The sequence below is a fragment of the Quercus robur genome, chromosome 2 (assembly GCF_932294415.1).
Source record: "Quercus robur chromosome 2, dhQueRobu3.1, whole genome shotgun sequence".
In the NCBI taxonomy this organism is placed as follows: domain Eukaryota; kingdom Viridiplantae; phylum Streptophyta; class Magnoliopsida; order Fagales; family Fagaceae; genus Quercus; species Quercus robur.
In genome coordinates this window covers 38,962,939-39,035,027 of record NC_065535.1, presented here as the reverse complement: position 1 = coordinate 39,035,027, position 72,089 = coordinate 38,962,939, and the positions used below count along the sequence as shown (strand labels likewise).

Here is a 72,089-nt window from a genome sequence, read left to right as displayed (position 1 = left end):
GAAGCGGAAGTGGTCGATTTCAGCCTCGAGAGATGAATGCGAGGAGTCAACTCCTTCTCCTAGGGCGACTACCTCTTGGAGAACGCACTAAACGGGCAGTTGGACTAGTGGTAGGTCTCTCCGAGCAAGGAAGCCTGGTTTAGAGACGTCAATACGGGCTAATCGGGGACTTCCAGCCCTTATTGCTTGACCCACATCCACAAAAGCGAGAGAAAGGGGCTCGTAGTCCAAGATAAGGGGAGCGGCACGCAGTTGCTCGTCTTCGCTCACAAAGATCTCAGACCTTAGAAGATAGTTGAAAGCTTGGACGTTGACCAAACTTATCCTCGGAGTTGTTTGTTCCTTGTCTGCAAAATACCCAAAAGGAGGGTTATGTCAGTCCAAGAAGGAAAATAATCAAAACCAAAACTGAAATAAGTGAAAGGAAAGCTCAAAACTAAGATCCCCACCTAGGGATCTGACCCTATAGTGCCCTACCTGGTGTTCCCGCCCTAACTAGTTAGTAAAGACCGTCGTGCCATGCTCTGGAGACAATTAAATGGTCGTCCTTCAAGCCTTTGTTGGACTTGGGAAGGTAGGATATCAGTCTCACCTCATCAGACCTGGATTTCAGGTAATACGACTCATTGAGGCAATGGCACTCGTACAAGTGAACTACATCGTGCCATGAGAGGCCGAGGTTCATCTATTCGTTTAGAGCGTCTACGCACCCTAGGATCCGGAACATGTTAGCGGCGTATTGGTAGGGGGCCAGCTTATGACCGCGCAAATAATCCCTAGTTATCCTCCCCATGGGGATCATCATTCCTCCTTCTATGAAAGCGATCATAGGAATGGCAACCTGTCCCGTCTCTCTCTTGGTTAAGATCTGGTCTGAGGAGCAGTATTCTAGACCCACTCCCAGTGGGATACAGTATTTGGCCCTAAAACCTTCCATACCGTCCGGAGAATCTACCAGTTTCTAGAACTTACCCATCCTACTAACCCTAGGTGGTACGAAGAAGGTTTACTAAGGGAAGGAAGTTGAGAAGAACAACAGAGAAGAAAAGTTAAGGAATACCGGGAAATGAACACTTACGAGAGCGCAGATTCTAAACCTCTCAAGCTTTCCAAGAACCCGCCGGAAATCCTTAAGGAAGTGGCTATGGACTTTTGAGTGTTTTGCGAGAAGGAATGCTGAAGTGCTCTGGAACGTTTGAGTACCTTTTCTAAAAAGAGGAAGTAATTCCTCTCAAAAACCTTATATAGCAAGAAGAAACTGAACAGGGTTACTCCCACCCAAAGAATTGGGGAAATATCTACCGTTGATCAAGTGCCCCACCGTTGGATGCGGAAGACATAAAGCCGCCTATCGCAATTAATAGCGCCTCGTGGGCTACGAAACGCTAGTGGCAATAATGAGGCACGTGAGACTGTACTCCCACACGCGTGGGTCAAGAAATTATAATAAGTTATCCCATAAGTATTAAAATCCCACCTTTTCTCCTCGGATAAGAGGGAAAAACCGGAATTTTGATGGGCTATTGCAGGGGCAAAGGCCCAAGATCACACAATGGGCCTTGGACCCCGTATGAGAAGATTGACCACGTCCGAGGAGAAGACATGTGTGCCAAAAGGGCTTCCGGCCCAGCTCTTGTAGGCCTGAAGATGTTTAGAAGGCGATCCGAGGAGAAATGTCTCCTCGGACGTAACAAATATGTCTCAAACATGCACTCTGCCTGCTAGAAAGACCCACCCCAACGGGCATTAATAACAAGGATGAGTCCCACAAGCCCATAAGAAGGAAGGAAGCGTAGGGTGTCCAAGGAGAGGCTGCAGCTGCCACATTAAATGCATTGCAACTACTTTTCTGGCCGCATTAATGTGGAGAGGACCTGTGAACAATGCTGTCTTGGCTACCACAACTCACAGAAAGATGGGAGGGGATGCCCGATAGGACAGGCACTCAAGTGAGGATCCAGATGATCAATAAGTGTAAGGCCCTGATGACTTCGAGAAGACTATATAAGAAAGGGAAGTCCCCATGAAGAGCGGGACAGAGAAAAAAGGAAACTAGAACAGAAGAACAGTGCAAGAGCCATAGTCTTTGAACAAGGATCCGTGTTCATTCCACGCGTCTCCTCGGACTAAGAATCTATGGACGTGAAGGGGATTTTCTTACTTTCAATTGTTTTATGGCCCAACTTTAGCTAGAATACACTTCGTTTAGGCGTAGTTCTATAGCCCACTCTCTATAAATTCGTTGTCCCGAGGCTCTTTGGACCAGAACCCCATACCTGTTGAGCCTAGGCTCTAAATTGTGACCCTACAGCTACATATTTTGAAAATTTAATCATTGAATTGCATATTCTTTGTATTCTTTAAACACATGTCAAATTTCTTAATGTTATTTACTATTCGATTCACAAACTTATTTTTTATGTATAATTTTAGACTACAAAATCTTGAAATTTAAATATTTGATTGATGACATAATTATTAATCTTTAATCTTTTTGAAATTTTGCAAGTATGAAGGATATAAGAAAAAAAAATGTAATTCAATAGTGGATATGTCAAAATTCATATCCAATAAAAAAATATTGAGTGGAGTTGTAATCTTAGTCTACAAGACTATAATCAAGTTTGTTGCCATACTTTGTCTACAGTTTAACTCTGTTAGGCCTAAAAAAATTTAGGGTGGTCACAATTTTTTTTTTTTTTTAAGGATAAAAAAATTATAAAATTTATATGTAATAATTTTTTTTTTTTAAGTCAAGGTGTTCCTATGACCACCATGGACACAATGTGAAGTTGCCTCTGTTCCCAGGGATCCAACATAACCTCTCAACTCTCTAGTAATAGCATACTAGGAGAGTTTATGAGTTTGTGGCTGTACAAGATATATATATATATATATATATATTTTAATGGTCTGTCCCATTTTCACAAATACAAATGATTTGTCCAATTTTTTTAGTTATAGTTTATATTGAACTAATTATGGTATGACATGTGTCAAAATTTTTTTTTTTCGACTTTAAACTTAGTTATTTTATCATGAAAGTAAAAGGAATACATAGCCCCCCGTACTCTTGGTATTGTGGTCACCCTCAAATTGGGGGTTAAGGGATACCATACTCAAAATGAAACTTTCTTTTTCTTTTTTATCTAAATATTACATTTAAAAAAAAAAAATCTTTTTATCTCAATATTACTGTGGGAGGAGGAAGCCCGAAGAGAAGGAATCATCAAGTGGGATCCACCCGAGGTGTAACTGGGCCCAACTATTCATCAAATTAGGCTTAGCCCAATCATGACAATCAGGTTAGAGAAACCGAGGAGGACAACTAGCCCAAGGAGCTGGAGGAACGGATACTTCTCAAAAGACAAGAGAAAAGCCACAAAGGCCATAAGGTTGGAGGCCAAGGAGGATTGTAGTGACATACGAGTAAGAGTAGGAGGAAACTTCCAAATAAAGCACCCATTACCTCCATATTCAATACACTATACCAACTCAACCTAGCGCATTAATGGTAGAATGACCCCCTAAACAATGCCTCTACGACCTGCAACCTACTCTACCACCACCAACAAGACAGTGATGGGACAAGTATCTAAATAAAGATTAACAGCCCTTCAAGTGGAAGGTTGGGATGCAATTCAAATGACTATAAAAAGGAAGGTAGGTCCTCCTTGAAGGGGGATCGGAAAAAGTGGAGAGAGAGAAAGAGACCAGTGTAATAGCAAGAAGTGTATTTCTAAGAACAATTACTCCTCAGCCAACCCAAGGAAGGACTTGAATAAGAATCTCTTTTTTTCCTGCCTTAATTCTATACGTGTTGTCATTCTTGCAAACCCTCTTTCTTTAGTTATCGAACCGTAATCCTTAGGAATCAACTGTTGGCCTTAGTTACCCATCTTTGCAAATTAGTTGAATTGGGCCTCCATCTTAGCTGGATTGGGCCAAGTTGTTAGTTTTGCCCCCTACAATTACCATTTTTTTATTTGATTATTATTATTATTATTATTATTGTCGTTTGAAAGGTATTATGGAGGACTCGGTGGTTTGGTTGACATTGTAGACAACGGAACCAACGGAAAAAACAGCACATTTATTGAGTTTACCCTTGGAGGATATCAATAGACGAAAATGTTCGCAAACTCAGGCTAAATGCCAAAAAATTTAGGTTAGTGTTGTCTGTGCTTTTTTCCTCCTCTCTTGTTGCTTCATATGCATGCTAGAGTTTTTAATTAATGGGGCTGTTTATAATGTTGTCTGCCTTTATTTTATAGTAATAGGGGTGGAAAGGGGACAATGAGTTTGATGTACTGGGTATATTTATACTTTTCTCTCTTACCATCCTCAATAAAGATTTTCTCTATCGCAAAATTACCCCAAAAAAAGACTGATTCTAAATGTTCTTTTGAATGTAAAAAATTGAGGATCCAGCTCCCCTCCCATTGAAAATCTCTATCATTCCTCTCATTTTTAAACAGATTTAAGACATCTAGCAAGTACTAAATCTAACGGTCAAGAAAGATATCTACCCAAATATAATCCCTTGTAAGCTCTTACCCAAAACAAAAGACCCCTCATATTCTCTCTTTTCCTGCCCTCATTACTATCTAATTAATATAAAAATAAAATGATGGATGTAGGAGTATTTGCAGTGCGGTTTGGTGCTATTTTGGGCCATTTTAAACACCGCACTTTGCAATGTGGTTTTGCCAAAACCATTACCTCACATGTGTGGTACGGTTGGTTTTTGAATGAAATATTTTTCAAGATATCATGGCCAATCACTAGTTTACTATTAATAACCATGACAATATGACAGTAAGTTTAAAAATATATATAACTTGTGTAACAAAAAAAATAACACAAATATATACAAGACAAAAAAAAAAAAAAAAAAAATTCAAGACAAAGTTATAGTAAACTAAAAGTACCACAAATATATACAAAATAATATTAAAATTTTGAACTTTTGATCTTGTGAGAGTGAGATGGAGAAGTGAATGATGTTTTGAACTTTTGATTTTGTATTTAATCAAAACGAGGTTGTTTTTAACTTAAAATTGGAATGTACTAATGTTAGGTTGGTCTCTTATTTCATATAATATTAAATTATCAATATATATTTAATATAAAATATAAAAATATATGGTTGCGGTGCGGATCGATTTTGTACGGTTTTCTTATCATAAAACTGCACATTGCTCAATTTGGGTGTAGTCGTGCAGTTTGAGCTATTTGGTGAACACCCCTTCTCACAACCCCAGTTAAAAAAAATAAAAAATCCCGCTAAACCATATATCACTTCATTCTAATTGTAGTAGTGATTATATTTTTAAGCAATTTTTTGCATAGTTGATTTTCTCATCTTTAGGATAAGATGGGTGAAGCAAAGCAATTATGTAGAAAATTGCAGTGTTCCAATTGTTAGATTTGATCTCAACATGTGGTTAGAATGAAAAAATTCTCTCAAGTAAGTTACTTTCAATGTCTTGGCACAAAAAAAAGCATGGTAATACCTTATTTGTAGAAAGGAATGATGGTGTTGATCCTGTATCTCAAGGTGTAGCAGAAAACCTCTGAATTCTATCATTGTTATAGTGCCAGACAATGACTTCCAAGCTGGAAGTACTTTTTATTTTTGTACTAAGGTATTTTCCCCTATTAATATGATTAGGGCTCTATTTATTTTAGTGCATAACACCATTAGACTTATGGCTATGAAATTTCTCAAATGCTATTGGTAAAAAAAAAAACCACATCAAAAGGACCATTTTCTACCCCTTTTTTTCTCAATGATATACCCAAATTTATGAAAGTATGAAGGCCATGATAGTTTGAGAAACATGGCCATAAAATTACAAATTATTAGTTTTCATTTCTACCATGATTTTGAAACCTGGATAGTTCAAATAACCAAAAAAGTGAGAGGTTCAAGATTTTTAATGTTAAACCGATATCAAACCAAGGTTGAACCGTGATGATATCATAATGGGTAAATTCCACTTACATACCCTTGAGATTTGAGCTAATGCCAAGTGAGTCCAAAACAATTCAAAATTGACCAATTCAGTCCAAAAAGACTATTTTTCCCTACCTTCGTTGGCTTTCGTTAGTCATTCTCTCTCTCTCTCTCTCTCTCTAACCTAACCAAATCTCCTCTCTCTGACTTAGCATTTTCATTGTCTCTTTCTTCTTTCAAGCAACGACAGTGGTGCGTGGGTTTGGTGGTCTGGGTTGGCTGTGGGTTATGGCTATGGATGGTTGTTTGCGGTGGTTGTGGGTTGCCAGTGGTGGATTTTCTGGTTTTGTTGTGGCTTTTTTTTTTTTTTTTTTTTTGTGGTGGTGGGTTTGTGTGATGGTTTGTTGTGGGTTTTTGAGTTTTTTATTTTTTATTTTTTTTTATTTAGGTTTTGTGGCCGGTGGTGGTGATGGGTTCGATTGGGGATGGATTTACAGTGGAGGTGGTTGTGGGTTCCAATCTGAGGTGGATTTACAATGGTTGTGGGTTCCAATGTGGTGATTGGTTTGTTGTGGACCTTTTGGATTTGGGTTTTATTGATGTGGGTTTGGTTGGGTTTTGTGGTCGAAGGTGGTTGTTGGGTTTTGTGGCCAGTGGTGGTGGCTTCCAATATGGGGAGGATTTACAGTGGGGGTGGTTTTGGGTTCTGATGTGGTAGTGAGTTTTTTATGTGTTGAAGGATTTGGGTTTTGTTGTTGTGGATTTGGCTGAGTTTTGGTATCAGTAGTAAAATTGGGTTGTGGTTGTTGTGTAGCTGATTTGAGTAGTTATGGTTGATTTGTGGTTAGAAAGAGATGGTCAAATGACGTCGGGTTCATTGGATTCGAACGGTTGAAGTACATCCGAGATGAATGGTCATTTGGTTCTTCGCCTAAAAAAACATTTTACTGATGGTCATTCGGGTTCACTGGATTCCCCCACCTCTTTTATCTCTCAAAATAAATTTTGATGGTGCGGTGTTTATGGATTTAGGTGAAGTTGGATTGGTTGTTGTAGTTTGCAACCATCTGGGGGTGGTGACAACATCTTTATTGGAAAAAGTCAGGTTCCCTTCTTCTTTAGATGACATCAAAGAAATGGCTACTACCAAAGCAATTTAATTTGCTATTGATCTTAATCTACCCTCTATTATTATCGAGGGAGATTCAGAGGTGGTTATCACAGTTTTATGAAGCAAAGATGAATCCCTCTCCTCTTTTGGTCATTTGATCACCTCAGCAAAACAATCTTTAGATGTCTTTCATAGTGTTACTTTTTGTCACACTCGTAGATCAGAGAATTTTGTAACTCATAACCTAGCTAAACATGTAAGACATGTTAGTAGTTTTTTTGTGTGGATGAAGGATGTTCCTCCACACCTTCATCATGTTCTTCTAGTCGACTATGGTTGAATTTTTTAATGAAATTTCGAGGTCTTTCTTCTAAAAAAAATAAAATAATTAATAGGAAGGTAGACCACTCAAAGAGAGATAATCACTTATAATAAATACTGTTGAGGGGAAAATTTTGATGTTTCCAAATAGAATATGGGGTAGCCAAGTCGAAACTTGACGATGGGCTCTTGAAATAAAGCCCAAAGGCTTTTGGTGTCGTGTAATCCCGCCCAAGCAAGAAATAGAGGTTGCACCCTAACAAGAAGACAACAACAAAGCACAATAAATACGTTACTGTTTTTAGTTTGTTATATTATTTTTCCTTTTATAGCATCATAGTTCAAATAAGTCCTCCAGCGGTAAGGGTAAAATTACACTTAGTCCAAAAAAAAATAGATTTAAACAGTCCAATGGTCAATGATTAAATAAGTTTAGGAATGTGTTAACTCCTGGGGGTCTTTGCATGTCTCGGTTAGGGGAGTTCATTGTACTTTCAGCCATCATTACATCAATGTGAGGGAAAAGTTCAATTGTTACATATACATTATATCCTTCAACCGTAAAATAAAAAAGTAAAAATTAAAGGTTCCATGAGAAGAGATAGTTTTCAAAACATTATGGCCTTCATCATAATAATACTAAACAAGGATTAAAGGCTTCATTGTTACAAATAAAAGAGGAAAAATAGGATAGAATGAAGGGAGAGAGGGATCCCAGCTCAATGCAGCAAATATTAGACTAAGATTTTGGTGAGTGTGTGTTCATAAGGCATGAATGAGACAATATGGGCTGTTTTGAGTGAGTGGGATGAGATTAACTTTGAGGTTAAGGCTTTTTGTGAGTAGTGGTCTGTTTGTGACTAGTTGAGAGATATTTATGGGTTGTGATTGTGTGAAAGGGGAAAAGAGTATTTGAGATTAGATGAGTGTGGGCTAAAGATGATGAGTGGTGAGCTTGAGGAAAGCTAAACCATGAGCAAAGTAGTAAACAAACCAAGGATTTCAGGGGGAATGGTTGTTTTGGTCAGTTATGGGACGTTTATGGAGTAGGAAGGTGTAAGCAAGGTGGTGAATGTTGGTGTTATGGTGACTATAGGCTGAGAAAGGTTGTGAGTGAGCTCAAAAGAGTTTGGGGAAGCTTAAAGAAAGCAAATAGGGATTGAATTTCTGCAAAGTGTAGTCAATGATAGAAATTTTTAGAGAGGCTTCCCCCCCTTGTGAGCTGAGGTGTGTATCTTTTTATAATGGAGTTTTAGAGAAGCATTAATTAACAAGAATCCAAAAAACGTAGGTTTGATTCAGGGGAGCCTTGATAGCTGAATTAATAACCTGGATTTGGCCTAAAAATGGGAGATTTGCTTTTGGGGCTACCTTGCTTCTTTGGGTAATGATGAGATTTTGGAGTGTTTGGGGTAATCTTGCATTAAATGCTAAGATTGCTGAGATTGTGTTCAACCAATGGGATTAAGGCATGTATCAAGAATGAATCCTAATACTGCAACTCAGATTTGGTCCCCCAAGAAGTGAGATTCAACACCCCAAGCTAGGTGTCAAACTCTAAGTCTACTTCAGCGGGTTTCGCTGGAGATCCCTTTATGCCCTCCAAACCACATGTTCCCAATTTTTCCCCTTTAGGATTCATGGACTTGGTACATGAATCATGTCTTGAACGTTTTTAACATTTATAGCATCAATTTGTTGAAGTTTGGATGATTTGGTTTCAGCTCCCCTTTCGCTAGAGGTGCAGTCTTGAGGAAGATGATGGAGTTCCATCACTCTTTAGACTTCAGCTGATATGACAATCCTTGGACATTGTTCACGTCAAGCAGAAGGTGGCAGAAAGCTGATGGGACAGCCCCTAGTTCATCCTCAAAGACTTAGTTTTCTTGTAGGAGTCTCTAGTTGTTTTTTGGTTAGGGATGAACAAGGGCTGGTTGCCCACTTTCAAGCCTCTTGCTAAGGACCTTTTTGGGCTGGAACTCTTCTCCATTTCAGCACTTTTAGTTGGGCCACATGGCCCTTTGTTTGCTTGGTCTTGTTCCCTACTTCATGAGATTCTTGGGCCTACAAAATGGGCATTAAAGACATGTTTTGTCATGGGGTTTTTACTCCTCATAGGCTTTAGTTGTTTGTAGAAATAAAATGAATCCATGAGCTTTTATGAAATATTTATGATAGATTTTGGGTATTAATTTTCATGAGTTTTAAATAACAACTTGTATAGTTTCTCATAATTTTTGCCACAGATTACTTTGTAAATTATATTTTCTTTGGGGCTTTTTAAATAATGACCTCTAATATTTTTCTTGAGAATAATATTTACCATGGGTTTTAAATAAACATGATAACAAACACTATAATGAAATAATGTGATGTTCTTATGAGTTACTCTATAGATAATCATAATGGACATGTAGGATGAATAATTACCATGAGTTTTGGTAATAAATACTATGAATGTTGTGATGTAAGATAAATAGTGAATATGAGTTTATAATATGAAATTAATGTCATGGGTCTAATAATCATAACTTTCCATGGGCTTTTATAAAATGATTGCCATGGGTTTTGAGAATAAATAATTCATAAATTCCATGAGCTTGTAATATTATAATAATAGGTTTAAGAATCTAAAGTATTGTTCATTATTGGACTTTTAAGTGAAATAACTATGATATAGTATTTTGCCAAGTATTAATAATCCTGGGCTTTTGATAAAATAGTGCTAAGTAGTTAGCTTGGGCTTTTAATAGTGCCAACGTAAGTTGGGCTTTTGATATTGTCAATAAGAATTGGGTTTTAAATATTGCCAGTGAGAACTGAGCTTTAATATTGCTAATGAGAATTGGGCTTTGATGTTGCCAATGAGAATTGAGTTTTGATGTTGCCAATGAGAATTGGGGTTTGATGTTGTCAATGAAAATTGGGTTTTGATGTTGCCAATGAGAAATTGGGCTTTGGATAAATAAATTGCCATGGGTTTAAATCATGGGTTTTGATCATAGATTTGAATTCCATTGATAAAATTGTTTTGCCATGAACTTGAATTATGGGCTTTTCAAATATTGTCAAGCATAAGTATTATTGGGTTTTAAATAGAATCGGACATGTTTATTGGGTTCATAGGGCCGGTTTTGGGCTTAGCTAAATAATGATAATAAAATTGGATAAAATATGAGTTTTTGGGCTTTTTTGTGATATTTTATATCATAACTCAATTTAGATGATAAGATATGAAACATTTGTGATTAACATAATAATAGAGCAAAAAATATTTGGGAAAACCCAATAACTTATTAGCGGTATCAATAGGTGGTACTCAAATTAAATTAGGTGTAAAAAAAAAAAACCCTAACAAATACTGTATATGATATTAGATACTACTTTCTAGTGAAATAATTGCGGGCTTAATTAAAAGGAGAAAAGAGGTAAATTCCACTTACATACCCTGAAGCTTGAGTTAATGTCAACCAGGTCTAAGACATTTTAAAATTGACCAATTTATATGATATTAGTTTATCTCTCTTCCTTTTGTGACTCTCTCCTCTTACGTTCCTCTTCTCTCTTCTCTCTTCACTCATTCCTCTCTCTCTCTCTCTAACCTCAGATCAGCCACAACTATTGCCACATCCAACTTAAAACCCAATTTTACCACCCAAATCTGAAAAGTCCATAGCAAACCCACCACCACCACTCCACTGCAAATCCACCCCATATTAGAACCCACCATTATCACCGACCACAAAACCCAACCAAACCCACAACACAAAATCCAAAAAACCCATAACAAACCCACCACCACATTGGAACCCTCAACCACCCTACTACAAATCCACTTCGATCGGAATCCACCACCGACCCTACCGCAAATCCAACCTAGATCAAACCCACCACCACCACCACCACTAAAAATGACCACCAGCCAAAAAAAAAAAAAAAAAAAAAACCCACACAACAAAACAACCACACCACTGTAGTTGCTTAAGAGAAGAAAGTGACAATCAAAGGATGAGTTAGAGAGAAGAGAGTGGGTTGGGTTGGAGAGAGAGAGAGAAGAAAGGTCTAAGAGAGAGAGAGAGAGAGATGTTTGAGAAAGAAAAAGAAAAATGAGTAACTGAGCTTAAAGAATTTGGGATTAAAGCCCGGTTTGGATAGCACGTTCATGTTCACGTTTGTAAGGTTTGCTCGTTTTCAGCTTTTTTTTTTTTTTTTTTTTTTTTTTTTTTTTTTAAGACTAGCGCCTGGTGCATTGTTCATGTCCCATGAACAGTGCACCAAGGCACATGAACAGTAAAAAAAAGAGTGAACAGTAATTTTTCACACATTTGAAAAATATTTTATTACAATGTTTTCAGTTTTCAATTTTCAATTTTTAACAAAATAAGCTGTATCCAAACGGACCTTAAGTTGTCTTTAGGAATCAAATTGGTTAATTTTGAAATATCTTGAAACTGGTTAGTATTAACCCAAACCTCATGGTATGTTGTGAAATAAAAATAAAAAATAAAATAAAAATTCGGCAACTAGCCTATCAAAAACCGTTGTTAATCGGATCCAATCACCACGGCAATCGGACCATCCCAATCACCGTATCCAACGGTCAAAACCCAAACCAAAATTCAAATCTTAATCCACACCCAAACCCTACCAAAACAAAAACTAGCCGTTACGAGAGCGTCCCTGTCATCTAAATGTAATACAAATCCTCTATACCATCATTCATTGTTTTCATCAATTTCAAAAGATCAAACACACAAAGCCCCTCCTTTCTCCATCTCTCTTTCCCTTTTTCACATTAAAGGATTAGAATACCCAAAACCCAGTCCTTTTACGGCATTTTCCGATGGATTTGATCGGCAAGAACGCCGGAGCCGTGACCCCAGTGAAAGACCCACGTGGGTCTCGGTCCAAGATTCAAGAAAATCATAAGCCTTCTGAGAATTTGAACCCCAATATCTCTCATTCAAGCCCTGTTCTAAAACCCACGAGTTCCCCAGTAATCAAATCCGCAAAGGCGCAGAAATCGGTTTCAAAGAACCCTAATCCGATGCCAGCGTACTCACCCCGGAATAAGATCCGTGATCGAAAGTTTGTGGTGGCGAAGAAGAATCTAAAGAAAGATAATTTGGGGTCGAGGGTTGAGTGCAAGTGCAAAGAGATGGTTGGTGGTGGTAATGGTAATGCCAAGAAGTGTTTGTGTGTGGCCTATGAGAATTTGAGGGCGTCCCAGGAAGAGTTTTTCAAGAATCGAAGCGAAGAGGCCAGGAAATCCGACCAGTTGAAGGGTTACGATAGAGCTGAATGTGAACTTGAAGAGGAAATAGAGAAGGGTTTGATGCTACAAGACCAGAATATTGATGATGATATCAAGTATGAAGGGAAGGTGGAGGAAAGTGATAGATCTGCGGTAAATGAGTCCTCAGATAGAGATAGTCAAATGGGTAGTTCAACAATTAAGAGAAGGAGGAACAAGTTGTTGGAAGAGGCAAGGAGTAGTGTGCCTGAATCTGGGTCTGGGAGAGTGCAGCATTTGGTGAAGGCCTTTGAGAAGCTTCTTTCAATACCTAGTTCAAAGGATTCCAATGATGAGAAGGAAGCAGAAGAGAACCAAAAGAAGGCAATAAAATGGGCTTTACCGGGATTGCAGGCTCCTAAGGTTCCAGAGACACAGGTTTCTTCTTCTTCTTTCAGTCCATCAGAGTTGTTCTTGACATCGGAGAATCTTGGTCTGGATTCGAGGATTTCGGTTTCATCTTCATGGGATAGTAGCCAGGGAAGGTGGGTAGCAATAGCTTGATTTATTCTAGTTAGCATTAGTTTTGATACTTTTCAAATTATTTGATTCGGTTTGCTTTTGTATCTTTTTTGTTTAAGTATTTCAAGCAGGACTTCTAATGGGGGTCGAAGGAGCCGAAGAAATGTAAGATTTATTAACTATGTTAAGCACTATTGGAGATGAAAGTAAATGTTTCATTAACTAGTCGACTCTTATTCTTATGTTCGTGTTTGTGTTTCAGAGCTCTGAATCTTATACTACAATGGGTGGAAGGAGATGGAAGAAGAAGCAGCTCAAGGTTACCAGCCAAAAACCGTTCAAGCTACGGACAGAGGTGAGTATAATGAAAGTCAATTGATTATGAACACTGCACCTTAACTTGCATTAGATCTGCCTTTTAACTTTCGTTATTGAATCTCGTTGTAGCAAAGGGGAAGACATAAGGAAGAAGAATTTATGAAAAAATTACAAGAAATAGTGGTAGAGGAGGAGAGGCAGCGGATTCCAATTGCACAAGGTCTCCCATGGACAACAGATGAACCAGAGGTGAGGCCATTTTCGGAACAAGTTAATAGGTTATCTTGGACTTCTTAATTTTAACTTTAGCATTATAAGGACTGACAGTAGCTTTCAAACCAACGATTTAAATCACATGAAAAAACAAAATGAAACATTTTGATTTTTGAGTTTGCTTTTAACTTTAAGTGCTCTCATAATAGTTCATGTACTTTATTGCCATGTTAATTGGAGAATTACTTTATAGGTTAATGCCTTTTTTAGCATATTTTTAGTCCAGGGAGTTTCAGAAATTAAATATTGGTTGTTTGTGCTTAGTGACTTTATTTGCATCTTTGGTGCTTGTTATCTCAGTGCTTGATAAGACCTCCAGTGAAGGAGATTACAAGGCCTATAGACCTAAAGCTTCACAGTGATCTACGAGCAGTAGAACGTGCTGAGTTTGACCATCAGGTGCTTTTCTAATTATTCCAATGGATTATGCCTTCCTTTAATTCATTAGAATGCACTGCAATGAACCTTCACCCCCCCCCCCCCCCCCATCCCTCCTTTTTCCTTTTTTTTAAGAACTCATGAAGTTAACACTTAACATTCTACTTTGGGGCCTAACAGAGATTTTATCATGGCATGACCCTTTTTGGATAGTGTTTGACTCTTGACAAATCATTAGCAATGCTGATCATGTCTGATAAGACTTATTGTTATTAATAAGTTGCTTAGGGCATAATTGGGCAATATAAGCGTAAATGGGTAATTGTCATAAAACAATGCCATTTCTTATGGTGGTTAACTTGTATTTGTGGGTGTTCTTGTTGTCCTAAATATACTGAACTTGATTTTGTAAGATAAAATTTAGAGAGCAACGGAAGAAAATAAATAACGAACACACTTTCAGCCATAGTTGTTCAAAGTGTATGGAGAAAAAGAAGACTTACTATATGATAGTTTATCTATAAAAAGTGTCTTCTAGTCAATGTCCTTTACCTCACATATTTCCTTCTGATGGAGATATGCTATATATATAGGCTAGACTAGGGACCCTTTTAAATTAAGATTTGTTCCATAACCCTCCTTCTATCAAGGAGTTTAAAACTTGTAACTTCAAGGAGTTTATTAACCAAAGGGGTTATACCAATTGAGAGTTACCTAGATATTGTTATTCACCATAATGTTTTTCACAAATAAAATCCTTAAGAGATGAGTTTTCATTTATCACTTAAATGTGGGAGTCTTTTTAAAATCTTACAGATTTATTGAGAGACTTCAAAATCGAATTAACTTTCCATTTGTATGCTTGTTGTTTGTGTGCATATCTAGGTAGCAGAGAAGATGAGCCTGATTGATCAATACAAGATGGAAAGAGAGAGACAGCAGAAGGTATGCTAGATGAAGAGGATGATTTTGTAGCTAATGTCACAAAGTAGTATCTGTTTCATCTAAATTGTGTATGTTGGTATATTACTCTTGCAGTTGGCAGAAGAGGAAGAAATAAGAAGGTTGAGAAAGGAACTCGTTCCAAAAGCACAACCTATGCCCTATTTTGACAGGCCTTTCATTCCCAGAAGGTAAAAGTTGTATCTGGTTTAAAAAACAGGATTTCATTCTAGCTTGTTTTTATGTTTGGTAATATATACAGTAGTTATACACTTTGAAAAGTCATATCCTTATTAATACATGTAGTAGTACCCTATTAAAACATGAGTTGCAGGTTCATACAATATAGAAGCTTAACCAACAATATGTTTGTTATGATAGGCTATGACCCATTTCAGTTTTTGTATGCAACTTGAGTCAATTATAGCTTGTAATGGTAGTTGGTCTGAAGTCCAGAATGAAAGAACACTGTTTCTGAACAGACTAGCCCTTCCAAGTCTATTGAATTCTGCTCACCCAGGACCGTCATGCAACATAGTTTATCTATGATATAGCCTTTATATTGGAGTTAATTTGTATTTTATTCATTGATTAGGTCCGACTGCTAATAACAAACTTTCAGGTTGAATGTGCTAAAAATTTTCAGGTCATGAAATTCCTTCTTCCTGGCAATTATAAATTACTCACATTGTTGTTTCATTTGTTTAAGGTCAATGAAGCATCCAACTGTACCTAGAGAACCAAATTTCCACATACCTCAACATAAGAAGATCAAGTGCTGCCTGTCATGGGATGACATCAGTAGCTACGCTTACCAACTTTGAAGTACAAGGAAAAATAAAAACCTGAGAGTATTATCATGCTGTTGTCACCAATTACTGAATGATCATTTTTTTTGGCGGGGGGATCTCTCTCTGATTTTTTTTGCTTAAGTTTGGATATGAAGCAACCAATTTAGTTGCACGCTGGGGGAATATGACTATGCGTAACCATCAGTCTGCAGACTGCAAGTTGAAAGAAATATTGAAAGTCGGAAAATCCAATAAAATAAAAACCTTATAGTTTTATATAACCATGACAAAGTAAATTTTTTTTATTTTAACATTCCAATTTAAGCTCCACGTGCCAATTTATTGTTGTTAAATTTTGCCTTAACAACAATAAATATGATGCCAATAATTAGCTGAATTCAAGAATCTTGGGGGGATTTAGAGAGAATAGGAAGGTTTAACAAAGTATCATCATGCTGTTATTGCTTGAGATCCCTCATACCAGCAGGAAGGTATGTATAAAATACAATCCAGTCACTCACTAATAACAGAACAACAGAACACAAGGCATTATCGTAATATGAAGCCACATGACTAACAATTGACGCAATTAAGCAACACAATAGCACAAGCAACACAGCGGCACGAAACTTCTTATCACTATTATATCAATAGTCTGTCTTCGTGTTTGTGTGTGCGCGCGTGTCAAGACCTAAAACTCAACCATTTGAATCTATAGACTTGGCTAATCTTAAAATCTTATCAATCTCATAAAGCAACTAAACTTGCATTGATTAAATCTATAGGTATATTACAACCCAAAATACATAGATTACCTCTTAGTGGATTTTGTGAAACTACATTATGTAGTCAATTAACCCTTACCGTCATCACAGTAAGGGTACACTTAAAGTTTATGTGACTAATAAAATAATAATAATAAAAATTAATTGACATTAAAAATGTCACATCAACATTTTGATCCAAATAAAAAAAAATTATCTTAATTCATCAATTTTAAAAAAAGAAAAAAATTGAACTAAAAAAAATCAATTTAAAATTTGTTTTCTCGTTCACGCTATCAAAATCATGATCTCATAAACAAAATCAAAATTTAGAGAGACCTATATGCAAATTTCGGCATCATGGACATGATTCCAAAACTCATCAAACCCATAGTCCCGCTGTTAATCTTAAGAAGAATAGCAAGAAATTTGTCAAAATCACATAAATAATTAAATAAATAAAAACCAACCCATTCAACCATCGTGAGAATTTCGGCATACCCATAGCAAATCATCATAACAAAGCAAGAATCAAAGTAACAAAACAAGAGGACGATGCAATGGTACGTAAAGAATAGAATCCTTACCTACGGTGGCTATCTACCGGGCAAACCTCAAATACTTGAATGATAAGATAGGGTTATTTTGAGGAATTCCAAACATGCTAATTGTTAAGCACTAAAAATATATTTATTTTTGATAAACATTAAAGGGAGGGCTAGTTACAATTTACCCACCTATTATTTGGCCGAAATTTAAGTTTCCTGCCTATAATTTAAGATTTGACACTTCACCCACTCAAGGTCAGCATGGCTAAGGTTTAGAGTTTTATGGTTTTAGGGTTTTAGGGTTTTGGGTTTTTTTTTTTTTTTTTGGGGGGGGGGGGGGGTTGGTTTGGCTTTAGGGTTTTTGGGTTAGGGTTGAGGGTTTAAAGGTTTAAGGGTTTCTTTTCTTTTAGGGTTTAAGGTTTAGGGGTTTTAGGATTTAAGAAAAGGTTATAGAGAAATACTATGTTCACAATATTTTCACAACAAATCTTACGTGGTAAGTTGTTTTTGGTTGTTATAGGTGGGCAAAAAAGTAATGTAAGTTGTGAATTCAAATTATAACCAATAACAACTCATCACTTATGATTTTCATAAACCTTTTAATTATGGCCGAATTTAGGTGTCTTTCCATTGAATGAATGAATTATTTAAGCTTCCAAAGCAAGAACAGAGGAAATATCAACAACACCCCCCACCCCCCAAAAGGGAGGGTAAATCCAAAGACCTCATTTTATTTCATTTAGGCCAAAATGCATAATTCACCCTTTAAGTTTCACAATTTTTTATTTCAGTCCTGTAAGTTTGCATTTTATTATTTCAGTCATCTAAGTTTCAATCTTTCTTAATTCAATCCTCTGTTAACATTCCGTCCATATTTACCGTTAATCATATTTAATTACTTATTTCTTAAATAAATAAATAAACGTTAATTAAAAAAAAACCCTAGAAATTAAAATTACCCCACCCACGTCGTTCTTCCCCACTTTTGAAGAACATGAAATAAACCCCAAAAGAAAAAGAAAAGAAGAAGAAGAAGAAACCTATAGAGAGAAGTAGAGGGGCTTAAGAATGAAGGGTGATGATGCTCGAAAATTAGTAAGCTGGAATACTTCAGCTACGGTGATGGCTTGAGGACTTGAAAGAAAAGAAAAGACTGTTAAGGGTGACTGGTGTAACTCGGTCAAGGACCCTCCAACGATTAAGTCAGTTTTTTTTTCTAGAGCACAAGGATGGGAAACTGTGAATAGTTGAACTTACCTCGGGTGAATGAGATTTGCTCCTTTTATAGAGAGTTAGGAGTCTACTTGTTTGGTTCCACCACCATCATGGGTAGTATGTGTGGTTAATGGAGAAAATGGGGTACGTGGAGCGAATTATGGGGAATCCTCTCCACGTTTTAGGAGTAGTTCAACATGGTCTGATTATGTGGAACCTTTTGGAAAGTGTCTCTTAGAATTTTCTATGTATCGTCTGGTCGTCTATGCCCTTGTGTCATGAATGACTATTCTGAGATTGGATGTTCTTACTATCCATGGACGGGTACTATTCATGCACGCGATATCATTGTTGGGTTTCTCTCCTCCCAAGCTTTCTGGACGTGGTCTAGTCATGGACTACTACCTTGGACGAATGGACTTTAATTTTATCCCTATCAAAGGGTTTTAGGAGAGAAAAGGATCTGATCATTAGAAGGAGAGGAAGAACTAAAAACTCGTATAAATCTACACTCATTTGCAGGTCTTGTTTAAAATAAGTGGATTTTTTTTTTTTTTTTTTTTTCTGGGTTATTTGTTTCAGTTATTTTAGAAAAGTGGATTTCATGTTTTTAAGGTTATTTTTGTGTTTGGTTTGTCTCTGATCTTGTTTTGGACTAAGTTGGATTTTTGTTTCTAAGATTTTTGAAGCACTCATCTGCGGTTTATAATGTATGCTGCAGAGAGAGAATTTTGAGCAGCTTCATCTTTTGAATACAAAGTCATCCGGCTTCAGCAATTCTATCTACATTTATATCCTCCTTTGTATCCTTAAATTGTTTTCTTATATGTTTGCTGTTAAGCTTAGTGTGATTTCTCCAAACTCATCTATATCCTTGACACTATTTGCTTCGGCATAAAACATTTTCCAGAAGTTGTTCTGAAATGATTGGTGCAACTGAAAATTGTTTGTGAACAGAATGTTTTCATGATCAAAGGAAATCGAACCCCACTTTTTTCAATTGTCAGAACACATTGAACAAACTTTTTTATCTCGTTTTCTTCAAACGTGAGGGAGTGACGACATGGGTGGTTTTTTTTTTTTTTTTTTTTTTTTAATTGAAGAAATAAGTAATTAAATATGGTTAATAACATATATGGGTGAAATGTTAACAGAAGATTGAATCGAGGAGGATTAAACTTAGATGGCTGAAAGCCAAAGGCTTTGTAGCTAAATTGACACCTCTTTATGTACAAAATGCTTGAGAGGTTTAAGGGAGAAAGGGTTCGAGTTGCGTGGTTAGTAGCATGTTGTAATTATCTCTAAAAAAAAAATTTAAATAGCTGAAATAACATAGTCAAACTTACACTATTGAAATAAAAAGTGGTAAAACTTAATATTGTATTTTAGCCTTTGTATACATTTGTATGTTACACACATCACCAAACACAGGGCACACGAGATAAAGAAAATTTAGAAGATGTTAGATATATGCACTTAAAAACAATAAATAATGTGAAAATACACCACCAAACATGTGTTTTGTTATTTAAAAACATATATGGAAATACGTCTTAATAAAAAAATTGTGTAATGTTGTTTAAAAACTTAAAATACGTGTTGAGTCGCCATACCAAACAGGTCTTAATATTTTGGTTCAATCTTCCCTCATTTTTGCGGGAAAAAAAACAAAAAAAAACTCAAATCCAAACATTTTTTTTTAATAAATGAACGGCCATGATGGAAACAATAAATAATGGTTAAGAAATCATCGGCTATCGGGGAATCACTCTGGTCTGGTGTAGTCTCTCAGTCTGAAGTAGAGCATCGCATCGCACCACCGATGGAATTCGAAACCCATTGCGACACTGAGGCTGAGGCTGAGGCTGAGGCTGAAGTACCAAAAGAGCCTCCGAAAATCCACCGCCTGGAAGAGTCGGTGGTGAACCGAATCGCGGCGGGAGAGGTGATTCAGCGGCCAGTATCGGCCGTGAAGGAACTGGTGGAGAACAGCCTCGACGCCCACTCTTCCTCCATAAACGTCGTCGTCAAGGACGGTGGCCTCAAACTCATCCAAGTCTCCGACGACGGCCACGGAATCCGATACGATGACTTGGCGATCCTATGCGAAAGGCACACGACGTCAAAGCTTTCTACATTCGAGGATTTACAATCGATAAAATCAATGGGTTTCAGAGGAGAGGCTCTGGCTAGTATGACTTATGTCGCTCATGTTACTGTCTCCACCATTACCAAAGGTCAGCTCCATGGTTACAGGTATTACTACTAAATGAGAATGAGAATTTTACCCAATACAAGCTTGCTTCATTTTTGGGTTGTGATTAATAATGAAAATAATTATCAATGCCAAAGGGGTTGTGGTCTAGGTCTAGCTCTAAATTATGCAAAAACCCCCGAAAGTTATAACTTTGTTTCAATGTCGCTTGGATTTGGAGTTTGTTTTGGTGTTAAGTTTGACTAGTAATTTAGTATTGAAATACCAATTTGCCTCTCTCCATCTATTGCTTTTGCTTTTGAGATTGGAGAGATGGAAAAATTGGTCTTTCACTTTCAATGCCAAATTATGTCAGAATTAACACCAAAACAGACTGTTCGGTTGGGGTTGGGTTGGGTGGAAAAAAGTGTAATATTCCTCCCAAAAAAATATCATTCATAGACCATGTTTTTTTTTTCTTCTGAGCTTGTTAGCAACTGGCTAGAGTATGAATTAATTTCAATTTTTGATTATATTGTTCAGGGTATCTTATAGGGATGGTGTCATGGAGCATGAGCCAAAGCCGTGTGCTGCCGTAAAAGGAACTCAGATAATGGTATGAAGCATACATTTGAATGGAGGTTTCCCTGAGCCTCGGTAATTTAAAGTTGAAAAGTTAATATGAAATGGGATTAAGCTCCAGAAAATAAGTAGTCATTCTTGGAATTATTTACAGAAACTTTGTGTTACACATACTATTATTCATGATTTTGGTATTTTTTGAACTATCCTGAATAGATTAGATACTTATTATATTACTTTGTGATTATATAATTACATCAGATGAAATTGAACTTCATTTTGCTAACTAGGACCGATTGAAAAGTTCATTAGTTATTTGTAATTTTTTCAATGTCCTCATGCAATAAACTAGCAATTCCTTTTTTTTTTTTGTACTCCACAAGTTTTGATTCCTGTCTGTGTTGTCAGGTTGAGAATCTATTTTACAACATGACTGCTCGGAGGAAGACACTACAAAATTCTGCTAATGATTTTTCAAACATTGAAGACTTGCTAAAGCGGTTTTCCATTCATCACATCAATGTGAATTTCTCATTACGAAAGGTCGGTTGATTGACTAATGAAATTTGTCATTTTATGAAATTGTTAAAATACATAATTATTTAATTTCTAAAAAAGGCTGTTAAAGTTCAAGTATGCACACCCACACACACACACATGTATATGTATATATGTACATAACAAGTCTAAAACTAACAATTTAAACACACAAGATTGCATTCCACCTGTAGATTTTGGGTATGTAGCTAAAAAATGGAGGCTCTTACTCTTCCTACCGAAACTAGGAAATATAGTAACTCAACTCCAATTTTCCTAGGCTCAAATTCTTGAGCTTCTACATAACCATGGATGCAGCCAAGGGTTGCTGGAATCAATCTAAAACAGATTATGAGAAGATAAAAGAGGTTGAAATGACACGAGCCCTAAATGGGATATAGTATTCTTAATCAGCAATAGACTGCCTTACATTAGCTGTAGACCTGGTTTTTATAGTTCTATATTCTCCTAATAAATACTTACTAGTTTCAAGATTCTCTAGAGACAACTAACTCAATAAATACCTACTAGTCAAAAGTCAGATCAGACTTGTCAACTGACTTAAATTCAGCACAAACTTAAAATAAAGGCTAAAATGCAATTGCACTCTCTAAGTTTTTTAGTCTACTTATAAAAAAAAAAAAAAAAAAAAATCATTTTTGTCCTCTAACTTTACTTTTGTTCAATTGAGTCCTTCAAGTTTCAAATTTAGTCAATTTAGTCCTTTCGTCCAATTTTGTTAAAAATTTAGAGAACTCAATTGAACAAAAGTAAAGTTAGAAGACTGAAATGAATTTCAGTCACACTTAGAGGGTGCATTTTGCATTTTAGCCTAAAATAAAAGACTTAATAACATAACAGACCCCTAAATAAAAAGTAAATAGTAAACTACCCAGAAATATTGAAGAGCCATTTTAAGCATGAAATTTAAATCATAGTTGCTGGCTGCATCAATTATCCACAAACAATACGACAATACAACAATTCAACAATCAATCAAAAAGAGTTATGAAAACAAAAATGTTGCTGAATGTTTTTCAAAAAAATGTATATTAAAGAATATTCGATTTGGCTATTTAAATATAAAGATGGAGCAAAGAAAAGAAAGATGAAAGGAAATGGAGAGAAGGGACTAGGGAGAGGGGTGCCTATTATCCCAAGAGTTGATTAATTATTAATTTGTTATGGATCCAATTTTATTTTGTCATAAACATAAAATTCTATCATCCAATTTTTTGAACCAGTGTCCATATGGTTCCAATTTGATTTTGTATTATGGATCATAAAATTGTAGTAGGATTGAGACTGTAGTTGATCTCTCAATCTTGTTTGGGATCCTAATGCATCCTTTAAAATATTTTAGCTTTGCACTTAGATAATAATAATAAATTTTTTTTTTTGATAAGTAGCGTAATTTTATTGTTAATGAAAAATGCTTTGTGTTCTCGATGATGAATACAAAGAGTCATAAAAATTACAAAAATATCAAATGGAAAATCTAAGAGAAACTTGGTACTCTAAAATGGAAGAACAATATGTTAAACCCCAAACTTGGGGCCAATGAAAAAGAGTGCAAACAAGTAATGGTATTGATTGATTCAAAGAGCTCTCAGAATTCTCAAATATATGCCAACTTCACTCCTTCCATACAATCCACATCAAACAAGTTGACACCAGATTCCAAACATATGAGCTGTGCTTCCCAAACCAATTTCTCCATCCAAATAATAAAGGTGCAACAGACCCTGGCATGACCTAATGAATCTCATATGTCTAAAACACCTCTACCCACAAAGCATAAGCAGCATAAAAAATATCAGATAATAAATTAGAAAATTTATTTATTTATAAATAAAATGATGTTAACTAACATAATACATTCTAGATCTTACAAATTTTACCATTGACCATGAAGGAACATTTCCTAGCCAACCATCATAGTAATGATTGTTTGATCAATTTATTTATTTATTTTATGAGTAACAATATATATATATATATATATATATATATTAGAAAAAGGAGTCACCAAAGTATACAGGAAATATACTGGGGTGAAACAATCAATTACAAAAATTGCATTAATCTAATAAGTCAACAATAGAAAGGAAAGATTGATTCCTCAAGGCAGTCAGCTAGTCCAATAAGGTACGGAAAAAAGAATAACTTGAGATTAGGCATAGAATGCTTGGTATCTTCAAAACTTATGCTATTCCTTTCCCTCCAAATGCACCACATCAAACAATGTGGGATAATCATCCAAATGATGTAGGATAATCATCCAAATGTGATTAATTATGGTTCTGCTTCAACTAGGCGTAGTGGTATTAATAGGGAGCAAGCTCTTTTTGTTCCTAAATGAACTTGAAGATGCTTTCTTGGAATGTCAGAGGATTGAATGAGGTTGAGAAGAGGCTTTAGATTCGTAATTTGTTGCGTGCATGGAGGCCTGATATTGTATGTTTGCAGGAGACTAAACTTGAATGGATTACTAGAGGAAATGTCAGAAGTATATGGAGCTATCCATATCTAGACTGGTTGTACTTGGGTTTAGAAGGTGCTTCTAGAGGTATTGTCTTGATGTGGGATTGAAGGGCAGTGGAAAAGGTGGAGGAAGCAGTAGGGTGTTTTTCTGTTTCATGCAGATTTAAAAATGTAGGCGATCAATTTGAGTGGGCTTTTACAGGTTTATATGGGCCAAATTTGAATAAGAGGCGTAGGAAAATGTGGGAGGAGTTGACAGGGTTGATTAGTTGGTGGGATGTGCCATGGTGTCTAGGAGGTGACTTTAATATAATTTGCTTCCCATCGGAAAGATTAGGGGCTACAACTTGTACTCGGGCTATGTATGGATTTTCGGATTTTATCTCTCTTCATGGGCTTATGGATATACCTATGGAAGGAGGCCTTTATACTTGATCCAATACTTCCTCTGCCTCTAGATTAGATAGGTTTCTTTTCTCTCCGCTCTTGGCAGATCACTTCACTCTATTTGCACAGAGAAGGCTGTCCAGGGTACTTTCAGACCACTACCCAATTCTGTTGGGGGGGGGGGGGGGAGTCAACGGAGAGGTAGAACTCCTTTTCGTTTTGAAAATATGTGGTTGAGGGTGGAGAATTTTGTTGATAAAGTGAAAGCCTGGTGGGCATCCTATTTGTTCCAAGGAAATCCTAGTTTTATACTAGCTAAGAAGTTGGCAGCTTTGAAGTTAGATCTGAAAAAATGGAACGAAGCAGAGTTTGGTAATGTCACTTTTAAGAAAGAGCAACTCTAGAACAAATTGAATGATTTGGATGCTAGAGAGGAGACTCAGCCATTAACAGCTGAGTAAAAGTTAGAACAAGTTAATCTCTGTACTGAGATTGAGAAGCTCACTCTTTTTGAAGAGATTAGTTGGAGGTAGAAGTCTAGGGTGCTACACTTGAGGGAGGGGGACGCAAATACCAAATTTTTTCATAGAATGGCTGATTCCAATAGAAGAAATAATGATATTGAGAGCCTGATGGTTGATGGAATCTTGTCTTCCAATCAAGGTATGATTGCTGATTATATTACTCAATTCTTTATGAATTTATACTCTGAGTAGTAGGTTGTTCGACCATTTCCAGAAGTCTTGGTATTTCCAAGGATATCTGGTGATAATGCTGATTGGCTAGATAGACCTTTTGAGGAGGTAGAAATTTTTGATGTCATACAAAATTTTAATGTTGATAAACCGCTTGGACTAGATGAGTTTCCAATGGCTTTCTTCCAAGTGTGTTGGAGTATTCTCAAAACTGATCTTATGGCTATATTTCATCATTTTTTTGCTAAAGGTCAATTTGAGAAAAGTTTGAATGCAACGTTCATCACTCTCATCCCTAAAAAAAATTCAGCAATTGAAGTCAAGGATTTTTGCCCCATTAGTCTTGTTGAGAGGGGGGGGGGGGTGTTTATAAAATCATTGCTAAGGTCTTAGCTACCAGACTTCGCACGGTCATTGAAGATATAATTTCTTCTTCACAGAATGCTTTTGTGAGGAACTAGATTCTTGACCTTGTGCTTATTGTTAATGAATGCCTTAACAGTAGAGTGAAAACTGGCTTGCTAGGGATACTTTGCAAACTAGATGTTGAGAAGGCTTTTGATCATGTCAACTGGGGATTTCTTATGTAGTTACTAGAACGGAGTGGGTTCTCTATTGAATGGAGGCGGTGGATTTTCTTTTGTATATCTACAGTTTGCTTCTCTATTCTGATAAATGGGTCTCCCTATGGGTTTTTTGAGAGCTCCAGGGGGTTGAGACAAGGTGACACATTGTCCCCTTTGCCGTTTGTCTTGGTTATGGAAGCCCTTGGGAGAATGCTGGATAAAGCTGTCCATGATGGTCACATGTCAGGCTTTGGTGTAGGTCGTTTAGAGAGAAGATCTTTGGCGGTGTCACATGTTCTCTTTGTGGACGACACTTTAATTTTTTGCGATGCTGATCTGGATTAGGTTTTGTTTCTCCGTATGATTCTCATTTAGTTTGAGGTGGTTTCTGGTCTAAAGATAAATTTGGGCAAGTCAGAGTTGGTTCCTGTGGGTATGGTGCATAATCTTGACTTATTGTTGAATGTCCTTGGCTGTAAACACGGTACTCTTCCAATAAAATATTTAGGCCTTCCTTTGGGAGCTAAATTCAAGGATAAGACAATATGGAACCCAATTCTGGAGAAGATAGAATGGAGATTAGCAGGATGGAAACGTTTGTACTTATTCAAGGGAGGTAGAATCACTTTAATTAAAAGTACTCTATCTAATTTACCTACTTATTTTCTATCTTTATTTCCTATTCTTGCTTCTGTGGCTAACCGAATTGAGAAACTTCAGAGGAATTTCTTAGGGGGTGGCATTGGTGATGAACCAAAATTCCATTTGGTTAAATGGGCTACTGTTTGTACTCCCATTGCTTCGGGTGGTTTGGGGATAATGAAGGTAAGACTTTTTAATGAAGTTTTGCTTGGGAAGTGACTATGGAGATTTGGGATGGAGAGGGCTGCCCTTTGGATGCAAGTGATAGCAGTGAAATATGGCTGTGGATGGGGTAGTTGGTGTACTAGGCCTACTAATGGTCCATATGGTGTTGGCTTGTGGAAAAATATTAGTCGGGGATGGCCTTCTTTTTTTCGCCACGTTCTATATGATATTGGGGATGGGTCTAGGGTGAAATTTTGGCAAGACCGTTGGTATGGTGAAACATCTCTTGCAGTCAGCTATCCTTAATTGTTTAGATTTTGCCGAGATTAGGAGGATAGTGTGGCTGAGATTATGAAGTTTGATAACGGAACCCTGTTTTGGGATGTAAGTTTCTTTAGGGGTGTGCGTGTTCGGGAACTAGAGGCACTGGCCGGTTTCATGGATACCATATATGGTGCTTTGGTGAGAGGGTTGGAAATCTGATAGAGAGAAGGGCTTCATGGTTAAGGATTATTACAATCTCTTAGTGGGATCTAATGACTATTGCTTTCCTTGGAAAAGCATTTGGAAGCAGAAGATTCCTTCTCGAGTAGCTTTCTTTGTTTGGATTGCTGCTTTAGGGAAATGCTTAACGATTGACAATTTACGAAAAATGAAGGTTTGGATATTGGATTGGTGCTATATGTGCAAGTGTAATGGTGAAATAGTTGATCATCTTTTTCTTCATTGTTCGGTTGCAATGAATATGTGGGCTATGGTGTTCGGTTTGTTTATCTTTTCTTGATTTCTTAGATGCTTGTAATTTTTGTTCTTAATTATTTGACCTCTTGTACACTCCCTAAGTACTAGGGTGTTCCCCTTTTTTGATATCAATAAACTTTTTACTTATCAAAAAAAAAAAAAAAAAAATCATCCAAATGATTGTTTGATCATGTGGATTGACCATTCAATTCCATCAAAAGACCCCCAATTATCCACAAGATGCAAAAAGGAACCACATTCCAAGTTTTATAGTTTCATTCACTCTAAAAATTTCTCTCTAACAACTTAGCATTTGCATGAGTCTTTGGCATAACCCATGTCACTCCAAATAACACCCACACAAATGACCTAATAGTTCTTGCTACCATTCATTGATTTAGAAGGGGTTCCACTGATTCTCCACTTGCCTTACACATGAAAAGAATGGTAAGATTTTAATATATGTATGGAGTTTTTAACACCATATGTATCACTCTTTTAGGTTTTAATGTTACATGATTGGAAATCCTTTTGCACCGTAGTAAAGCTTTTTAACCTCTACTAAATCAGCATGGAGCTTCTGGAGCAGACCTTCACACAGTTGGTACATCATCAAGGCTTGATGCTATTCGATCGGTTTATGGGGTGTCAGTTGCTCGAACTCTTATCAAAATAGAAACTTCAGACAATAATCCATCAAGTTCAGTTTTCAAGATGAATGGTTTCATCTCTGATTCAAATTATGTTGCAAAGAAGATAACAATGGTCCTTTTTATCAATGGTATGTATTATTGTGCATACTTGAAATGTAGTGTACTTTTATGGTCCATTAGAATCTACCACTATGAGTTTATCAGATGTACTGTAATCCTCTAACATCTGAAAAGCAGAGTTTATGACAGATTATTGTTTCTTTGCTTTTGGTGGAAGCATCTGTTATAAACACTGACAATATATGGTGTTTCTTCTTGTTTCAATACCTTGATTTACCTTCTATACTTTTGCATTTCCTCAAAAGAAAACAGCAACGATCTCATATCAAGTTTGAAATTTGGCTAATATCAGTCCCTCTTATATATAATTGAAAAAGTGCATCTCATGTTCTTTTCAAATTTAGTTTTATGATCAGCATTGCCTCCTGTCCTATAGATTTAAGTTCTCTGTTTGCTTGCTTACTGTCATTTTGATAATCCTTTTCTTATTATTGTGAAATGATACTTTTGAGACATAAGTGGAAACATAATATAAATATTGTGTACGAATTAAATTTTCTGATTCAAATTGTACCATGAAAGTAATATAAATTTTGTTTGGTTAGTGAATGGCATCTTGGTATCGAAAAAGAAAGGTGGAAGGCATCTTAACTCTCTCTGTTTTGTTTTTTGTTCCACTCCCCCTTCCTCAAAGGTCTTTGGACCATATGGCATCTCCTACCTGCCCCTTCACTTGTAGCTTTTCTAATGATTGTGTTGCTAGCCATGACAGTTTTTTTTCCCCTAATATTCCTGATTCACTTTGCTCAATCTTTAAGTTTTCTTATTTTTACTAAATTTCCTTCATATCAACTTAAAAAAAAAAAAAAATCTTCAAATTAAATATGCTTGCATGGATGTCAAAATTTGTCAGATCAAGTTAACTCTCTCTCAACAAGTGTATTCATAAATGTGTGAGGAAATTTACCTGATTTTATATTTATTTTTATCTCCTAAAACTCCATTTTAAAGATAAAATAAAAAGTTTTCTAGCATGCTTTAGTAATGGTAGTAAAGTAATGACATAAGAACTCACGTGTTCCCCCCCCCCCCCCCCCCCCCCCCCTTCTTTTTTCAGATAGATTGGTAGATTGCACTGCTTTGAAGAGAGCTATTGAAATTGTTTATGCTGCAACACTGCCCAAAGCATCAAAACCCTTCATATATATGTCAATCGTATTGCCACCTGAGCATGTTGATGTGAATGTGCACCCAACTAAGAGAGAGGTACATGTTTCTGGGTTTTTTCCCCCAGTCTTTTCTGATCTATCCAAACCTAACTGAAAGGTCAAGTCTACCTAGGGTGAGAAAAATCAGAAGAAGAAAGGAAGAAAGAAAGAAAAAAAACTGCATATTTTTTTCTTAAGGGTACATGCTGAAAGTTTTATCGTGCAATTAAACCCTCAGTGCATAACATTGCCAACTTAGAACTTAAAGGCAAAATAAATCCAATGAAATTGATCAGTCTCTTGGTATTCTGTGATGGTGTTCCATCTTGTCTGATATCCTTTTGATTGCTTATATTATGCACTTTTTCATAATTGAACTTTCTACAATGTGTACCCATGTTAACTGTTGAGGCAATTGTATCACTTTTCTTCCAGTAAATACTAGTTGAAACCAGAGGTAATATTAATATTTTTTCTTTGTTTACCTAGGGTGATGTATAACTTTGAGCAATAAATCAATCAATAAGTAAAATGAGATGTCTTGGGGTAGAGTAAATCGATTTAGCCTGGGTCAGCTTGCAGATCAGCTTGGGCTTTTCCATTGCAATATTTCATGATGTAATAATTGCTTACTGTGGCTATTTGAAGAAAACTTTTGAAAAAATAAAAGCCTTCTGATATTATGTTATTTTATTTACTTATCTATTATTATTATTATTATTTTGATATGTAAGAAAACTTGTTTTAAGGGAAGACTTGTTTATTAGAAAAATGAAGTAGCCAAAAAAATATGTACAAACAGTAGAAATGAAAACAAAAAAAAAAAAAACTATGTATAGGAAGATAGGGAATCTAAAAAAAGTGGAATGAAAATGGTTGTGGAGATATGGAACAGAGAGAGATGTCCTCTGGAGGAGGGTCATTGAGGCGAAATATGGGGATGGTTGGGGTGGTTGGTGCACAAAACCGGTATCAGGGACATATGGTGTTAGTGTGTGGAAATCAATTAGAAGTGGTTGGTTAGCTTTTTTTAAATTTCTTCGGTATGACGTGGGTGATGGTACTAATGTAAAGTTTTGGGAGGATGTATGGTGTGGGGTTTGTTCTCTTAAAGAAGTATTTCCAAAGTTGTATGGTATCAGTTGGGCAAGGGAGGCTTTTGTGTCAGAGGTCATGCGTTTCTCTCATGGGAGGATCCACTGGGATGTCCGATTCCGTCGCCCAATGCAGGATTGGGAGGAGGAAGCGTTGGATTTGTGTTGGGTATGCTTTATTCCACAAATGTACGGGGCTTTGGTGCTGATAAGGTTTGTTGGAAACCAGCAATGAGTAAAGGTTTTGAGGTTAGAGGTTTTTATCACGCTCTATCCCCTTGTTCTGACATTTCGTTTCCTTGGAAAATGGTGTGGCAATTGAAGATTCCTCCTAGAGTAGCATTCTTTTCTTGGATTGCCACTCTAGGTAAGATTCTAACTATAGATAATATTTGGAATAGGCATATTGTAGTGCTTGATTGGTGCTATATGTGCAAAAGGTGTGGGGAATCAGTGGATCATCTTCTTCCTCACTGTTCGATAGCATATGAGTTTTGGTCTATTGTATTCTGTTTGTTTGGTATCCATTGGGTTATGCCATATAAAGTTATTGAGTTGTTGGCTTCATGGCAGGGCAAGTTTGGAAGACATAGAAATATAGATTTCTAGAGGTTTGTGCCACATTGTCTGTTTTGGTGTTTATGGCGGGAACGGAATGCCAGATGCTTTGAGGACTCGGAACGGTCAATCCTTGATATAAAGTCCTTTTTCTTCCACGCTCTCCTTGAATGGAGCTTAGTTTTACCTTCATGCACTTCTTTGTCCCTCCCTATTCTTCTTGATCATTGTAATTTGGGTTACTAATTTCTGTCATTGTAGTATATTTCTAGTGTACTTGGGTTGGCTATTCTTTGATAAAAAGTTCTTACGTTATTTATCAAAAAAAGAAACTATTTCTAAAAATATTTTAAGAATACAAGAAGAAAAATTAAACATGTTATTATCAGTGGTTTTCTTTTCCCTAAGCTGAACCGTAAATTGGAACAAAAAATATCATGTGATGTTCTCTGCAAATGTGTTGTTTTTCCGATTAATTTCCTGAAAACAATGAGTTATGTCTAAGTTATGCATTTAACTCTTGTTTAGAGAGAGAGAGAGAGATACTCAATTTTTTTCATATGCCTGGACTTCATCAGAAATACCTTGAAAGAGGCAAGAGTTACCATTATGATTTATGAAGTGAAAATGTAGAAACATCTTTAGCTTTTCTTGCTTATTCTTTGATTGGTTCTTATTGGAACAGCTGATGCGGAATGTTAGTCTTTGTCAACCTCGTAAGGATACCATATTGTGAGGTTCTAATTGAAAACAACATACCTGTCATATGCAGGTATGCCTTTTAAATCAAGAAGTTATTATTGCGAAGATACAGTCAGTGGTTGAATCAAAATTGAGAAACTCCAACGAGGCACAGACATTTCAGGAACAGGTATTTCTAGCAAACTTCGTCGCTGAACTACAAACTAGATCCATTTGAGTCTTTGATAAGAAAATATCTGCTTTTTAAGACTTGCCTCCTATGTCCACCTCAAATAGGGTTAAAAAAGAATAACAATGAGCTTATGTTCAATTTGGGGAAAATCCTGTGTTAGGTTAATTTGATTAACTAACACTGGTCTTATTATACTCAAATAATAATATGCATATTGTTAATATACCTGCACTATAGTTAAAATTTATAAATCTGTTTCTTTCTTCCTCAAGTGACCAAAGTCCTTCCTACAAAGGTGCAATACCCTGAGGTGGAGCTCCTATTCATGATAGGACCTACCTTGTCAGCATCTGCATAGGATTCTATTGATGACAGACTATGATTAGAAAAGAGTACCTTGATTAGGAGCTGATATCATATATGGAAGGATATGTTAAATAACATCTATATGAGAAACTCTACGTGCATGTATAATTGGCTAATCGCACTAAAAAAATAAGCAATATATGGGCAAATGTGAGACAGATAACCAGTCCCAATTAAGCATTGTTATCTCCCTTTATTAGCCAATACTCATTATTTCGGAAGGGCAACAGATGAGTGGATGGAGGGGTTTTGGGTTTGAACTACGAGAACTGCTTGTTGGCATTGATCCGCAAGTTTGAGACTGAAATTGGTATCAAGCCTAAAAATTGTGGTGCATGATCCTACGTGACGGTTGTAATGAGGGATGGCTGGTGTAGGAATGTACCTGTGGTAAAATCAACCAGTGATGTGAAAGGGAAAAAGCCTCTAAGGGCAGTGAATGGTACTGGAAATATCAGAAACCCCCTAGAATTCAATTAAATTTGAGGAACATACAGAAATTATTTTTGTTCCTTACTTGATTTAGGTGGTACATGTGGGCTTTGGAGGCTGAATGTCCACCAAAATTGCGAAAAAGTGTGATATATATGGCATGCGTCAACTTTCTCGAGCATCCCATAAGATAATGGTAACTAAGATGATTTCAAAAGTGGTACCCACATGGATGCCACGTGGGAAGGGAACACTCAGGATATGTTTAAAATATCAGACTAGCGGGTATTCGAATCGGGCTAGGCTAATAAAATCCGAAGTCCAGGTTTGGTATTTTTTGAGCAGGGGGAAACCTCCGGTTCCCAATTAGTATAGACCAAAGACCAATGGGCTATTGAGTTGGGCAAGGATTCTAAAGCCCATAAAATTTTGGTGATGTTTGAAAAGGGGGAGAGTTCTAAGTCCCACTCTTTGAAGCCCAAGGCCAGCGGTGCGTCTGTTCTATTTGCTAGCCTTGATCCTTTGGCATTGTGTTTAGTCACAAGAAGACATTACCTCCAAGTCTACTTAGTGGCTGAAATTTGAGGGATGATTGAAAACCTATATATTTTTCATATCTAGGTGATGCTCAAAGCATATTATAATTTTACCGCACTATCAAGGAGTTGCGAGCTCCAAAATGAGTTCTAAAAGGGAACAATCAAGAAAAGGAAAATTCTGTCTTGGATTTTAAAAATCTAGAGAATTTGATTGCTCTGATTATGAGGTGTTGCAGAAATGTAAACCTAGAGGTCTGTTATTGAGTAATCACTGAATCTGAAGTACACCCTTTTGATGAAAAGTAAGGACCTAAACATTTTTAAAATTGAGAAACTAACCTTAACTATTTTCTTTCTCCAAAAAAAAAAAAAAAAAAAAAAAAAAACCTTAACTATTTAATACACTTCTAGCACAATTTGAAAGTACCCATTCCAAAATGCTCAGAAGGAAAAAAAAAGCCTTTATTGAGTAGGCAAACAAATCAATAAAATTCTTAAGTTTGCCTCAGATATTGATTAAATTAATTAACAAAAGAATCATGCTCAATTTTTCATAGATAGGCAAAAACGGCTGTAGCAAAAATGCATCTGGAATCCAGGCCAACGTATTGGGCATATTTATGGGCATGACTGACAATTTGATGAGTTTGAACAAGTAAAGCTGATATTGAGTTCTGACTCTTATATATGGGCTTGATTTAGCGTTTGGGAGATAACACCTTGGGGAGGCTCCAACTAAGTTGTTAATATAATAATATATAGGTACATCTCTTAACCCAAAGTTTAAGTCTATGAGTTTGGGCTCAACTATGTTATATTAACCGCTTACTCCTCTCATTATTCAATTTGGGACTTCACTCACACGTGTCTACCTAATAATTTCCTTCTCACCTATGCATCTTTACCTCTCTTTTAGGCTTTAGGACCTCTCTATGGGTCACAAACAAGTCCTACTAGCTCCTCTTGCCTATAAGTTGTTTCTTCACTGGTGCGTCATCCATGCACGTGCCTCTCGTAGCCATCCATGGGAATCATGTGTGAACCCCAGATGCTCTTTCTTGAGAATTGGCCTGCACTTCTCTGTCTATGGGAACTTGGCACTGCCCTGACATCTAATACCATTGGCAATACTCATTTGTTGGGCATTTTTCCAAGATCATTTGTGTGGGCTTGTGATGTAGGTGCATCTTCAAAGTTGTTTTAAGATGTGTTGATTGAGTTCAAGTTGGCAGCCTTAATTGTTAAGAAACGTTGGTACCGTTCTTATCCGAATTAGTTAGTCATGTTAATGAAGGTCAATGTAGGGAAAAGCGAGATTGTCCCTGTTGGGGAGGTGAATAATCTAGATGCTTTGGCTAATATTCTTCATTGTAGAGTGGGCAGTTTGCCTATGAAATATTTGGGGATGCCGTTGGGATCTTCTTTTAAGACAGCCTCGATTTGGAATCCTATTTTGGAGAAAATGGAGAAGAAGCTTTCTAGGTGGAAATGTCTCTATTTATCTAAGGGTGGTTGGCTCATGTTACTAAAGAGTACTCTATCAAGTCTCCCGACGTATTTTTTATCTCTTTTTACTATTCCTAAAGCTGTAGCGGCTAGATTGGAAAGTATTTAGAGGAATTTCCTTTGGGGATCTTCTGTGGGGTGCTTCAAATATCCTTTGGTGGCTTGGGATAAGGTGTGTTTACCCGTTGAGATGGGTGGTTTGGGGATAAGAAATGTGGCGCCGTTTAATCAAGCTCTATTAGGGAAATGGCTGTGGAGATATGGTCATGAAGTTACCCATCTATGGCAGTGTGTTATCTCCTCAAAATATGGCGAGGGTTAAGGGGGGTGGAGTACTAATGTTTGCAGGAGGTCTCATGGGTGTGGCCTATGGAGAAGCATTAATGAAGGATGGGAAAGCTTTTCTAAGCATCTGTCTTTTGTAGTGGGTGAAGGTACTTGTATCCACTTTTGGCATGATAGGTGGATTGGTGACACTACTCTAAAAGATCTCTATCCTGAGCTTTATGTGTGTTCAGCAGTCAAGGATGCTTGTATCTCTGAGGTTTTGTGGATTCTTGAAGGGGGTACTGTTATAGTGTGGAATTTAACGTTTTATAGAGCTTTTGAAGATTGGGAGTTGGATGCATCATATTCTCTACTTCAGCTCATCCAATCTCGTATTCCTCAGGGTACTAGGAGTGATTCCCTTTACTGGCAGCTTAAAGGGGATGGTAAGTTTGACACTCGGTCTTACTAACTTGCAATTCGGGGTGCTTCGATTTCTTTGTTTCCTTGGAAGGGGGTTTGGAAACCAAAGATTCCTAATCGTGTGGTGTTCTTTTTGTGGACTGTTGCGCATGGTCAGACCCTCACTCTGGATAATCTAATGCTTAAGGGTCGCCCATTGGCTAATAGGTGTTGTTTGTGTTGCTATGATGGGGAGTCGGTAAATCACCTTCTTCTTCATTGTCCTGTGACCCATTCCCTTTGGACTTTTATGCTTCAGGCCTTTGGTATTCTTTGGGTTATGCCAGGTTCGGTGGCAGGTTTGTTATCTTGCTGGTATCAGTGGCATGGGAAGCATAACTCGGACATTTGGAACTTGGTTCCAGGGTGCTTAATGTGGATTGTGTGGTTGGAACGAAATCGTCGATCCTTTGAGGACAAAGAGAAGACGTTGGATGAGTTAAAGCTTTTATGCCATCGTAGTCTTTTGGAGTGGTCTCGTTGTTGGGGTTTTACTGATTGTTCTTCTCTCTCTGAGTTTTTGTCCTCCCTTAGCTTAGTTTCCTGATTTCCCTTGTTGTTCATCATCATGAACGTCTTGTATTTATCTTTTTTCTATCATTTATAAAAGTTTTATGCTTACCTATCAAAAAAAAAGTTAGTCATGTTAATGAATAGTTTACTTGTATTGGATGTAACCAATGTTATTTTGACACTTAGCAAGAGACTAACGGTTGTTAGTTGTAGGACAGATTGGATAAGTACTCTTGTACTCTCATTTTCTAATAAGTTTTGAGAATTAACGATTTTAAGTCTCTTGAGTGCCTTTTTCATTGTAACTTTGTGTTCTTGCAGAGGTGGCTTACTACCTACTAAATGTTCTAAGCAACTCTCGTTGTGAACAAAGTCCAAAACAGTTCAACCTACACACATTCCCTACACTAGTTTGGTATCTGAGTTTGAGATCCTTAGGATTCAAGTTCTTTTGCAATATTTCTTCATTCTAGTTCCAAGAACCCATCAAGATTCAATCTTGATTGTTAATTTTAATCCTAAACACCTTCCTTCAGTTAACAATAGCCTTCAATTGCATTAGCAATTAGTTTGCAACAACAATAAGTAGTGGTGAGTGAGAAGGGATGAAAGGATAAGGGGAAGAGACCTGCTATTTCTACAGCAGATGAGGAAGACATTGTAGCCAATGAAACGGGGATCAAGGGGGCCAACTTGATTTTCCAGTTGAGGTAGTATTGTTGAGGAGGAAATTAATTGCCTTTATTGAGCATTTGTGAAGAGATAGGGTGTTTCCACAGCAACAAGCTTAGCATAATGTTGCTGAGAGTGATGCTTTAAAGAATGGCTTAGGGGTACTATCTCTGCACTACCTGTTCCATCTAAAACAGGGTGTGAATGTGGTTTCTCAAGAAGTAGTAGACAAGATGAAGTTGAAGACAATTGATCATCCTCAACCTTATAAAGCTGTCATGGCTCAAAAAGAGGGAGTTTTGTGAAGGTTGACATTTAGTGCTTGGTGTCTTTCTCAATAAGGAAGCAATTCTTTAATGAGGTCCTTTGTGATGCGGTCTAGGTGGATGCCTGCCATCTATTGTTAGGTAGACCTTGGCAGTTTGACAGGAAGAACCATGTATGATGGGAGGAAGAACTTATACAACCTGATCAAAGATGGGAAGAAGTTCACTCTACTGCTACAAAGACTAAAGCTAAGTCCTCTATTCCCAAATTTTCATTCTTAGTCACTAAGTCCTTTATGAATGAACGTTTGGAAGTAGGGATTGTGTCTATGTTGTTGTCTGCTTTAGAGTTAGATTCTATGAATATACCAGTAGAGATTAGGCAATTGATTATGGAGTTTGAAGATGTATTCCCTATTGAGTTGCCTAATGACTTACCTCCTATGAGGGATATCCAACATTGTATTGATCTTGTACCTGGATCATCTCTGCCCAACAAACCTGCATATAGGATGAAACCTTCAGAAAAGGAGGAAATTCAAAAACAAGTGGGAGAGTTGCTAACTAGGGGTTATATCACAACTCCAACGGAATTTTCTTTGGAGTGGTTTGGGCAATGATTCAAAATTTCACTTGGTAAATTGGTCTAAGTTAAAAAAAAAAAAGGAAAAGAAAAAAGATAAAAAGTTATCCTATTTAGTATGGGGGGTTGGCGTTTAGAAATTTGAGATGCTTTAATGAAACTTTGTTGGGAAAATGGTTATGGCTTTTGGGACCAAGAGAGATGCGTTTTGGAGAAGGGTAATATGGGTTAAATATAGAAGCAAGGGGGGAGGTTGGTGCTCTAATTATGTTCCAGGCCCTTGTGGGGTGAGTTTATGGAAGTCTATTAGAAGTGGCTGGTCTAGTTTTTCTTGCTATATTCAATTGGAGATGGGTCAAGAGCGAAATTTTGGTATGTCGTTTGGTGTGGGGATAGTCCTTTGAAATTGAGTTTTCCACAGTTATTCAACAGAGGCATGTGTGTCTAATCTCATGAAGTTCCCAATGGGGTTCTTTATTGGGATAGGGAGTTCTTGCGTTTAGTTTAGGATTTTATGGATGTTTTATATGGCGTCTCTTTGAGGGGGTATTGGTGAGGATAAGCTATGCTGGTTGCCTGCCAAGAGAAGGGGTTTTGAGGTGAGTAGCTATAATCAAGCTCAGATGGGTGTCTACTATCAATCCTTCCCTTAAAGGAACATTTGGAAGCCAAAGGTCCCTTGTAGAGTAGCATTTTTTGTTTGGACTGCAGCCTTGGGGAATATTTTAACGATTGATAATTTACGCAAGAGGAAATTGAAGATTCTGGATTGGTGTTATATGTGTAAAGAATTGGTGAATCAGCAGACCATCTTTTATTACATTGTCCTATTGCAGTCGAGCTATGGTCTATGGTTTTCACCTTGTTTGGTTTCTACTAGGTAATGCCAAAGACTGTGGTTGAGCTTCTAGCATGTTGGCAAGGAAAGTTTGGTTGCCATTGCATTGGTGTTAGTTAGATGGCTGTCCCTCACTGTTTGATGTGGGGCATTTGGCGTGAGAGAAACAGTCTGTGCTTTGAGGATTCTAAAAGGACAATAGCCGATCTAAAACTTTTCTTTTTTAGAATGCTATCAAATTAGATGTCTATCATTGGAAGCTTTCTATTTTTTTGATTTATGCTCGTAACTTTTGTACTTGATTGTTATTGTCCCCAGCTGTATATGTTGTGTATACTTGGGTTTTTTATGATTTGAATAAAATTTCCATTACTTATCAAAAAAGAGAAGAAGCATTAGACCTTGTTCTGTTCTAGTCCTTACACCTAAAAAGGATGGGTCTTGTGGGATGTGTGTGGATAGTAGGGCTATTAACAGGATCACTATGAAGTATAGGTTTCCAATTCTCAGGTTAGATGATATGTTGGATTGTTTGTCTAGTGCCAAATTATTTTCTAAGATAAACTTGAGTGGCTATCACTAGATTAGAATGTGTCTTGGAGATGAATGGAAGACATTTTTCAAAACCTCTTCATGGCCTATCTGAATGGTTAGTTGTGCCATTTGGGTTAGCAAATGCTCCAAGCACTTTTATGAGGAGTATGTGGAGTATTTTCTCTTCCTTTTTGTACTTTTTTATAATAAAAAAATCGTTGCACTGCTAGTACACTACCTGTGTACTGGTTTGTTTCTGGTTTCTTGATAAATAATTTTTACATACTTATCACGAAAAAGAAAAAGAGGGAGAAAATAACCCACAAAGGCCAATGTGCCTCTATGCTCAAAACACTCAATAATTTTATTAATTTGCTCTTATCTCCCTTGAATACTTGAGCACAAATATATATGAACACTCTTTCCTTGTACTAGAAGTATTAGGACTCGTGATTGGACTAGTAAAGTTAATCCTAATAAAATACTAACTTGAACTCTAAATAAACCTAAGACACTTGTATCTCTTAGAAGATTCTAGACTTAACTAATGACCAAGATACCCTTAATTCGCAGGAATTGCAGAAATTACAGATTTGCTCCTGAATATAAGTAATAGAATAAAAACCAAATAAAAAAATATTCTAACCCTTAAAGACTCATACTTAGACCATTAAAGCCACATGACTTTCACTTCGATTGGACTTCACATGTGGACCCCATAAAGTAATTCTTGAAGGGGCGATTTTGCAAAGTAATAGCAAATTATTATTGCATGGCTGCTTCAATACCTCACAAGAAGGCCACCAAACATGACCATGAATAATGGCAAATGGATGCAAAGTTATATTAGAAGGTAAATGAAAAGAAGCATCGTTCATTAGTTCTCTTTACGAGTGGTCTTTTGTATCGAGTTTTACTGATAGTAACTCTATTCACCCCTTCATAGAGTCAACTCATATGTAGATATTATCCCATTGTAATTCTTCAGGCTACTTCATGTTTATTTTCACGATGTAGTCTCTTTTCAATAATATTATTTTTACCTATCAAAAAAAAAAGAAAAAAGAAAAAAAGAAAAAAGAGAAGGTAAATGAAAAGAAGCATGATGGTGCTTAGCAAGTTCACAAGTTTCACAATGAAAATTTGAAATATAGTTTTTTTTTTTAAATAAATAAATAACAAAGGGAAAACCTGTAATAATGGAAAGGGAATCCAAAAGCCGAGATTGAAATGCTTGCGGAATGGGTGAATCCAGAATCTAAAAAATACTTATAGTTGGACTACTAAAATCTTAAGACTCGTGCTACAATTGACTTGATAAAATTAATGTCGAATGGATGAAATTATAAAGTAGCAACAAATCAATCTTACATTGCTGCATCACAAAGCCAATGCTTGCCCATTTAAGTGATGTTTAGAGGTTGATTTCACCTATAAAAAACAGATGTTTAGAGGTTGATTTCATTTCATGTAATGAAAATATGTTAGTTTTTATGTTAATTATCCAAATTGCAGAGCTGCCACTAGAATTTGAGAAACTTATTCTACATTCCTTGGACTAAGACACTGATTTAATTTGGATGTGTAGTTTGAATTTCTCATGGATAAATTTCCAGTTGTCAAAAAAACCTAACTTGATGGAAGAGTGAATTTAATTGTGTAATCAATGTTGAACACTCGTTCACAGTATGGGCCCAACTAACTTCTCTAAATGATTGGTGTGCAACATGTGGACTTTTTAAATTTTATATGGGAATTGAAGTGGAGTTTTAAGATCATGTGGTCTAATATCATAATAAATTTCCACTTGTCCCAAAAGCCTAAGTTGATGGGAAAGAGTTTCTTTTATCATTTAGTCAATATTTAATACTCATCCAGTCTGAATAGGCTTGTGGTGCTTTCAGTATCACTATATTTGTGGCTTGATAATTCAGATGAATGTTGCTGTCTAACTTGTGAAACTGGTTGGCATCTTTTATCTCATGGTCTGGCAGATAGTAGAACCGTCTCCATCTGGTAATATTGGAATAATCAAGGATTCTGGTTTCAGCTCCTTACCATCTGGTATTGTGAAGTGTTTCCCTTTTAATTGGGTTGCATGCTCTTGTTGCCCATATTCCTAATATATTTTAATAACCATACTTGCTCATTATCTGGGAGCGCCCTCATCTTGAAAGTGTCTCACAATAAATTGATAGGTTCAAAATCACAAAAAGTTCCTGTGCATAAAATGGTTAGAACAGATTCATTGGATCCTGCTGGAAGGTTGCATCACTACTTGCAAGCTAAGCCTTGTGGACCACTTGAAAACAATCCTAGTTTGACTGCTGTGAGGTAGGATTTATTTTTGGTTTATTTGCATTTGCTTTACACAAATAAGTCATATAGGAGCACTTTGGAGAGATGGACTTCTGAGCTGTTTCTCATGAGTGTTGAAAATGTATGGAAACTTGATTAGAACAACATGAATTATCTTTAGATTTTCGTCACTGAAGTTTTTGGTATTGTTTTCATTGTCATCATCATTGTTATTATTGTGGACAAATTATAGTAGGGTGGCGCTTCACCAAAGTTGAGATGGCCAAATACTGTTACATATAATGGTGACTCTTATCACAATTTTAGTCATTTGATTAAGGTTCTCTTGTTTGATAGATAATAAAACATTATAAATTAGATCCTTCATATAATAATATGAAGGCTTTTTTTTGGGGGGGGATAAATAATGTATTTTATTGAAAATGGAAAGCTTAAGTGCATAGGATGTATACACTAGCTTTCTTAAACTTTATATTCTAAATGAAAACGATCCTATAAAATCTACAAACAAATGCTCTTCTCTATTTCCAAGAGTACAAGTCTGCTCAAACAGGGATTCCATGGTGATTAGGTAGAGGAGTCTAATGGTTTGGATTAAAAAAAAAAAAAAAAAATTCGAAGGAAAGTGAATTATATCCATTTATCTTTTTAAATGCATATGGTATCATTATCAATTCAAATTTTCTGTTGAGGGAATTCTCCAACATGCATTGAATTGTAATTTCAGAAAGCGCTTGGAAGGTCTGTGTATTAATAAATTTCCAATTTTAGGTCTTCTGTAAGACAAAGAAGGAACCAAAAGGAGACAGCAGATCTTACCAGCATTCAGGAGCTGATTAATGAAATTGATTGCAATTGTCATTCTGGTGAGAATTTTACACTTTTTTTTGTCTGTTATATGGAGGACCTTTTGTTCGAGTTTGGTAGATCTAGCCAATACTTCTCACTGATACATGTTTTTACAGGTCTACTGGATGTTGTAAGACACTGCTCGTACATTGGAATGGCAGATGATGTCTTGGCATTGCTTCAGCATGACACTCATCTCTATGTTGTAAATGTGGTGAACTTGAGGTAACAATTCTGTTGCTATATATTTTCTTGAATTTCATTGTAGTCAAAGACTATATCGATAAAACCATCTTTGCATATGATATATTCCGGCATTGTAGTTTTAGCACTTAGTTTGTTAGTTAATGAAGGTTTAATTTGTTTTTAATGAGACTTTCATGTCTGAATAAAAACTTTCAGTTGATGAGCTACTAAATTGTTGATTTCTAAAAGTGCCTTCTTCCTTTTGATTGCTTCCCCCTTCCTTTTTTTTATTTAATCTGTCCCCCCCACACCTCCCCTCCCTCCCAAAAAAAAGAAAAAAAAGAAAAGTAATATAACTTCATTGAAAAAAGAAAACAATAAAAACAAAAAAACAAAAAACAAAGCACACAGGCAGTATACTAAGGAGCTAGAAAAAACAGTGAAAACCATAAAACAAAGAAAGAATAACTATCTAACAAATCTGTCAAAAAATTAAAAGTAAAAACACCTGAAGCATTTGTCCACCCTAGAGAAGTTTGGAGAAAAAACAACTTCATATCATGAGTTGATCTCTCACATCCTTCAAAATTACGAGCATTCCTCTCCTGCCAAATACCCCACATAATACAATGAGGAATCATACTCCAAATCACCAAGGACTTACATCTGCTACATTCATATGACCAGCTTGCTAGAAGATCCACAACATGGCATGGCATAACCCAATGAACCCCAAATAAAGAAAATACCATATTCCACAACTCTCTACCTACATGACAATGTAACAATAAATGATTAATGTACTCTCCATCCTTCTTGCACATGCAACACCAATCCAACACAACTACTCTGTGTTTTTACAAATTATCTGTAGTTAAATATGCCCCAAAGCTGTTGTCCACATGAAGAAACTAACCTTTGTTGGCACCTTCAGTCTCCATAAAGGTTTCCAAGGGAAAAAAGAATGGGTTGTAGGACACAAAACCTTATAAAAAGATTTAACTTCAAAAAACCCACTGGCAGAAGGTTTCCAGCATCATTGATCCACTCCATTCCCTCTTGCCAAACCAGAATAAATCAAATCCAAAAAGGTGAACACCGACTCCAATTCCCAGTCTTGTACCGGATGAACAAAATTAACATTCCAATGGAAACCATTCCCTAAGGAAGATAAAAGCTTAGCCACAGAAGATTCCTTATTATTGGCAATACTGAATAATTCTGGAGAGACATCTTTTAAAGGTGTCCTCCCACACCAAGTATCAAACCAGAATTTGATATTGGCACCATCCCCCGCCTTAAAAGCAACAAGACTACAAAAACTGTCCCATCCCTTTCGGATATTCTTCCAAAGGCAAATGCCATAAGTCCCCTGCACACCATTAGAACGCCAACCCCAACACCACCCCCCCCCCCCCCCCCCCCCCCCCCCAAAAACCCCACATATTGCCATATTTAGCATCCACAGCTCTTCTCCATAAAGCATCTCTCTCCATATCAAAAAGCCACAACCATTTCCCAAGTATGGCCTTGTTAAAACGAATCAAATTCTTAATGCCTAGCCCCTCATTTTGAATTGGCTCATACACCTTTTTCCAACCAACCATATGATACTTGAACTCATCTCCCATCCCTCCCCACATAAAATCCTGCTGTAATTTTTCAACAGGACAAGCAATACTCCTCAGGATAGGAAACAAGGACAAAAAATAAGTAGAGAGACTAGACAAAGTACTCTTAATTAGCTTGAGTTGAGCCCCCTTTCCTCTTCCAGCCAACCAACCGTCTCTCCATTTTCTCTAGCACACCATCCCAGACTGCTTTAGCTTTGAACGTAGAGCTCAAGGGTAAACCCAAATATTTCATAGGCAATTAAGCTAATTTACAACTTAAAATACCAGCCAAGGCCTCCGCATTTAGAACATCACAAACTGGAACCAATTCAGATTTCCCCAAATTTATTTTCAACCCAAAAATAATCTGAAACCATAAAAAAACTGCTTTCAAGTGTCAAAATTGCTCTGGATCTGCCCCACAAATAGATCAAAGTGTCATCTGCAAAGAGAAGATGTGAGATAACTATCTGTCTACCAGGACCACCACCAATTGAAAACCTAGAGATGTAATTGCCTCACCCCACTTTCTCCAACATTCAACTAAGCGCCTCCATAACAATAATAAAGAGTGGAGGGGACAGTGGGTCTCCCTATCATAATCCTCTCGAGCTATGAAAGAAGCCAGATAGGCTGCCATTCACAAGCATTGAGAAACGAACCGTAGAAATACACGAAAAAATCCACTGCTTCCACTTAGGGCCAAAACCACATCTTTGAAGCAAAAAAATCAAAAAATTCCAATGTGATATTAAGCCTTCTCCATATCTAACTTACATAAAACCCCTGGCATACCAGACCTAAGATGACTATCTAGGCACTCATTAGCAATTAACACGGAGTCCAAAATTTGTCTTTTGCTGACGAAAGCATTTTGAGGTTCCGACACCACCTTATTTAGCACCAGACTTAGTCTGTTCACCATAATTTTTGACAGAATTTTGTATAGCCCTGTTATGAGACTGATAGGCCAAAAATCCTTTATCTCAACTCTCTAGGTTTTTTTGGAATAAGAGAAATAAAAGTGGCATTGATACTCTTCTCAAAGGATCCATGTGGATGAAAAAAATGAAATAACTGCATAACAACAGCCTTTAAAATCCCCCAACAATGTTGAAAAAATTCCATAGCGAACCCATTTGAACCTGGAGCCTTATCACCATTCATATTGGAAATCGCCTCAAAAAGCTCATCCTCCGAAAAATTTCTTTCTAGCCAGCAAGACTCCTCATTCTCCAGAACTGAAAAACCTAGAACTGAAAAAGCTAAACCATCCAATGGAGGTCATCAAATTCCCAGCACTGAGAATAAAGCCTCATAAGAGTTTACTATCTTCTCTTTGATAGCAGCCTGGTTAGTAATCTCATCCCCTTCCACCACTAGCTTCCCAATGGTGTTATTGCAATGATGGGAATTTGCAAGCCTATGAAAATTTTTTGCATTTTTATCCCCTTCCTTCACACACACAGAAACCGAGATTTTTATTGCCAACTAATTTCCTCCATGTGCATATTTTCTCAAGCTTTGCTCTGGCCTGTACACGTAGTTTTTTTTTATTACCAAACAGAGGTCTAGACTCCTCAATTGCATCCAAAGTTGTAATACTGTCTAGCAAAGAATTTATTTTCTGAGCAATGTTACCAAACTCTTCTAGGTTCTACTTTTTCAAGTTGAGTTTGAGGGCCTTCAATTTATTAGCCAAAATAAACTGGGTGTGCCTTGAAATTGATAAGATTCCTGCTAGCCTTTAACACTGTCCGTAAAACCTTCAAACTTTAACCACATATTTTCAAATGAAATAGACTCTTACCTCATTGTAGAGAACCACACTACTTATCAAAAAACTTGAGGGGGACGCCTCTGAGATATCATAGAAAAATGCTCCTCCTAAGTCAAAGTAAATAAGAATCTGTCCAGGCGGGAATGAGAGTTTGTATTAGACCAAGTGAACTGACCTCCCTTCATATGAATATCCATCAAACCATGGGAGGAAATAAAATCATAGAAGTCTCTCATAGTAGAAGCAAATGCCTCTGCTCCCAACCTCTCACTTGGGAAGCGAACTACATTAAAATCTCCCCCCACACACCACGGCACAGACCACCAACTGAAAACCCCGGCTAACTCCTCCCAAAGGAATCTCCTATCTGTCATAGAATTTGGTCCATAAATTCCAGTGAAAGCCCATTCAAACCCAGAAGACAGAATTCTGAATTTACCACACTGAATAATCTCCCGCCACTTCATCCAACTTTTCCAGAACCCTTTTATCCCACATAAGCAACATACCTCCAGAGTCCAGAAGCCCACCCACAAATAACAAGTCCACACAGGGACTACCCCACAAGCTCCTTATCATCCCTCTAGTAACATACTCGTAACTTCGTTTCTTGAAGACATACAAGGTCTGCCTTCCACTGCTTGTGCAGATTTTTAACTCAACCTTTTTGAAAAATCATTCAATCCCCTTACATTCCATGATAAAAGCTTTAGATTCATAACTTTGACCTCACCCTCCCACTCTTAGTTGTCCTTCTGTTGGAACACCCCACATTTATAATTTACGTTGGAAATTAGATTCTTCAACTCCCTATACCCCCTTACCTCTGTATTACCTTTAATTTTTCCAGGGCTAATCCCTTCACTGGCATCCTTTAAATTCACCTCTGTGGCACTCATCAACTCCATGATAGCCTCCTCAAAACCATTAACCTTTACCCCCCATGTACTTCCCAAACCCATTGGAATCTTTTCATAAATAACCCAGCTGGAACATTGTTGCTGCTCTGTATTATTTCCATTCTCGAATATCAAATTACTTTTCTCATTGGCACCAGCTATACTCATCATCAGTGGCTCAACCCACATAGAATCATTGTCTCCCTGCCCAAATATAGCCAACTCATTATTCAGCACCTCACTAAGACATAGACTACTCATATCATCATCGATATTCGATATCCTCCATGAGACCCTCTTCATATCAGCCCAGTCATCAGACCCAGCTGGCAGCCTACCCACCTCTATTTCTGTGTTCCCCCTTTCTTACTTCTCAATTCCAGCCATTATAGGAAGAAGGAGAGTCGATGATGACTCTGATAGACTTCCCTGATAAGAGAAAGGAAGGATTAACTTCCTACTGTCGCGTAATTGCAGCAACCAAGAGTTGGAATCTCCGGAAATACAGCTGACTTCGATTGATGTGGGTGATCCAGATGGTTGCAGTGCCGCCGCCACCACTGATTCTGGAATTGTCTCTACCAACCCGACACACATCTTCATATTGTTCTCCTTAATTCCCAAAATATCATCCTCCTTAGCTTTATAATCTGACTGTATTTGCGGGGCTGATTGAGTGGACCCATGTATAAGTGAGCCCACCTCGAGTCAACTTTTGTCTCCAAACCCATTTAGTAGGCTGGTTTGTTCTTGTGTTTGTAAACTGATTTGCGGATGGGCTCAATATTTTATTTGGCTTTGAGTTGGGCTTCAAAAACTTTAGCCCATCAGAATTGGTTGGGCTTGACACGCCAGCCTCCTCCACTCCAGCCCATTTAATCACCCCCTTCCCATCCTGCCATTTTTTCAAGAAAAGTGTTACGTCCACAATATTTTTACAACAAATCCTAAGTGGCAAGTTGTTACAGGTTTTTAATTTGAATTTACCACTGAAATTACTTCCTTGCCCATCAGTAACAGTCCATAACAATCTATCACCTAGGATTTGTTGTGAAAGTGTTGTTAAAATATTGTGGACATAGAATTTCTCTTTTTCAAAAAAAAATTTACAACTTTATTCAAATCCCCAATATCTTGCTTCAAAAAAAAGTTGCAGTTTCCTTCCCTATTGCTGCTGTTTTAATAGTATCCTCAATATCTCACTCCAATAAATTAGTAGTTTCCTTCCTTATTACCGCTGTTTTAATACTGCCATTAATCATGACATCTCTGAAGGATTGTATTTCCCCCAAAGAGCGTGATTGGTGCCAATCCGTCATGATGGGTTTTCCCAGATTTGACTGAACAACAGAATCCACCACTGAAGGTTGTTTTCCTTTTGCCTCCGTGGCTACCAACCCATTAAGAGTCTAGTTTAAAACCCCCCCATTCCCCTCGCTGTCAGCCCTCCGGTATAACCACTGATTCCTTATTATTCATAGCCCCATATTCCGAAACTGTAATATACATGCCCCTAGATTTCCTGTGCTTTTGAAACATCATAGCCTTACCCACTTCTCAATGCATTTGAATAAAATTCTGATCCGGTGGCAACGCCAAGACTTCGGCCATTGAAGCACACAACCAATGTATCCCCTCTTCTTTTTTTTTTTTTTTTGATAGGTAATATAAGAATTATTATTGATGAAAGTTGAAAAAGAAACATACAATGTGTTCATGAGTATGAACACAGCAAAGCACAAAACAGAACACAACAGAAAACAATCAAGAGACTAAACGAAGAGGAAAAAAAAAACTGAACAATAGAAGAACATTCTGTAAAACCACAGCACCAACACCAATCAAAAAGACTTCTCTAGCACAGGCCTATTAATTCAACTAATGACTTCTCAGAATCTTCAAAGGACTGACGATTACGCTCCATCCATGCAGTCCACATCAAACATCCTGGAATTAAGTTCCAAATATCTGAATCATGTTTCCCAAGCCAATGATTCCAACAAAATAATAATTCCCCTCTTTGCCCAATAAAACATTATTCATACTCTTTTTTCCCCTTTTAATGATCTTTAATTTATAATCTTCAATTTATAACTGTTCACCTCATACAATAAAATAAATTCAAAAAATTTGGATTCACCTTGAAACAATTTTCTGCCTCTACTTGTTTAAATCTACAATACTTTATTTATATGTAAAAAGAATGTATATTGTTTATAATACAAGACTCCTTTAGGTGATTATTTACCCCGGTATACTTGGGTGACACATTTTCCTTTAGGTGATTATTTACCCCAGTATACTTGGGTGACTTATTTTCCTGATTTATATAGTTTTATTACCTATCAATATGTGTGAGTGTTGTGTAAGACTCCTTTAGGTGCTAATTGAAAGATATATTAAAATACCAAGAACACACATTTTGGACCAGAGCTTTAGGGGCCGTTTGGTAACGTTGTTCTAGTAATGTTGTTTATATTTTTTGGAAATACGTGTGGGTGAAAAAGTGTGTGGAAATGCATGTAATGTTGTTTAAAAACTGAAAACATGTGTTTAAACACATGTACCAAATGACCCCTTAGTTTTGCAGTATGCATTTTATCAATACACTTTAGCCACTGATATTCTGCGGCATAAAAAACTATTTGCTGATGTACTTGATTCTGATTCTGATTCTGAAGAATCAACTTTCCCATTCCTTCCTATTATCAAGTTTTGTTTCTTATTAAAAATAAATAAATAAGAATCAACTTTTGCATTTCTTTTACTGAGTTACTGTTGTAGTTATTATTATTATTATTCATTGGTGTTGGAAGCACTAGGTGCTAGATATGTGATTTCCATGCCTCCCTGAATTTTTTATCTGTTATATAATTTACCTGACTTTTCTATGTTTCTATACACGGACAGCAAAGAGCTTATGTACCAGCAAGTTCTGCGCCGGTTTGCCCATTTTAATGCAATACAATTAAGTGATCCGGCCCCTTTGTCTGAGTTGATTATGTTGGCATTGAAAGAAGAGGATTTGGATCCTGAATGCAATGAGAATGATGACTTAATAGAGAAAATTACAGAAGTAACTTACACTCTCTTTAGATCTACTATGTTTTATGCTCATTATCTCCCTCCCTCTCTCTCTCTCTCTCTCTCTCTCTCTCTCTCTCTCTCTCTTTGCTTCAATAAATTTGCCACCAAATTCTTTGAAACATTTGATTCCATATCAATTGTCTGTCACAAAGGGATTAACGTAGTTCAGCTTAATGGCCTATGTCCATAATGGGAAAACCCTAAGTGTGACGTAGGACAACTAGAACAAAATGAAACAATAGGAAATAAAGGGATATGACCTAAAAGTTAGCACTTAAGCCTGGCTTGGAGTCAGCACTTAGGGTGGAATTGGAGTTAGCACTAGACCAATGAGACCAAAATGCCATTTTTTTTTTTTTCATTTAATCAAACTATCAACTAACTCCTAAAGGAGTACAATAGTTTGCTTATAAAGGATTACTAAACCCTAGTTCTAATTGGCGTAGGAAACCCTAATTATCTTATTAAAAAATTTAACCTTGCTTCCAAATATTATACATTGATAGCCTAATAAACTATTAGGACCTAAAACATAAAAATACAATTGACTTATAAACATAAATAATACTAAATAAAAATTTTCTTGCATCTCCCGCATCAGAGTGACTACATCTTTACTATACAGAATTGTGTGTATTACAGTGATCCCAATGAAGGGTAGATATAGTATACTAACCTAAGTTAAAACACAAATCAACCTTAGGACTGTGGTACGTCAGGATTGCAGTACAAGTGTTGCAGTACTAGTGCAATGAATGTGGACTAATATCTTTAACAAATATCACTTGTTTATCTTTTGGGAATGTCACTTGAAGGTATCTCTTTTTGGGCTGTCGAGTTCACTTGTTTCTGCGCTCTCTTTTGACCAGTGCTATATCATTCAAACAAGTGTTTTAGCACTAGTGCAGTAAATCTGGAGTAATTTCTCAAGACTACTGATTAGTGACCCCTGAAGTAATTTGAATGATGTTAGAAATAATGTATTGAACTATTTAAATTTTCTGCTATGGTTTTCTTGGGAGTGCTAATATTTTCGATTATTGAATATAGTTATGTTTATATGATATATTAGATGTTTAGACTCGTCGAGGATGGTTTGCTACAAAATCCCTGGTTTAGATTGTTGCTCTATTGGCATTAAGCCTGGTGTTGATTTGGCAAGTCATGTATCTGGACATTATGGATTTGGTTTGTGAGATCTACAATGGCTATAGAGTATTTCTCAATCATAGAGTAAGAGTCTTTTGAGGATGTGAGCTCTCTTCCAGATTTAGGAGGGAAACCATTTCTATTTACTTGAATGTTTTCATTATTAACTTTTAATTATTATTAGGGATAATTACACATAACCCACCTGTGGTTTGGGCTAAAATCACTTTGCATACCCGTGGTTTGAAAAGTATCACTTAACCCACCTGTGGTATGTTTCCGTCAATCTTCGTAACCCATCTCAAGCCTAACCGTTACAAAAACACCTCTTAACCCCAAAACACAACATAACGCGAATCAAAACACCAAAAACTCAGAAACTTTTCGAGAGAGAGACCTGTGGTGATATCAACGTGTTCTTCATGGTTTGGAGTGTCTAGAGGGGGAGAAAACATAAGTTTTGTAACATCGAAGCTAGGGAAGGTAGTTTCAGTAAAAAAAATCAAGGTATTTGTGTCCAAGGTAGTCAAAGGCGAAAGGCGCCCTTAAGGCGCCAAGGCCTTATATCGCCCGAGGCGATGAGGCGCCAAAAAGGTGCTAGCCCGAGTGAAGTGAGGCGCCATATTCTAAAAAATTAGTCTCCATCCAAATATCAACAGCCAACTAAGTCTAGATAATTATCAAATATCAACTAAGTCTAAATATAAACATAAATCACCATTTAAAAATTAGTCTCCATCCAAATATCAACTAAATTTGAATATTAAACCAAAATATTGTTCATAACTTCATATTAGAAAGAAGAAAACTCCTAACAAAACATTGAAGATTGAACTTCATGACTATCCATGACAAAACAGTCAACTAAGTCTAGATAATTATCAAATATCAACTAAGTCTAAATATAAACATAAATCACCATTTAAAAATTAGTCTCCATCCAAATATCAACTAAATTTGAATATTAAACCAAAATATTGTTCATAACTTCATATTAGAAAGAAGAAAACTCCTAACAAAACATTGAAGATTGAACTTCATGACTATCCATGACAAAACAAAAGCATTTGAAGATTGAACATTCTGCCCATTAGCCTATTTAATAGCCTGAATGTGGTGTTATTTTAATCTAAAGGTCATCATCAGAGTCTTCACTCAAGTTTCCATCACTTTCAAAGCCACTTGAACCAGATTTGTAACCATCAACATTCTCTTCCTCGGTCTCATCAGAATCAGAATCAGCATCTTCCTCTTCAATATTTGGTTGTGATGTTGAGGCCTTTGAGCTTGCCCTTGATTTTTTTTGGAATCTAGTATTCTTCCTTGGTTCTCCAACACCAGCAGCTCTTGCCACTACACCCCATGTCAAACCATCATCATCATCATCAAAAACCAACTCATCTTCAACATTCATAGATGGTTCAGCACCCATTTCCCCCAACAACCATTCATTACTTTCATCTATATCATCTAAGGAGATGGGATCAATAACATCACTCTTATCATATCGTGCCTTCATCTTTTGATTATACTTCACAAAGACCAGATCATTTAGTCGTTTTTGTGCAAGTCTATTCCTTTTTTTGGTGTGAATCTACAACCATTTATGAAAACTAAGTATTAGACTATAGTGAATAATTAAACCATTGTAATTTTCTATGAAATAAAGTAGTTCATCAAAGGATAAGATCTACTTATTATACTTCAAAACTCACCTGCTCAAACACACTCCAATTGCGCTCACAACCACATGCACTACAAGTCAAGCTCAAGATTCTTATAGCTAACTGTTGCAAATTCGGAGTTGAGCTCCCATACAAACTCCACCATTCAGCTATGTTAAAAAAATAAGTATGAGTAATGATATATGATATATCATAGAAGTTAGATTTTTTTTTTTGGTAAAAAGTGCCACTGTACTAGTCATTATAAGTTAGATATAAATGCTTTCTTACCTGGAGCCCTTGTCTTTCTTGATCTTTTAGCCAATTCAATGCCAAAGAGTCCTTCAGCTTTCTTATAGATGGGTAGCTCAGCCATGATCTTGTCCTGAATTTCAGCAGTAGGAACTAGTCTTTGTATGCAAGCATACAATCCTGCTGTAATTTCATGATTTGTTGCTATGTTATCATCAAAATAGAAGTACACAGGATTCAAGAAATGACCCGCTGCATGCAAAGGCCGATGTAATTGACATTCCCATCTCTCATCAATGATTTTAAAAATATTTGAATACCTTTCTTCATTCTCATTAAAAGCTTTTATAATAGCTTCTTTAGCCCTATCCATTGCCTCATATATGTAACCCATAGCTGGTTTTCTCTCATTATCAACAAGGCGAAGAACCCGAACAAGAGGGCCCATAACTTTAAGAATGTAAACTATAGTATTCCAAAAAGAAGGCATCAAAATCGTTTCTACTACTCGTTTAGCATTTGCTTCCTTTGCCCATCTACTACGAACCCACTCCTCAGAAGTAAACATGGCCCTTAGGTTATGCTTTTGCTTATGAATGGATTTTATTGTAAGATATGAAGTGCAAAACCTAGTTTTTCCAGCCCTAACCAGCTCTCTCTGTTTTGTGTATTCTCTCATCATATTTAAGACACCCCCATGGTTGTAGATATATCCAGTCAATTGAATGGCCCTTTCTAAAGTTTTTGCAATTCTAGGAATTTTCCCAATGTCCTCTAATATAAGGTCAATGCAGTGTGCAGCACATGGAGTCCAATACAAATTTGGCCTTTTTGCTTCCAACAACTTCCCAGCCAACACATAATTAGATCCATTATCCGATACTACTTGGACTACATTAGCCTCCCCAATTTGTTCTACAAATGTATCAAGTAATTCAAAAGTTTTTTCCCCAGTTTTCATAAAAGATGATGCATCAATTGACTTCACAAACATGGTTCCAGATGGGCAATTCACCAAAAAGTTAATCAAGGTCCTATTGGTTCTACTAGTCCACCCATCAGACATAACAGAACAGCCATATTTCTTCCAATCTTGCTTGTGATTACTCAATAACTCATTTGTGTAAGCCACCTCCTTTTTGAGAATTGGAACTCTTAACTCATGAGGCTTCATATTTGGACCATATTGCCCAATAGCTTCAATTGCCCATCTAAATTCATCTAAGCGAGTAACATTGAATGGTATACCGGCTAGATAAAATAGCCGGCCAATATACTGACAAGCTTGTGCTCTTTTCTCTTTGTCAAGTTTATCATTGATGTTAGTTTGCTTCATCTTACCTTGTTTCCTAAGTGCAACCACTTTTTCTGGCTTTAATCTTACAAAAGAATCCATAGGACCTTTCAACTTCTTAGACTTTGGCATTAATTTCATAGTTCTCAATTGGGTGCTACTGCCAACCCCTCTCTTACTAGAGCATGATTTTTTCCTTTTTTGGATAACTTCTACTTCCTCTACCTCATCATCATCTACATCCTCAATTTCAATCATATTATCTATATCATCAAAATCAGGCATCTTGTCATAGTTCTCCTTGTCACTCTTCTTCTCTGCTATATACTGTGCAAGCTCTTCTCTAACATGATCAGGACATTTTAAACATTTTGTACTGTTTTTAAAATTCCCTACTTGATGCTGTTTTGCTCTATGTATCCCTCCCTTTGTGACTTTATTACAAAAGAGGCAAGTCACTGCATTTTTATCTTCAACATTAGCTAAATAATTATATTTCCATCCCGGATCTTTTCTCCTCCCATTATCTGAAGCCATTCTACATATAAAAAAAAAAACCCAATACCATACATTTAATAGGATTCTATATTAAGCTAACTATGTATCATTTACTATGGTTTAAGCTCTAAAAATTAAGTGAAGTAATGAGTTCGAGAAAAGGGAAAGTTGCTGGAGACAGAGAGGAGAAAGTTGCTGGAGACGGAGAGTCCAACAGAGAAGAGAAAAGGGGGGAAAAAAACAGAGTCCAACAGAGAAGAGAAAAGGGGGAAAAAAACAGAGAAAAAACAGAAAGGAGAGAGTTTTTATATGCTCTGAAAAGGGGGAAAAAAACAGAGTCCAACAGAGAAGAGAAACGGAAAAAAAAAACAGAGAAAAAACAGAGAGTAGAGAGTTTTATATGCTCTGAAAAGGGGGAAAAAAACAGAGTCCAACAGAGATGAGAAACGGGGGGAAAAAACAGAGGAAAAACAGAGAGGAGAGAGTTTTATATGCTCTGAAAAGGGGGAAAAAAACAGAGTCTAGCAGAGATGAGAAACGGGAGAAAAAAACAGTCCAGCAGAGATGAGAAAAGGGGGGAAAAAATAGAAAAGAAATAAAGAGGAGAGTTTTATATGCTTTGAAAGTGTGGACAACGACAAACTACCAAAGCAGTGTCGCTGTGAGAAAGAACTCAGGGAAAGAAAAAGTGTAAAAAAAAAACTAAAAGAATAGGAAAATATTACCTGTTGTTGGTTCACTGCCGGCAGCCACTGGCCCACTCTCTTCCAAAACCTAGAAGAAGACGAAACACTTTGCTCTGATGTTTGTTGACTACTGCTTTACTCTTTTTTTATTTTTGCTGAATGACTGCTGTTTTGCTAAAGTGTTCCTGAAAGTTCTTTGTTTTATCTCTTGTTTTATCTTTTTTTTATGCTTTTTTTATATTAATTTATTTGATATAGTGGGAGACAGCTTATCCCCACTGAGGTAATAGTTTAAAACCAACCATACACCTCTTTAAATTTACAAAACATGCCATTACAGCTGATAAAAACACAAATTTGACTCAGGCGCTCGCCTCTTGCCTAACAAAATACATATAGGCGAGCGCCTAGGCTCTAGAGGCGAGCGCCTCACTAAAGGCGCCTCGCCTCAGTGCCTTTGAGGCGCTTTTCTGGCGCCTCGCCTGGGCGCCTAGGCGAGCGCCCGGAACGCCTTTGACTACACTGTTTGTGTCTGTTCTCGATTTAGGGTTTCAGATTTTGTTTAAGTGCCAAAACAAAAAATAGCACAAAAATGAAAGAAAAACAAGATCAAAAGGGAGAGTTTTGTGAAAATTAATATTTGGACCCTATATTCAAAACTCCTAATTTCACCTCTCCCTGTAATCAAAACTCGTATATTTGGACCCTATTTTCTAAAGATCCCCTTTGTTTTCACCTCTCACTGTATTCAAAACCCCGATGGAGTAAACCGCAACTGGCATAAGAGCCATGAGCATTTGGATGAAGGAGACAGAGAGGTAGATGTAGGTGGAGCTAGAGAACCAGAGGGAAAGGGAGTACAGAGCTCCAATGGGTACCACAGATTTGAGGTAAAGGTCATGAGTCATGGTGGATGGGAGTTCCATGACCTTGAAAACTTTGACGAGAACTGGGTTTTTGATTTTTTGGAATTGGGTTTTTTGATTTTTAGGAATTGGGTTTTTAGGATGGGTACTTTGATTTTTAGGAACTGGGGTTTTTTTTTTTTTGTTTTTTGGTTGAAAAATATTCATTTTTGTGCCCCGTGCTTATTGTATAATGGAAGCTGTGAGGAAGAGGCATCATAATTCTGCGGCTACTGCAGCAGCTGTAGGACTGATTCCAAGTCTTCTTCTGTGTGATCATATACCTCTATATTTGCATCCTTTGGCACAGGATTTTCAAAATCAGAAGCAATATAGCTGCTTTCTTCACCTTCATCGCAGGTTGCCACTTTAGTTTTCTCATCCATTTTTTTTCTTTAAGCGACAGAGGACAAAGGCTCTCTGGTGAGGAAGAGTTACTGTTGGTTGATACTTGTGCATAACCCAACTAGTCCTGACCCCATCACGAACACGACCTCTATGGAACACTAGAGTCTTCTTTGTACCAATCACATTGTCGGTGCCTTTGTCGGTACCCATTTCAGATCGTGGTCAGTTATAGTGATTTTGGGACAAAAGCAATTGTGGGTTTGGTTTAGAAATTTGAGATCTTGTGAAGTTTTTGTTGGATTGGGGGTTATACTATCTATAAAAAAGTGGTTAAAGATGATGTCTAGATTGTATACCAATACCACTTTTTGATCTTGTTTCTCTTTTATTTTTGTGCTATTTTTTGTTTTGAGAGGAGAGAGATATAAAATTTGAGAAAAAATACATGTTTACCCTTGATTTTAACAGAGGTGGGTTACGGAAAACAAACGGAACATAGCACAGGTAGGTTAAGTGATACTTTTCAAATCACGGGTAGGCAAAGTGATTTTCGCCCAAACCACAGGTGGGTTTAGTGTAATTACCCCTTATTATTATTATTTTTTATCATCTGAATACTCTTTTCCTTGCACTATAATTGATTTTAGGTCTTGATAAACCATGAACACTGTGGCTGCTTCTCCCTGGATGCCGTAGGGAGATCAAGTCACAGGTCTAGTGAATGGTTCAATCTCAAGAGAATATAATGTTCTGTGATCACAAGAAAATAGCCAGTATTAATATGCTCCCTTGTTACTACCCTTTGTTGTCCTACACAAATTAAAGAGGTTCATACCCTTTTTACCTAGTTTGCATGGCACTGATGACTCTTATATTAATCATGAATGCTGGTAGAACATTTTTAGCATAGATTTCGTAGTGGTTTCTACAAGAAAATTTCTCTTTTCATTAGCCATATTTGATTAACTTTCAACTGATATTGTCTTTTGATGCTTCACCAGATGAATACTGAATTGCTCAAGCAAAAGGCTGAAATGTTGGAGGAGTATTTTGGCATTCATGTTGATGTACATGGGAATTTGTCTAGAATTCCAGTCATACTTGACCAGTACACACCTGACATGGATCGTGTTCCTGAATTTGTACTTTGTTTGGGCAATGATGTAGGTTCTAAAGTTTATAGTTGCTTATTCTTCTATGGTTTTAGTAAAATATTAATCTTTTGTATGATGATTCTTGATCTGAAAGGCATTTTCATTTTCTGCTCTGAGAAGAATGTTATCTCACCACCCACACACTTGGAAACATGTACTAACACACATGTTCATGTATACAGACACATATGCGCTACACTTATACTCGATCAGTGTTTATAATACTTGTCTTGTGGAATATTTTTGGGGCTGGTATGCATATTGGTGAGATAATCTTATAATATATGGCTGTGAACAAATGGGGACTAATTCCACTATTACCTAGGGTAGCTCACTTATATAGTGTTTATTATTGAAGTGCTCACTGAATCATTTAGTATTTATTCTTAATTTTTTCGACATTATACAGATAGTTTCTTTCTTTCTTCATTTTTTACTAGGTTTGCTCTGTCTGTGTCATTTAAAAATAGTTTGATATCACTCTTACCTTTTCTTGGAGTATGTGGAGGTAGATTAGGGATGCATAGTGCATGGAATAATGGAGGGTTTTTTTTCTTTTATTTTCCTTTTGTGTTATTGTTTAACCTTTTTAATAAAGCCTCTGAGTGATGATCAGGAAAATGTCTAATGCTTCTCTAACACCTTGGACACTTAGCTGACCTTATTTTGTCATTTGATGTCTGCTGCAAGACTTAGATTTCAATAGACAGGCCACTACTTTGCACAACTAATGCAATTGAAATGAGGCTATGGGGTACTCCTGCATCAGTTTGGCTTACTATGACTTTTTTTGTTTGCAGGTTGACTGGGAGAATGAAAAAATGTGCTTTCAAGTAATTTCAGCTGCTCTAGGAAACTTCTATGCGATGCATCCTCCTATGTTACCTAACCCATCAGGTGATGGTTTGCAGTACTACAAAAAGAGAAAACCTCTCAGGAATCCTGAAGATGAAGAAAACACCTCTAACAATATTGGTATGACTGTTCACTGCTGGGTTTTCTTAGCGTGGCTTTTTTTTTTTTTGTTCAAAATAACTAAACATTTTATTTTATAACACTTTCGATTGTGTCACATTCCATGGTTTTTGAGAATTAGTTCCTTGTGGTTTTGACTATCCTTCCATATTTTTTGTTTGCTAAATAACTAAAAAGTTTTATTATATCTCATTATCGCCTATTTCAACCCAAGACCCCAGCATCACAATTCCATTTTTGTCTAAATTTCGAAGTAGGTATGCTTTGAGATGCGGTATTTCGTTAGTGAATCTTTCAAGGATGTAGCTTGTCACATGAGTCTGAATTTCATACTTCTGTATGTGAAAAGAAGTATAAATATTTCCATATACTAGGTGCTCGCTAATGAGCATGGTCTCACTTACTATGGTTGTGAGAAATAGTTCCTTGTTATATTACTTCTTCTCTCTCTCTCTTTGAGGTGTTAATGATGTGGTTGTGGTTTAGATGAAACATTTGACATATGCTTAATTTTTCCATTATTAGTTTGCTGAGCTTAGAGTGGTGTCATTATTTTATGCAATTTAATTTGTGAAGAGCAGCAGTAAAATTAATGTTTGTTTCATGTAAACCTTTGCTTATTATGGTGAGAGAGAAGTGAGCCTGGTAAAAAATTATCTTTTTGATTAGTAATAAAGATATTTTATTAAAAAAGGAGAAAAAAATATACAATATAAGAATCAAAGGAGTATACAGGTTGTATACCTTTAGATTTTTAGTTACAAAGCAAGTACTTTCAGGAGATCATGGAGTGTAGAAGGTCTATCAGATGTTAGGAACTCACTAGGTCCTAAGAAAATTCTATGGAAATGAATGGGTACGAATGAGAATTGAATTGATTCAAGGTAGTCGCCCTTCGAGAGAGCTTCTTTGCCGTTACCCTCTTACTCTTCAGAAAAACCCCTAAAAAAAGTTCTCTTCATTGAAAAATATGATTTATAGCACAAAATTAGGTTAGGATCAATATATAGATTTTTCTAGAAGTTTGCCATGAAAAAATTCCCCTTAATTGTAGGAAATTCGGACCTATCCAAAACAGCTGGCAATGGTTTTTTTTTTTTTTTTTTTTTTCTTGAAATTCAATTTATTTATTTTTAAAATGTTTTAGGTTTACATTGAGAGAGATATAGTAAATATATAAATATTTTATATATATAAGAGATATAGTAAATCAATTGTTTTGTTTTTTTTATCATCTGGATTAGGGACATAAGTGATGCAGTATCTAACTCAGCATTTATCAATAATTGGCTTTCTTTTTGGAATTAAAATTTCAACTTTACAATATCATTAGTCCAGTAAAACAAGGGAAATTTTCTTGCACAACCCCTCGTGGGGGCCATTACAACTTTCTGTTTTTTCTCCCCTTATCATATAGAGCTCCAATCTTATAGTGCTTTGTGGTGGTTCCAGAGGATGATGTCACAATTGAAGATGAAATGGAGCATGAACTACTTTCAGAGGCAGAGACTGCATGGGCCCAACGTGAATGGTCAATCCAGCATGTCTTATTTCCATCCATGAGACTCTTTTTCAAGCCACCTGCTTCCATGGCTACAAATGGAACCTTTGTGCAGGTAAGTTTTATCTCACAAAGGAGCATTCTATCAAATACTGCAAAGAAATCTTTATCTCTGATTCTATGGGGAAAAATGCCCACATAGCCCCTAAACTTTAGAGTAGTGGCTGAGACACCCTCTGAATTATTATATTGGCCAATTTACTCCTTAAACATTTCATACTTGCCAAATCAATACATCAGTTAGTTTTAACGTTAAAACATTAATGGAATAGGCATGTGAGACGCACATGACTTTAAAAGACAAACTCAATTCCAATAATTTGAAGCCTGATAGAAAGAAGAAAGAAGAGAGACTAGAGTGTTTGACCGGCAGAGCGGAGAGAGAGAGGGGGGGTAGAACCAGAACCTCATCTGCAAATTGAAAGTCCTACAATTATGGAACCAGCTGTTAAAGATCAACACAACAACACATAGCAGCAGTCCGCAGATAATTATCAACACAGTAACAGATTGCAGCAAATTAAAATACAAATATTATTAGCTTATGTATATATTTAAATTTCAAACTCTTATGTTTATCCAAAACTCTTCATATGTATCTGTACTGGACAACTCTGTAAATGAGTCAATTATAAATTTAAGAGCCTTAACCGTTTTATGGTAAGACAACTTGTTTTCAACATTTATATCAAAAAATAGCAAACCCATCTAGAATTCTAAAAAAAAAAACCAAACCCTGTTAGAGCACTAGCCATATTACTCTCAAGCATTTCAAACAATTGTATAGCATACTCAAAAGCATTGCATTTTGCATGTGTTCACTAGAACACTGGCCACATAAACATCAATTGCAAAACCAGTTTTGAAATGGGCATTTCACAATCTTCAAGAATCATACGAATGATAGGACAAGTAATTGATGAACCTTTGCAAACAAGCTCACATAAACCCCAACCCCAAAAATTAAACCAAACCAAGAAATTGCAACAGAAACTTGCCTTTAAAGGATTGGAAAACAGAGAATACTTGAAAAATACTTGCATTGGAAAGGAAAAAAAATAAATAAATACTTGCTGTTGGACGACACAACAGAACTACCAGGACACCGTCGGAACACGGAAGGAAAGATGGAGGCGGGATAAAGAACTTGGCACCATGCTGCGGTGGATCTGGTTCTACCACCCTCGTTCCCTCTCCTCTCAACTAGTCAGACTGATGCAGTTCATTTTTAAATCTATCTGTTACTAGTTTCTGTTGTATAATAAGTAATTTCTTGTTTTACTTATAATATCCTTTATCACTTGTAACAAAAAGTTAGTTAGCTGATAGGTTGTTAGTGATAAGTGCAATAGCCTATTAGTTAGTTAGAGAAGTTAGTTAGGCTTTGGCCAAATCACATGGTAGCCACATGGTAGGTTCTTGTAACTAACTCAGCAGCTTGCTTATTTAACTATAAATAAGCAAGGCTACCTTCATTGTAACTAGTTGAATTTGAATCTAAGAAATCTACCTATGAGGTATTATTCCAAGAGTGTGTCTCTTGAAGAGCTAGTTCATTCTTTCTTTTCTCTAAGCAACTTTGCTTTCTAAAACATCTTTCCTTTTCACCATTTTTTTCCTCCATCATAAATTGGTATTAGAGCTTGAGATTCTTAGGATTCAAGTTGGTTTGAAATTTGTTTCTTCTTTTCTGTCGTTAAGAACCTATCAAGATTCTATCTTGATTTCATTTTCTTATCCTCTACTAGTGAGCCTAAGAATTTGTGAAGATGGCACCAATAGTTTACAACAGAAGGAACAAGAAAGGTGCTGCAGTACATGAACCTGAGGGGCAGGTTCAACCCAGGCAGTAGCCGCAACCACACCAAGAAGGAGAACCCCAAGTGACATTGGAGGAGACTGTGGAGCTGCTAAGGCGGCAGCTTGCTGCCTTGACTGAGGAAGTGAGAAGAAACTGGCGTTATCATCCTAGAAATGATGATGAACCTATTGAAGATGCTGAAACTGACAGTCACAGCAACTTTAGTAACCCAATTGGTCAGCCTAGAGGAGGTGTTCCAAGGCAAGTGCCTAGTCCTCTAAGGGGAGAACCAAAATGGGAATCAAACTTCAAGATTGAGTTACCTAAGTTCTATGGTAACTTGAATCATGAAGAATTCATGGATTGGCTTAACCAAGTGGAAAAAATCTTTGATTTCCATGAGGTGCCAAATTCCAAGAAGGTGAAGTTGATCTCTATCAAGCTGAGAGGGAGAGCTTCAGCCTGTGGGAACAGCTCCAAGTTCAAAGAGTTAGGAGGGGTAAAAGAAAGATCCAAGATTGGTGCAAGATGAAGTAGAAAATGAGAAACCAATTTTTGCCTTTCAATTATATGCAGTTCTTGTACAAACAATTGCATAATTTGAGGCAACATGGTAGTGTGGAAGAGAATATAGAGGCATTTTATCAACTGGTAGCTCGAGTAGACCTGAATGAGAGTGAAAAGCGGATGGTTGCAAGGTTCTTGAGTGGTCTTAAACCACCAATTCAAGATGCCTTATCTTTGCACCAACTGTGGTCTGTTTCTGAAGCTTACAATAGAGCCTTGATGTTTGAGAAGCAATTTGCAAGAAAAGCTTTTGTGCAATTCCAAGCTTATGGTGGTATTAGAAGTACCCAAGTCAGCACTCAAGGAAGGCCAACTACTAATAGTGCACAACGTTTCAAGATTGAGAGTGTAGGTCTGCCTTCAACTTCTAGTGTAGCCAAACTAGTCCCTAAAGCAACACAGTTGTACATTTAAGTGCTACAAGTGTGGAGAAGCTGGGCACAAGGCCACAGATTGCAAGAAAGGGGGAGTTAGTGCTCCAGGCAAGGGTAAAACTTTGATGATTGAAGGTTGTGAAGACCAGAAAGATGAAGAATTTCCAATGTATGAAGAAGAAATTGTTATAGGTGACTCAGATGAGGAAGAGGGCTTGGCTTTGGTAATGAAGAAGACCTTGTTAGCACCAAAACAGGAGGAGCAGGAGGATTGGTTGAGGAGCAACATTTTTCACACCACTTGTAATATTGGTGGCAGGATTTGCAACTTAGTTATTGATGGGGGAAGCTGTGAAAATGTGGTTTCTGAAGAAGTTGTTGATAAACTTGGTTTAAAGACTGAAGATCATCCTCACCCCTACAAACTGACATGGCTTAAGACAGGCAATGATATAAGAGTTTTCAAGAGATGCATGGTCTCCTTTTCAATTAGGAAGAAGTTCTAAGATTCAGTTTTTTGTGATGTAGTGAAGATGGATGCATGCCATTTGCTGTTGGGAAGGCCTTGGCAGTATGATAGGCACACCAATCATGATGGAAGGAAGAACACCTACAGCTTATACAAGGATGGACAGCATTACACCCTACTGCCCATGAAAGAAAATGTGATTCTTAAAACTCCTACTACTGTACAGCCTAATTCTTTGCTTATTGTCAAGAAATTTGCACAAGAAACTCTAGCAACTGGTGTGGTTTACATGCTATTAACTGCAGTAGAGTTAGATGCTATGATAGTGCCTCAATCTATAAAGGAGTTGATCAAGTCATTTGAGGATGTCTTCCCTAATGAATTGCCTACTGAATTGCCTCCTATGAGAGACATACAGCATGCCACTGATTTCACTCCAGGTTTTGCATTACCTAATAGGGTTGCCTATAGGATGATACCAATGGAAAAGGATGAACTTAGTAGGCAAGCGCAAGAACTATTGGACAAGGGATATATTAGGCCAATTATTAGTCCATGTGCTGTACCAACCCTCTTAACCCCTAAGAAGGATGGTAGTTGGAGAATGTGTGTTGACAGTAGAACCATTAACAAAATCACAATCAAATATCGGTTTCCTATACCTAGGCTAGATGATATGCTTGACTGTCTAGCTGGTTCTAAAATCTTTTCCAAGATAGATCTTAGAAGTGGTTATCATCAAACTTGGATTAAGCCAGGGGATGAGTGGAAGATTGCCTTTAAGACTTATAGCGGGCTATATGAGTGGTTTGTCATGCCTTTTGGTCTTACTAATGCACTTGCTACTTTCATGAGAGTCAAATGTTGTAGCCTTTGCTTGGTGTATGTGCTGTAGTTTACTTTGATGACATATTGGTATATAGCAAGACTTTGAATGATCATGTGAATCATTTGCAATCTATGTTTGAGTTATTAAGAAGGGATAAGTTCTATGTAAATACCAAGAAATGTACCTTTGTGGTAAGTAAGGTAGGTTTTCTTGGGTATGTGGTGACTGATAAGGGAATTGCAATGGATGAGGGGAAGGTTAAGGCCATTCTAGATTGGCATGTTCCAAGATCTGTGGCTGAAGTAAGAAGCTTCCATGGGTTAGCAACATTTTACAGGAGATTCATTAAAGAGTTTAGCACAATTGCAGCACCACTCACTGATTGTCTCAAGTTGTCTACTTTTGCGTGGGATGAGGCTAAGCAGCAGAGTTTTGAGTCCTTGAAAGTTGCCTTTACTGCAGCACCAGTATTGCAGGCTCCTGACTTTGAAAGGATCTTTGAATTGGATTGTGATGCTTCTGGAGTTGGCATAGGGGATTTTCTCATTTAAGAGGGCAAGCCAGTGGCCTATTTCAGTGAAAAACTCAATTCAGCCAAGCTCAACTACAGAACCTATGATGTGGAATTCTATGCCATAGTACAAGCAATAAAACATTGGGAGTACTATTTGGCTTACAAAGAATTTATACTCTATACTGACCATGAGGCTCTTAAACACCTCAACAGCCAAGCAACCCTCAACAAATTGCATGCCAAATGGGCTGTCTACCTACAACAGTTCAACTTTAGCTTAAGGCACAAAGTTGGAGTCCTTAATAGAGTGGCAGATGGTCTTAGCAGGAGATCTTCCTAACTAGTGCTGATGCACAACACAATTGAGGGCTTTGAGGCATTTAGGGAGCAGTATAAGGAAGATTTCAAGTTGTTTCAGATTTTGCAGAATTTGCAACAAGGCAATGAAGTTGCTTGTCCTGGATTCAACCTGCTAGATGGCTACTTGTTCAAAGGCCTGCTCCTTTGTATTCCAAAATGTTCTCTCAGGCACAAGATTCTGCTTGAAGTGCATAACCAAGGCCATTTTGGGAGACAGAAGACACTGCAACTCCTACAACAACAATTCTATTGGCCAGGCATGCTTAAGGATGTGGGAAGACTAGTTCAAAGATGCATGATATGTCAGCAAAGCAAAGGGAGAGCCACCAATGCTGGATTGTATCTGCCCCGTCCAGTGCCTAACAAGCCTTGGACCAGCATTAGCATGGACTTTGTGCTTGGATTACCCACTACTACTAGAAGATCAGACTCTATTCTAGTGGTAGTGGACAGATTCTCCAAGATGGCCCGTTTTGTGGCTTGCAAAAAGACTAATGATGCCTCCAATATTGCCGGTTTATTTTTCAGGGAGATCTATAAGTTTACACGGAGTCCAACCAGCATTGTGTCTGATAGGGACGCCAAGTTTCTTGCCCATTTCTGGAGGACTTTGTGGAGGAAAATTGGTACTGACTTGCAGTACAGCACCAGCTTCCATCCTCAAACGAATGGACGGAATGAGGTGGTCAATAGGAGCTTGGGCAACCTCCTAAGGTGTTTTGTAAGAGACAAACCTAAGGAATGGGAGAATGTTTTACCTATAGCAGAGTTTGCCTACAACTCATCTACCAATAGAACAACTCAACACTCTCCCCTTGAGATTGTTTATGGCATGCAACCAGCCAGTGTTCTTGACTTGTCAAGCTTACCATTACCCAAGAAGGAGCATTCAAAAGCCACTAAGTTAGCTGACTTCATACAATAGCTACATGCAGATATTAAGAAGAAAATAAAGGCCAGCAATGCTAAGTACAAGGCACAAGCTGACAAGAAGAAAAGGCAAGTGATTTTCAAGGAAGGTGACCTAGTATGGGTGATCCTGACCAAGGAGAGGAACCTTGCTTGACCTAATACAAAGTTGCAGCAAAAGAAGATTGGTCCTTGTCCTATACTACATAAGATCAATGATAATGCCTACCAAGTCAAGCTACTTGATCATCTACGTATTTCTAACAGTTTCAATGGACATCACTTGCTGCCCTATCATGAACCAAATCAGCTTACAATGAGCCACACTTGAGGACAAGTGTGTTCCAAAGAGGGATAGTCCTGATGCAGTTCATTTTTAAATCTATCTGTTATTAGCTTCTGTTGTATAATAAGTAATTTCTTGTTTTACTTTTAATAGCCTTTATCACTTGTAACAAAAAGTTAGTTAGCTGATAGGTTGTTAGTGATAAGTTTAATAGCCTATTAGTTAGTTAGGCTTTGGCCAAATCACATGGCAGCCACGTGGTGGGTTCTTGTCACTAACTCAGCAACTTGCTTATGTAACTATAAATAAGCAAGGCTGCCTTCATTGTAACTAGTTGAATTTGAATCTAAGAAATCTACCTACGAGGTATTATTCCAAGAGTGTGTCTCTTGAAGAGCTAGTTTATTCTTTATTTTCTTTAAGCAACTTAGGGCCCGTTTGGTACTATTGTTTAAACAACAATTTTCATTGTTTAAACACTACAACACATATTTCCACAACACTTTTTAACACACACGTATTTCCACAATACTTAAACAACGTTACTAGAAATCTCTTACCAAACGGGCCCTTAGCTTTCTATAGCTTCTAAAACATCTTTCCTTTTCACCATTTTTTTTCCTCCATCACAGACGCTTTGGTCTCTTTTCTTTCTTCTTTCAATTAGGTTTCTTTGAAACGGGATTTCACATGCGTCTCTGATGTGCCCATTCCGTTAGTGTTTTAACGTTAAACTAACTAATGTATTGATTTGACAGGTGTGAGATGTTTAAGGAGTAAATTGGCCAATATAAAGTTTCAGGGGGTGTCTTGGTCACTACTCCAAAGTTCAAGGGGTGTGTTGGCATTTTTTCCGATTCTATATGCAGTAGACTGCTTGCAACAAACCACCCTAAACTACATTTTCCCCCCTAATTAACACCACACTTCAAGATTAATTTGCAGTGTTCATCCCACCACTAAAAATTAGTAAAATGTTCACCCGAATCAGTCTACTAATTTTTTAATTTCAACATTTGACCTTGAATGTTGTATGGATGTTATAAATTAATCTTGAATCAGTGTTGATTGCAAAAAATTTTAATTTAGGATGATCATTGCAAATAACCGGTCATGACCTAAACCTATATCTCTATATATCAAACCTTACAGAAATTTATTCCTACACATAAATATACAGAGCAAAACTACATCTTAATAAGGATCTTTGTCAAAATATCTCCATCATAAAATCTCAATTCTACAAAGTCCTACCCTTAAAAGATTCTAGATAGAACTTCACAATGACTAAAGAGTCTCCAATGTACAATGAAAAGTTTCAAATACTTAATGAACAATTATTTGCGATTAAATGAATAGTTGATCACATTAAATCTCCCATTAAAGCTCTAAATCTTAATCTGAAAATGCTCGAATGGGGTGGGCTTGACATTTCAATAACAAATACATAGTACTCAAATGGAAAGTCCAAGCTAACATATGAGTTTTTGTTTTGTTTTTTTTTATTTATTTTTTTCTATTTTTATCATAGAACTAAGCACTGAAATTCTTGATAATTTAATGTAGCAATAATGAGAAAAGATATTTCTTTTGAATCCATTGAATTGGACTGAAAACAAACATGGTCAATTAAACTGATACATGAAGAGTTAAAAGATATCTTTCAAATAATATATACATAAATATTGGTTAACAGAATGATTTTCTTTCAAACACTAGTTTAGGTTGTCGAACTCCTATACATAAATAGGTAATCAAACAAATCATGGTCAAGCATGTGGCACATTGATTGCATGTACAGTCCCGTGAGTGGACATTGGCAACGTATATTAAACCCTTGTTGACAGAGCCAGGTGAAACCAGTGTGAACAAATGGCCATATATTATAGAGAAATACTATGTCCATAATATTTTCACAGTAAATCCTAAATGGTAGGTTGTTATTGATTGTTATGGGTGGGAAAAAAAAAAATTTAAGTTGTGGTTTCAAATTAGAATCAATAATAATTTACCACCTGTAATTTGTTGTGAAAATGTTGTGAACGTAACATTTCTCATAACCCTATGGACAGAGCTAGACACTACAGCCAACTTAGTTTCAAATATAAATACTTGTTTTTTAAATAAATCATAAATAATTTTGCTATCATATGTATTCAATTCAGAATCTAAAGATTGCAAACACATTAGCAACGATGCTGTGGAAGGTGGGAGTGGTGTTCTTTTAGTTGGCTATTATCTTTCTAGCAATGGAAAATGATGTATGACCCCTGCTTTTTACAGGTAGCTTCACTGGAGAAGCTGTACAAGATTTTTGAAAGATGCTGACGACAATTAGTTTTATTCAGATCTTTCTTTTTTGTTGAGAAAATGGAAAGAAGTTTTTGTTCAGATCTAACTCATGAGAGAGAGTTTTGGTATATATATCTCTGTGATTGGCTTATGATGAAGGGAGTTTTGGTAGCTATGGTCCGCTATGTTGGGATTTCCTTGTAAGTTTCATTTAATAGGAAAAAAACATTTTGGACCTCGTTTATTGAACTAACTTACTTGCATCCTGTTCGTATATGATATAACATTACAATTACTTTTCTTTTTTGTGTGAATAGTGAATACTAAGATGCCATCAATTAGTTTTAATTTGTCGTGAAAATTGTAATTTCATATGAAATTGTGGTTTGTTATGATTTGTCACTAGTATGCATTTTATATCTCCAGACCACAATCATTTTTTCTTTTTGATAAGAGTCCATGACCATAATTTGAGTGGTGAAACATTTCACCAATTGTAAATGTTTAACATAATAATAAAATTTCCTATAAAAAACACACACAAAAAAAAAAAAAAAAAAACCGTTAATATGGTTGCAATTTGCCTCTTAGCTGAGAGGCATGCCCATGGTGATTGGGTGAGTTCGGAGTCGAAGTCCGCTTGGGGCAAAATTCCTCATCTTTCCCAAGATTTCAATTAACTTTTGAAATTATTTCCCCCTTGAAGTTACGACTTGGAACATGTGGTTTTAGGAACACAAACTATTTCACAAATTTTTTACTCAATTGTGATGCCTCAAACTTTGAGGGATTGTCTATCACTTATACATGAATCTATAATTTTTTTTCTTCACCACTTACACTCTATCATATCATAGTTATGACATTAAAATTGTGTAATAGTTTTTTTTTTTTTTTGAACCCCACCACATATTTCACATAAGTGACTTAGAATGAAGTTTGACACTTAGTTTTAATTCTTAATGAGAAAAAATTAAGAAAAACTTATATTTTTTTAAAGGAAAAAATTTGGCTCCAATCACCAATGGGAAAATGGTGTGTCACATTAAGTGCAATGCATATAGTAAGTACTAATATTATCATCCTATTGGTCCATCTTAAATCTCCAAGCCCTTTGTGAATGGGGAAGTGTCAATTAAGCATGAGAATATACAAAATTAATAAACAACAAAATTATAACATCAATCCAAGCAAATTACATGGGTTGGAGGTCCAACGAGTTCTCCGGCCATAGTTCCTATGCCAAAGACCTCTCAGCTAGTTATGGCAATCGAGGATATCGGGATTACATTGAATGTTGATACGTTTTCAAATTCAAGAGTCCACGCATCTTACTTTGATAGTCTTCTCTTTTCAAGTCAAGTTAATCAAAAAGAATCTTTAATTTTTGAGATATTAGACGCTTTGATAATCCTGTTAGCATTATAGAGGGAGAAAATATATCTGGAAATTTATGTGAAAAATCAAGTGCTAATCCCCTAATTTTTAGTGGTGAAAATTTAATTTCCCCTCCTTTGAAGAGCCCACGTGACAATCAAAAAAATCCATCCTCTGGCCACGAGTCTCCACAAGTTTTATGTGACTTCTCAAACTTGGTTGCATACTCCAGTATCTCAATCTCAGAAGGTTACTTGGAAACGTTTGCCTCGAACTGGCCCTACTCCTAAATCTCAAACAGGTGGTGACCTTTGTTATAAAATATCTAGTCTAGCTATTGATGACCAAAATGAGTTACCAAAAAAACACAGGCCGGTTTCTCAAGTTGATAAGGAAACCAACCTTATTTTGGCAATGGCTGTGTCTTAGCCCTACCAATACCTATGAGTCTCTTATGTTGGAATTGTCATGAGCTTAGGAACCTACAAACAATTTAGGAGCTCGGGGACTTGGTACGGGCACAAGATCCTGTAGTCGTGTTCATAGTTGAAACATGGCTGGATAAAACTAGGCTAATTGGTTTACGTGGTAAAATAGGTTTTGGTGGTAAGTTTGGGTATCCTGTATTACATGGGGTGGGGGATTGGCATTTTTTTAGAAGAGGGATTTTGACCTACATATAGAAGATTATTCTCCAAACTTCATTGATGCTATCATTAATAAAGGGAAAAAGGATGCTTGGAGGTTCACAGGTTTTTAGGGTTTTTTCTGAAACACAGAATCATATTGAGAGTTGGAATACTTTAAGACGGCTGCATCCAAAATTATCTTTACCATGGTTGTGTGCAAGAGATTTCAATGAGATTGCAAAATCACATGAAAAATATGGTGGTCATCTTAGACTAACTAAACAAATGCAAGACTTTCAAGATATTGTTGATGAATGTAGCTTTATGGATTTAAGCTTTGTGGGAACAAAATTTACTTTGTACAAGAATTATTCTAATGGGGGTACTATCTGGGAAAGGCTTGAAAGAGTAGTGGGTACTCAAGAGTGGCTATCTATTTTCCCTGCTACCAAGGTGGTAGTTTTGAAATGTGGTACTTCTAACCATAAATCAATAATTATTCGTCCTTTGGGAATTCCGATGAGGAGATAGAGACCTTGGAGGTTTGAGCAAGTGTGACTAGAAGAAGATGGTTGTTATGACACTGTGGCTTCAACTTGGAGGGTTAACAACTTAACAATATGGGATCTCCTATGGTTAATGTTGCTGGAAAAATTCAAAATGTCAAAAAAACTTACGGTGGTGGAGCAAAATTTTGTTTGGCAATATTACACGGCCATTGGTGGAAAAGAAAGAACTACTGAAAAAGGTAGAAACTATGGTAGTGAGGGGAGGTAATGTTGATCGTGTGTTGCAACTGGAACATGAGATTAGTTACTTGTTAATAAAGGAGGAAAAGTTGTGGCACCAGAGATCTTGGTCCCATTGGATTAAATCATTAGATAAAAATACAAGTTTTTTTTTCATACTAAGGCTTCTCATAGATTTCAGCGAAATCACATCCATGGGCTTCCATAGACACTTTATTTTGTACCCCTTACAACTCGAGTCCCCATTCCCCAATGACAATATCACTTAGAGGCTCGGGGTTGATTTAGGGCTCAATCTTGTGAATCTTTAGCTTGAAGGATGTTTTGATGAGAAAAACATACATGAAACCCTAAGTATTTGCACACATGCTTTAAGCATGTGCATGCATACATCAAGCATGTATACGCATACGTGGCAAAACGGGTGGGTCAGGTCGGGTCAATCGGGTTTGCAGGTCAATTGGTCGTGGGTCAAAATGGGTCAATCGGGTTGCGGGTCGGGTCGGGTTGACCTGTATTTTTCAAACAAATTTTTTTTTTTTCAATTACAAAAACAAATCAATGACAACCTGTTTAGAGAGAATGAATAAAATCAATTAAGCAAATGAATTGCACTTAATGCCACTTGTTAATATCCTTCCAATTCTGACAGTTTTGAGCATGACAAAAATTATTTATAGTCATAAATTCATGATGGAAAAAGTCTTCAATGTTAATAGTTCACTGTCAAAATGCATATAATTACAAGTTTACATCTTCAAAAAGAGATAGATCTTAAAACAAACAAAACAAGTAAGCCAGCAAAGTAGCAAGTTAGCAAAGTAGCAAGTTATCGGTCTTCTTAAGTGCACATGTTCTTGTTGCATTTAAAATAATAGTAAAATTTGATTACTTAGAAAGATAAACTAAACAAAAAAAGAT

The 72,089-nt window shown here is 36.7% G+C and overlaps 2 protein-coding genes across 6 annotated transcripts; both read left to right on the top strand.

Moving 5' to 3' along the window:
* The first annotated feature begins 12,048 nt into the window (after nucleotides 1–12,048).
* LOC126713629 (microtubule-destabilizing protein 60-like) lies at nucleotides 12,049–15,989 on the top strand. 2 transcript variants are annotated; one of them, XM_050413437.1, is made up of 8 exons: nucleotides 12,049–13,169; nucleotides 13,278–13,311; nucleotides 13,409–13,501; nucleotides 13,594–13,713; nucleotides 14,038–14,136; nucleotides 15,001–15,060; nucleotides 15,154–15,248; nucleotides 15,767–15,989. In XM_050413437.1, exons 1-8 carry the CDS (start codon nucleotides 12,235–12,237, stop codon nucleotides 15,879–15,881), a joined length of 1,551 nt encoding a protein of 516 aa, XP_050269394.1. In that variant the 5' UTR covers nucleotides 12,049–12,234; the 3' UTR covers nucleotides 15,882–15,989. The 2 variants fall into 2 exon arrangements, with proteins under 2 accessions (XP_050269394.1, XP_050269393.1); XM_050413436.1 differs by having other exon boundaries at nucleotides 12,053–13,169; nucleotides 13,266–13,311.
* Nucleotides 15,990–20,095: 4,106 nt separating this feature from the next.
* LOC126713628 (DNA mismatch repair protein MLH1) lies at nucleotides 20,096–68,714 on the top strand. Of its 4 annotated transcripts, none has more exons than XM_050413433.1 (15): nucleotides 20,096–20,631; nucleotides 21,113–21,185; nucleotides 21,560–21,694; nucleotides 27,939–28,149; nucleotides 29,199–29,347; nucleotides 31,714–31,812; nucleotides 40,788–40,857; nucleotides 40,992–41,127; nucleotides 41,884–41,978; nucleotides 42,078–42,186; nucleotides 49,350–49,515; nucleotides 57,324–57,485; nucleotides 58,277–58,451; nucleotides 59,904–60,067; nucleotides 68,405–68,714. In XM_050413433.1, the coding sequence occupies exons 1-15, from the start codon at nucleotides 20,111–20,113 to the stop codon at nucleotides 68,447–68,449; spliced, it is 2,310 nt and encodes a 769-aa protein (XP_050269390.1). In that variant the 5' UTR covers nucleotides 20,096–20,110; the 3' UTR covers nucleotides 68,450–68,714. The 4 variants fall into 4 exon arrangements, with proteins under 4 accessions (XP_050269390.1, XP_050269391.1, XP_050269389.1 ...); XM_050413434.1 differs by lacking the exon at nucleotides 68,405–68,714 and adding an exon at nucleotides 66,880–66,904; XM_050413431.1 differs by lacking the exon at nucleotides 68,405–68,714 and adding an exon at nucleotides 60,285–61,076 and having other exon boundaries at nucleotides 20,106–20,631.
* Nucleotides 68,715–72,089: the final 3,375 nt, after the last annotated feature.

Bases quoted from the DNA above. Each gene is read 5' to 3' on its own strand.
- LOC126713628 (XM_050413431.1), top strand. From the start codon at position 20,111: ATGGTTAAGAAATCATCGGCTATCGGGGAATCACTCTGGTCTGGTGTA. The intron at 20,632-21,112 runs GTATTACTACTA...TATATTGTTCAG, and splicing joins GGTCAGCTCCATGGTTACAG to GGTATCTTATAGGGATGGTG. The intron at 41,128-41,883 runs GTAGGATTTATT...TTCCAATTTTAG, and splicing joins CCTAGTTTGACTGCTGTGAG to GTCTTCTGTAAGACAAAGAA.
- LOC126713629 (XM_050413436.1), top strand. From the start codon at position 12,235: ATGGATTTGATCGGCAAGAACGCCGGAGCCGTGACCCCAGTGAAAGAC. The intron at 13,312-13,408 runs GTAAGATTTATT...TTTGTGTTTCAG, and splicing joins GTCGAAGGAGCCGAAGAAAT to AGCTCTGAATCTTATACTAC. The intron at 13,502-13,593 runs GTGAGTATAATG...ATCTCGTTGTAG, and splicing joins CGTTCAAGCTACGGACAGAG to CAAAGGGGAAGACATAAGGA.